This window comes from Eretmochelys imbricata, chromosome 26 (genome assembly GCF_965152235.1).
Source record: "Eretmochelys imbricata isolate rEreImb1 chromosome 26, rEreImb1.hap1, whole genome shotgun sequence".
NCBI lineage: Eukaryota > Metazoa > Chordata > Testudines > Cheloniidae > Eretmochelys > Eretmochelys imbricata.
Genome location: NC_135597.1, coordinates 6,842,742 through 6,914,830, shown reverse-complemented (window position 1 = coordinate 6,914,830; position 72,089 = coordinate 6,842,742). Strand labels below are relative to the sequence as shown.

The following is a 72,089-nucleotide window of genomic DNA, read 5'->3' as shown; positions in this document are numbered from 1 at the left end:
TTGCCTGTTGCAATACAAGCTAAATCAATGACGCTAAGGAAATCAGTGCACTATTGCTCTGCTTTCTACTGATGACTGATTCATAGGCTGTTTCTACTGCCAGCGATCTTACCTCAGCTATGCCTGCTGTCACACCACTGTGAGGAAAATGAGGCAACCCTCTGAAGGCTTTTATGCAAGCTGTCCAAATGCCAATTCGGTGACCCAGGTCCTTGAAGGAGCCCTCTTGTATCATACAGAAATAAAAATCTAAATAAATAAATAAATAAGCAGTTTGAAAAGCAGGAAATATTGCTGGCAGGAGTTTTCATTATACCATGTGTAACTTAAAAAATAACTTTTTCTTTTAAAGTCTGTTTGGGATTTTTCCTTTTTTTAGCAGTTTCCATTGTCTCTTTGCTCTCAAGGCTGCAAGCATCTAAGCAATGCTTCCGCTAGGCAGGAGGTTAGTACTTCAGCTAATTATCCTTCTGCTTCCCCTTTCAAGGATCAATGCATTTTCACTACCAGGAGTAAAAGCACAGTGTCATTGGTACGGATTGGGCTAATATCTGTTATTGTTCGAGAAGTGTACAATTGTTCACACTATCTGAACAGAGAGTCACCTCTGAAACTAATGTGATAAGTTTTTATATATATCATTCCTGGGCTAAAAATTGAATATGTTATTATATATATATATTGAAAATTGAAATATGTTATTATAAAATATTGAATATGTTAGCTTAAAGAGACTATGTATATATTCATCTGACATGCTATAGATCTTCAGATAGAAAATAACAATGCCATCTAATATTTACATCACGTTTTTCATCCTTGAGGATCCCAAAGTGACAGAAAGATGCTTACCCCTGCAAGGGCAGGAGAATAATCTATACCAGTATAAAGGGACCTTTCACTGTGTCCTCACTAGGGATTTGTACTGTCATAACTAGAGCTGGTTGGAAATTTTCCAGTGGATCAGTTCCTCCTCCCCCACATCAAAAAATGCTGATTTGAGAAAATCAAAACATTTGGCGGGAATGTACCGATTTCACGGAAATTTTTTATTAAAAAACTATCGGAGCACTCTGTTTCGACTTCATCATTTCGATTGTGACATACTTTATAATAGTCAAAATGAAACATTTCAACCTTATTGAAACCAAGAGCTTCAATACAGTCACTTCAGTATTTCCCAAATGAATTATGAATTGTTCTGGAAATTTCTTTTAGCTGGAAATTTCAAAATGTCAGAATTTCTCGTGGAATGGAAACTCAGTTTCAACCAGCTCTAGTTATAAGTATTACAGTAAAAAAAAAAAAAAAAACACATAGCTCAAACTGCAGTAGTGATATCAGTACAAAACTATGCCCAGATTAGGTTTTAGAAGAGTAAATCGCCTCTAAATGATGAACGTGGCTTGCAGTCAAATCACCATCATCTTAAAATGGAACAAACAAAACAAAGGATAATTTGATTTGACTCGGGACCAAAGGATGTGATTGACTGACTGATATTGTCTATATTTTTTTTTAAGCTTCGTTATATAACCAGGGGGAAATCATCTCAATTTTTCCTGGCCCTCACCCTTCCGGCTTTCTTTATAGTTATGAGGAGAGAGAAAAAAAGAAACAAAAAAAGAGAAACCTTTGGCACGTAAAATGACTTTGTATAAAATGGCTGGGTGTGAAGTTTGGGAACTCACTTCACTTCCTAACTCTGGGACCTTTCTTCCTTTCTTAAGAGGCTGCCGTCTATATTCATGTATGTTGTCTCTGTCACCATCTTTCAGCAAGTGTGACTTAAAATAAATTTTTTTTTTAAAAAAACTAAAGTAGGATGATGAAATATAATGCAAGGTTCAAACTGCAATGTAATTTCTAATGCCCCTTCCCATGACACAAGCAACTTGCTTAAATGAAAAGGCAGAAAAGAATTAAATGGATAAAGAGACGGCTGTTTCGACAGAAGTGTAGAATATATGGCCAAGATTTATGACAAATGATTTTGGGGGCTCAGCTTGAAATGCCTTAAAGGGGCCTGACAACCAGTGGGTGGATGCTTGGCAATTCCTGAAAATCAGACCTCGTACGGTGGTGTATGTCTGGCACTAGTCATTTATTCAAATCTTGGTCTTATATGCGAGTAAGAGTCGCAAGTGCAGTTACGTCAGCGAGGATAATACGGCCAGGGCTAGAGATCCACATATTTCAGGGAAGTAGAATATCACTTGCTAGGATCCTGAAGCAACACCCCAATTGCACAATTATGAGAGGGCGGGATTCACCTTCCATTGGAACATCTGGCTACTTCTGGTGACAAGAATAGAGGGAAGCCTGGTCTGTCCCAGTCTATGTTCCTGAAAATGCCACCAGCGAAGTCAAAGTAACAAATGCAAACCGGATTCAAATCACCATGCACTAAAATGGGTGTCACACTATTGCAGATACAACATGAGCTGTGGAAACTTGCAGTGCACCTTAGTCTCACACAGGACAACATCTGGAAGGGTCACGCCCACTGGGATGTTTGGGCCCTATGGAAAGGCAAGGTAGGACTGCTAGTAGTCTGTTGAGCCCCAGGCCACCCTAAAGCTGTTTCTCCTGAAATCAGTGGAAGTACTGGATGAGCAAAGACTGCAGATTGGGCTCCACATTTTTAGCAAGGTGGGGAATGCGATGGCAACGGTTAAATTTCACTCGGGCCATTGCAAATGTGGTCAAACATTGTCCCTTTTACCAAAGCACAAATTTTACAAAAATAAGCAATGCCTCCATTATCACCAGAAGCCAATATAATTTATCAATGGAGCAGTTTCACCCTTTTGACATCAGTGCTCACAACGGAGGGTCTGGGATTTTCAAACGGAGCTATGGGAATTGGGCATCTCTTTTGCAAATCTCAGCCAGAGGCCATAAAGAACCTCATTCAGTTTTAGTCCTTGGTTATAATACCTACTTACCTCGACCAAAGGCTCAGAGTAATTGATGCTTGCCAAGCCATTTAAGATGCTGAGATGAAAAGCACTGCAGAAATGTGTAGCATTTTCATTCCTACCCATAGCTGGAAAAGCTAATGGAACTTATACAAATACACAGGAGGATACGATTGTTTGTACGTACACACGGGATTTTTCTCTTATTTCTTTCTTTGAGGATGAAATGCCAAGAGAGATTCAAAAGTAAGGAGGGAACGGAGGAATTTGGTGCAGGAGAGAACATCTACACAAAAGCGATAATAGCAAGACAGACTTGAGGGTCAGAGGAGAACAGTTCCGTGGTAGTTGGCCGACTCAATACAATCAGACCTACTTTTCATTCCAATCTTGGCCCCTGAGCACGTGCCCAGGAGTTGGATGGGGAATTCCTCGGGGGTTATAGAACAACGCTGTGGAGCTACTTTGTGGCTGATACTCCAATCTCAGGGGAATGCCCTCAGTGGAGGGGACCGGCCAGCATGGCAGATACACCTGCTCGACCCCCAGCTTCCCTCTCTGTGGCAACATGCAAGGAGACCCCATAGAACTGGGCTGCATGAGCTCCCCAAAACTGGCCTCATTCTGAAGCAAGAAGTCCCTCAACAGCCAAGGAGAGTCAGGATTTGCCCCATACCAAAGCACCGTTAACTTTGCCTTTCCATACCGCTGTGTGTGTCCCAAAGCTGTGTGCATACATTAGCAAATTATACAGCCAACCCCGCCCCCACCAGCGATGTAGGTAACTGTTACACTCATGATATAGCTGGGGAAACTGAGGCACGGGGCGATTAAGCGACTTGCCCAAAAGCCTGTGGCAAGACCAGAACCCAGTTCTCCCCATGCACAATCCTGTATTGTAACTGCTAGACGATGCTCCCTCTTCTGCCTTTATAATGAAGTAGAATAAAAACCAGAAATTGTTTCAATGCCTTGCATTGTACAATCTGACTTCTACTTTCTTTCTCCCACCCTTTGCCTGTCTCTACTAAGACTATAAACGCTTCAGAGCGAGAACTACTTACTGTTTGCGTGTACAGCACCTTGCAACAAAGGGTCCTGATGTAGATCCCTGATCTAGGCACTCCTGTAATAAGAAAAAACAACCTGATTATACCGCACCTCTGTTTATAGGGAAACCTGTCCTGTGAAAAGTATTTCCACAGTATTTTCTCTCCACCACTTCCTGGGGTGAAAATTCCAGTTGTGTCCGTTGAGTTTTGCTCAGGGTTATTTTTTTGTCTCGGGAGTTGGAGCATTTTGTTATGAAAACAAATCATTATTCTTTTCTCGATACGTTGTTTTGATTGGAGTAATCAACCAAGCTCCATAAAATCATCAAAGATTTGCTGCCAATCACACTGAAATCCTAGCACAATTGTGCTCTCAGCTGGGGAATTTATACAGTATGAATAAGCAGAAAAGGGGATTTATTCCAATTATTTAAGGTTTTTTTTTTACTGCACTGATAATTAATCCTGATAGTTATTTTAAGAGGATTTAAAATATTTTTCTAAGTGCTGGTATGGTTAACTGTTTCATACCTGTTTTTCACGATTACTTCTGTTCTTCAGCTACAAATATGTACTGTATATATATGCCTTCTGTATGTATTGTTAATGATCTTTTGTATCATTTAATGCCTAGAGACTCCAACACAGGATCAGGGTCCCATTGTATGCCATACAAACAGAGCATTATGCAATCCCTGCACCAAAAAGCTTACATACCTAATGGACAAGAAAACATACAAGCAAGAGGAAGAACGACCAGCTCGGTTGTTGTGGGGTGTCCACCCTCACCTCCCAAAACTACTGAATTAGCAAACAGTTTCAATTTTACCCTTATTGAATTTTGTTCAACCGTCAGGCAAGGCAGAGGAACAACACTGTGTTTTATATCCAGACCATGAAGGAGACATTGCTGCCTGGGGTAAATCTTTCCTTCCTCTGGGTAAAGCCACCATCTCAGGAAAAGACAAGGCAAACTATTAATTTATAACGGATTGCCAGAGCAGAATGGGTTGCCTTAAGACAATCAGAAAGTCCCCCAAGTAACACAGAAAACACAATGACTCCATAGGAGGAGCGATGAATACAAAGCAGCACAAAGACGCAAGAGCAGCTTCCTCCCCGTCACTACCTTGGGACTGGGGAAGCAAACTCTGTGCAAGATGTGTTGATGAGTCAGTCACAACCCACGCTTTCTGACATGGCATGGTTAAGGCTTGATTGATGTTATTCAATAAGACAGATGTCTTATCGCTGTACCACAGGAAGGGACTTCAGGCAGATCCACCCATGAGACCTCAGGGGAAGACACTTGCTCCTGAGCTGTATTCTCAGGTCAAGGAGCAAACTTCCCTTAATGACGGGGAGTGGTACATTCTGTAAGAAGAATGAGATTAACAGAAGGACGATATTGGTTTTTCCTCTTGGCTTTAGCAAGGACTTTTGCACAGCTTCCAGCATTGTGAAGCTTTATCCTCATTGAGGACCAGTTATGAGGGACGCTGAGCTTTCTTACGGGAGACAGAGCCTGAATTTTAGCCCTCCTGTTGCAAGATTTATTACAGAATGGATCAGAGAAGGGAACCAAACTTTTAACTCAAAACCTACATGAGATGGGATCTCTGGATCCTAAGCGTTCCTGAACTTTGGGCAAGTACAGATCTAGGCTAAGATTTTCCCAAGTGACTAGTGATACTGATTGCCTCCATTCCCAACCTGAAACAATTAAAAGGGGCCAGACTTTTAGAGGAAGGATGCTCAGTGCTTTGTCTTTTTGGAAACCCAAAAAAGTGAGGCGCACAAAACCACTAGTCATTTGGAAAATCTTAGCACCAATCCTATGTCTACAATCATCAACATAAGCCACACCTAATATCACAGCCCCTCTTACTTATGTTGTAACTACCACTTCTTTGCAACTGTTTGATGGAATTGCCTTCGACTGACACTCGATGCACTCCCAAGTTCAATGCCAGGCCTTGATTAGAATCAATAAAGCCCTGCACAGCTTGGAACCTGGCTAATCTTTGAGATGTCAACAACTATGTCTTGTTACCTGTCACCTGAGTTTAAAAAAAACCTCCAAAAAAACAGGGTGCAGACAACTCGGAATCCTCAGTAAAGGCCTCTGTGCTCTGGAACCAATCTTTTGTCACTGAGCCATGGCTATGGAGCAAGAAGCATATATTTATTCAGTATTTCTGCTGATTAGGTTCAGTAACTGAGCAGGTGTTCAGACAGGACAGTGATAGCAGAGAATTGCCTGTTTTGTAAGCAGCTGTGAGCAATAGATTGGTTATTCTTTGCAAACATCCCCAAATATTGATACAATAGTCATGATACGATCGTATAAATAACCCTCATGGCTTTCTAAATTACATGTGTACACTTACATGGTGGCCTGGTGTGATGCTTTGTCCTGGGTACCTCTCATGCATACTGCAGTTCCTTATGGAAATAGTAGATATTGTTCTCATGCAGGGACATACTTCTCACTCAGTGATACATTTCTCACGCTGAGTAAATAACGAGCGTTTCTCATAGCCCTGAACTGCCTTTAATCATGTATACATTTCTCATTGCAACAAGAGAGCTCGAAGATAACAGCAGTATCTTATTGCCTTCCTCCCCAACTGAAATCCTGGGAGATATTCCAGCCCACAAGAAGTCAGAGTCACCTCTGGTAGGAATCCACTGAATTTACACTAACAATGGATTTGGTCCAAGGAATTTATGAGAGGCAAACTTTGCATAGCACCCTTCCACCGCTGCTCTGGCTGTGGCATTCCAGGCATTTTGTGCAGCAGGATTCTGGCCTTTGAAACAGAAACAGCCACCATAGGGCCAAAGCCTCTGCTGGTGTAAATCAGTATTGCTCCAGTGGTTTCCATGAAGCTACCTTAATTTACACGGGCTGAGACTCTGCCCTTCACCAATGCCTTCCTTTCCTGGGCAGCTCATCTCCACTTTGTTTAGTATAGTTAGTGAGCTGAGGCCTGTAACTTTTGGTTCTGCTTTCTGGTCTTCTTCCCCCTCCCAGACCTCCAACAACAGATGCTCTGAGTGCATTCAACCTTTGTGAACTTCAAAATAATATATTAAAATGTGGCTGTGCCCAATCAATGGGCCCTTGTGCCCAATAAATGCCCCAACAGGGAGAGAGACCAGAGAAATTAAATAATGAGCTTGTAAAAAACCCATGCCTTCCTTGCACCTTTTGGTTTAATTGGTTACAGTCTATAAAATAAATTGAGGCTGTAAAATGTTTCATGTGCTCTTGAAAGTACAGTGTAGTCTAAGGGTGGCAGAGAGTCAGGACTCCATTCTCTGCCAGTGACTCAATGTGGGACCTGAAACACACGACTCAGCCCCTCTAGGCCTCAGTTTACCTCTCTGTAAAGCGGGGGTATTATTTCTATACCTCACAGTGCAGATTGCAAGGCTAAGCAGAATGAATGGGAAGTGCTTTGAGATCCACAGCTAGATGGCGTGGCAGAAAGGGAAAGTGTCACTGGAGCTTTTCTGGTGGTACCACTATGAAAAGAGACAGCACAACTTTTAACTGATTTACTTTTTAAACTAACTTAGGCCCAGATTCGGAAAAGATATTTGGGCTCCTAACTTCCACCGAAATCAATGGAAGCTAGAAACCTAAATACCTTTAAGGATCTGGATCTTACAGAGGGCTTGTTGACATGGGGACACACGAGAAAATTAATCTGAATTAAATAAAGATGTGAATTTTAACGTCGTTTATTTAAACTGCATTTACCCCCTATGCGGGCACACTTGTTCAGAACTGAAGTGGCTTTAATCGGATTTAGCTTAATTCCCTTCCAAAGTGAATTAAACTGAATAAAATTAAGGCCACTTTAATTCTGAAAAGAGCAACCACACCGGGACTTAATGTGGTTTAACTAACCCACTTTAAATTTGCATCTTCATTTAATTCAGATTAACTTTCCTGAGCATCCCTGTGTAGACAAGCCCTTACTACCAATGGGCAGATGTGGTCTGAGCCAGCCAAATCAATGGTCTATTAAAGCATCCCAGCAAAGAAACAATACGACTGAAGATGAAGAAGAGGTGCTAGCTTTATTTTATTGAAAAACCTTATCGCTCACCCCATGGAGACGGAAGGAGCCAGGGAATTTATTACACCGCATCAGTGCGAAGATTTCTCCTGGCAGCTCAAGGACTTGTCAGGAAATGATTAAGAAAGCAGAGGAAATTAAAGTCAGAGAGTTTTGATCCCAGTCACATTTCTCCACCCCTGCCCACAATCCCCTTTGACGTGGGAGAAGGGAATTGCTCAGAGCTCAGCTTAATGTCAAAGGGCAACACCTCAGAGCAAGAAATATACTGGATGCCAAATGAAAGCCTTACCCATCTGACGAACCAAGCTTCTCGTTTGCTTACGTTGTTAAGTATCTCAAGATAGGAGCCATCACCTTGTTATCAGCAACCGGCTGTCAACGCCTAAGGAATACGGATGCGGCACCCTGACATTGTCCTACTTTAACACCACCAAGAAACCACTGAAGACTGGAGAAGCCAATGTAGACTCGCACCGTATTTGTTTGATCATTTAAAGGCCAAGTCCTGCAGTTGTTGCTCAAAGTCCTAATAAAGTCACTTGCAGCGGGTGGTTGGGGGCTGTGCCTGAATTCTATCTCGGAGAAGCAGCAGTGCCTAGTGGATAGCGCTCTGAACTGGGGGCCAGGAGACTCGGGTTCTATTCCCAGTGACCCACTGGGTGATCATGGGCAAGTCACTTGACCTCGGTCTCCCTTCACACCTTGTTTGTTTAGAAAAGGGTCTCGGGGTACGTCTACACCACCCAGAGGTGTGACTGCAGCCCTGACAGACAGACCCAAGCTATCTTTGATCTAGCTAGCTCAAACAGCAGAAAAGCTGCAGCCACAGAGGCTGTACAAGCCCACCCAGGACTTTCAGTATGTACTCAACGGCTCGCCCATGCCGCCAGGGCTTCACTGCTGTTATCTGAGCTAGATCAAAGCTGGGTCAGGTCTGGCTCCATGTGCTGCAGTCAGACTTCTAACTGCAGTGTAGACAGACCTTTAGACATGGTGCAAAGTACGGAGATGTCCACACTGCAGCTGTGCCACTACACTGCCACAGTAGAGACACTTCCTACAATCGATGGAAGGGGGTTTTCCATCAGCGTAAGTAATCCACCTCTTGGAGAGAATGCTGCCGTTGTCCTCGCCACGTCTACACCAGGGGTTAGGTCGAACTAAGTACGGCGCTCGGGGCATGACGTTTTTCACAGCCCCGAGCGCCAGAACTAGGTTGATCTAATTGTGAAGAGTTGGCCAGGCCTAGCACAGCGGAGCCTCGAGGTACGATTGCAGTATAAATCATAATAAACCTGAGACATTTCTCCTCAGCTTTCTGTTTGAGATCCAGACGATACGTTTGACCGCTTTTACTAAATAATAATAATAAAAGAATCTATAGCTCTTATGCAGCACTTTTCACTGTCAAACTCAAAGCACTTTACAAAGGCAGGCAAATATCATTGCCTCTCTGAGCTCACAATCTAAACAGACAAGACATACAAAAGACTGTTGTCTTCATTTTACAGACGGGGAAACCAAGGCACAGGGAGATTAGAGGTTTTGCTTGAGGCCCACTTAAGTCAGCAGCAGAGCTGAGACTAGAAGGTCTGCCAAATCCTAGCCCAGTGCCCCTCCATGGGCCCATGCTACAGAATAGCTGCAACGAGCAAGCCTGAATGAGCAATTCTCGTCAGACTCCATTCCTGAAATGAGGGGATAGCCACGGTAACCCCTCACTGTACCCACTGCAAATGCCCTGACAAGTATCTCTGACCTTGATTAATGCAAATTTCTCCTTTTCGGCCTCACTAACGCCCAGCTCTGTCCTAAATGCAATCACTGAAAGCATCCTTCACATCACATCTGTCTGCCTCCCACTTTGAACCCCTCCACTGGCTTTCCATTTCTTACGGCACCAAGCTCAAGCCCCTAACATGTCCCCTTTCCTGCATCTCTCCTCCCACCCCCTTTGTCTCTTTTCCCACTCTTAAGTCTACACTTAAAATGCTACATCGATGCAGGTACGCTGCCGTAGCGCTTTAATGAAAACGCTCTAAGCCGCTGGGAGAGAGCTCTCCCGTCGGCATAGTTAATCCACCAGCCCGAGAGGCGGGTGCTGTGTTGGTGGAAGAAGCTCTCCTGCCAACATAGCATTGTCTACATTAGGGGTTAAGTCAGTGTAAATACATCGCTCAGGAGTGTGGATTTTTCACACTTCTGAGCGACAGTTATACTGATATAGGTCGTGTAGACCAAACCTCAGCCTGATGCCTGAAATACACACTCTCCTTCATCTCAGTCACCAAGTACCTCTTTCTCCTCCTTCAAAAATCCCTTCTTCAAAAGCCACCTCTCCCATGGATCTGTCCTCCTTCCCGCCTCCTAAGCTATCCGCATCCCTCTTGTGAACTCTTCTCCTCTGCTGAGCCTTGTGGGACTTCTCTAACCTGTCAGTTCCTAGGGGCAAGGGACAGGAAGCTGAGTCTTGTTTGACCTGAGAAAAGGGTGGTTTAATCTTTGTTTGTTCATTTGCTCGCTTGAGTTCTCTTTCTGCCAGATTTTCTATTTTTGTTTTGCCGGCTCCCGAACATGGGGTTTTCAGTAAGACGTGGTAGTGATGTCCTATCACAAGTAAGGCTATTATTTGCAGTACCTGGGCAGAATCGGGTGGATATGAGGAAAGACTCCAACTGCGTCTGTTTTCTCGACAAAAGAGCTTCAGATAAACAGCCAAACATGAACCGCCCAGAGGTTCGTCCACTGCTCTAACCCCTTTCTCCCTCAGCCCCATCCTGTGAGGTGCAGAGAGCGCTCAGTGACCATCAATTTCCAGCACTGTATTATTTTTATTTGCATTAGTCTAGATTGAGGCCCCATTGTGCTAGGCACTACACTCAAAGAGCTTCTCAACCAAAAACACAAGACAAAAGGAAGCATAATTTTACAGATGGGAATGAGGCAACACGGATATGGGGCCAGAGTTTCAAAGGGCCTCAGTATGCTATAAGCTTTTGAAAATCTAGACAGGAGAGTCACGGCATGAGCTGCTGGGCACTACTGAAAATCAGAGCCTTATTTCGGCACCTGTATGGGAGCTGAGCTCTTCTGAAAACTTGGAGCCCAGTTGTGGATGCTGAGGACTTGGGAGCCTGGCCCCAAACTTCTGAAAATCTGAGGACGAGTGACTTGCTCAGGGGAACCCAGGGAGTCTGCGTCCGAGCTGGGAATTGAACCCAGACCACAAAGACACCCTTCTCACTCTTGCACATACAGACTTTTAAAGCTGAGGGGAGAATGGACGACAAACAGCTTGATTTCTCCAAATCCATCTGAAGAGCGAGTTGGATCTATTATTTTCTTTCCCTTTTTCCCCCCTTCCTCCTTCAGGGAGGCACCATTGTGTTTTCAGCTGTTTGGGCCCAGATCTGAAACCCACATAGTGACTGACATCACCCATTTGCGCTACATCCCCATTTGTGCTGGCAGATCTCTAAAGATAGATCAGAGGGAAGATTAGCATCCCAAGCAGTATTAATAGGAGGCAGCTGCTCTTTAAAGAGACTTTTAAATAATGTAAAGAAACTTAGTCATATTTTTAAAAGACTTCTAAATTAACCAGGCTGCCCCCTCTCCTGTACACACACTTCTGTTCTCTCTTGGCTGCTAAGGCCGCGTTTGGGTTACTACTCGCTGCGTGCTCAAACAAGTGATGCATCAGCCCCTGATTGGCTGGAGAACATCAGTTCCATTGCTGATATCAGACTTTGGCTCAAAGGAACTGGAGTCTTACGATTGAAATGGCAGCTTTGTATTCGGAGAAGTTGGCAGTGTGCACTTTAACTACTTCCCTGCCAAAGCATGGCATGCCCAGATCTTCCCAAATATAGGAGCAGACTCTGTTTACACTGGAAGTTATTTGAGGCAGGAACCTCTGTCTTTCTAATGTCGGTAAAGTGCACCCAGCACATTCTTAGAAAGAATGCATCATATTTATGAAGACAGCATCCTATAAAGTAGGGTATGTTCTTTGTCACTGTGATTAGACCAGATTTCCCCCCGGCCAAGAGAGGCATTAATGGGGGGACCAATTGCTACTTCCGAAAGAGAACGGAGCAGACCACAATGATGGATTATTTAATGATTAGAAATGGCAGACTGCCACGGAAGCCTTGTGATAAAGAATTTGAGGATTACTGAGGCAGCCCTCAGAAGGATCCAAAACTCTTTGTGGAACCAAGAGAAACAAAGTCCTGACACACTCGGTCGTACTCAGTCAAGGACTTCTGAATTCACAGTATTACGGACAAAATCCCTTGTGTAAAACCTTCGGGCAGAAGCACAGAGTTAGAGACGGGAAAACCCAAAAGGTGAAGTCCATACTACACAGGCGGACCAAACCAAAACCCCAGCTTTGGGGAAGGATGGTCTTGTAGTTAAAGCCCTGGGCTGAGGCTCAGGAGATCTGTGTTCAATTCCCAGCTCCGCAAGAGACTTGTGTGACCTTGGGCAAGTCACTTAACATCTCCTTGCCTCAGCTTCCCAACTGTAAAATAGAGATAATACTACTACCTTTCTCCCACCCTTTATCTCATCTGTGACTGTAAGATCTTCAGGGCAGAGACTCCTTATTACATGTCTGTACAGCACCTGGTACATGGGAGGTGCTGTTCTCATTTGAGGCTCCAGGTGAAACTGTACAATACACAGCTAATAACAGGGAGCACTCCCTGAACTTTGGAAAAGTTTGGAGCCAGATTCAGTTCACATTTTGCAACTTGGGACCATCTCTGCTTTGTATTTCTGTTGGATTTTCAAGAGTTATTTTAACACCACACAGAGTGGGCCAAAACAACAAGAAATCTGGGTCTTTTCTTTTATGGTGGAAAGACCCCAGACCTTCAACTATTTTGGCTGAATAAATGGCTCCCTAGTGCAATAAAAACACAAAATGCAAATATAAATCTTGTGAAATTCAGATTTACTCACATCTGTAGACCCTATTTGCACAGTGCTAATCAGGATGTCTGGATACTGTATAGTTACCTACAGGGATGTGGAAAAGCTGCTAGGTTTATGGAACTAGTCCACAGAAAATGGCAAAGCAATGGTTGCAATTTGTCCCCTTTCCCAGCACTCTCCTGCCCCTCAGCCATTTACTCCAGGTGATGAACACTCCACCCCGCTCTCTTGGTGCCATTGTATAATCCAGTCCAGCTCCGAGCAGTCTTACAATGCCATGCTTCATGAATAACCTTCTCTGAACATTAACCGAATAATACATTGAAACCTTAGCTGCTCTGTGCTATTCTGAAAACAAAATGCTGTCATACAGTGCAAGACTCACGCCAGCTCAGACTCACCGATGTGGTGCACTGAGCAGGGAATGAACATTAAGCCAAATGCTGTCCTCACTTAAACCCAGGGACTCAGCACTTCCATACACCTCATGTAGTTATCTGCATGTGTGCAAAGTGACTTGACATTCTTTATATGACCGTAGCCCTGAGAGGCTCTCACCAAACTCTGGACCCGACTGTGCTTGGTGGGGTGCAAACACAGTGAGAGACTGTCCCTAGCCCGAGGAGTTTACAATCTAACAGACTAGACAAAGGGAAGGAGGGGAAACAGAGGACAGAGAGTGGAAGGGTCAGAGCAGGTCAGTAGTAGAGCGAACATCATAACCCAAATATTCGACTCCCAGTCTAGTGCCTTATCTACAGCACTGTGTATTTTACACCCTCTTGTGTACTGGTGTGAATGATAACACGGGGACCCTGATGTCTAGTAGAGTTGGAAAGGGTGAGGGGAATGTGAAAAACAGAGGGAATTATTGGAGACATCCCTGTTCGTGATGGATGAATCTAAAAAAACGTCAGCGTTCTGAGAAAGTAGCACAAGATTTGTGGCTTCTCCGTAATTCACCCGAACCCCAAGTCTGCAAAACCAGGCTAGGAGGAAGCTCCAGATAGCCTCAGTACAGAGGCAGAAATACAATGGAGGAAAGCGGTTGGCAGGAGGAGAGAGAGTGGGCCTGCCTCTCCGATTTGTTGCACCCAGCAGCATCATTTATGCTTGTGCAGAATGGGTGTGCAGTGGGTGTAAGAGCACAAGTGTAAGGGAATCCTTTTTGATTAACATTTCCCACTGATGCAGCCCCGTCAGTGGCTGAGATAGCAATAGCCTAGAAACCAGCTGCAGACATTCTCATCGTAGCTCAGAGACATTCTAGACTCTGTGAGCTGTTAGAATGCTGGTGCCTTGTCTGTATTACTGTTCCCACCATTGCCAGCACGGTGGGAGCAGGAGCAGAATTTGGTCCAAGATTAAGTCATCTTAGCACCACTCTAAGGATGTGACCGTTCCCCCCCACCTCGCCCTGATGAAGGCAAGTTACATGGTCCTGACCCTGCAGCCCTTTCTCGGTGGAAAACGTTAAAGGATTGAGCCCAGATCAATTGCAGCCTCAGTAAAAGGCAAGGTAGGAACCTGCCCAGTAAGCCGGCGCCAAATTCCGAGAGGTGCCGACCACCTGCAATTCCCATTGAGTTCATGAGAATGAGGTCAACCCTCCTGAAATCAAAGGTACAAGTGTAGTTAAAGCATAGGACTAGGAGTCAGGATTCCTAAGTCTAGCCGAGTCTCTGCTACTGACTTGCTGTGCGACCCTGGCCAAGTCACTTAAGCTCGCTGTGCCTCGTTTGACCCATTTGTAACATATGGCTATCCAAACCTAGTAGGCCAGCTGTGAGGCTTAATTAACGAAGAACTGAGATCCTCAGATTGAAAGCACTCTACAGAAGTGGATATTATCATTGTGAGCTGCCTAATGTGGCCTTGATAGTTTCATTAGATGAGTTTTCGAACCCTTGATGCATTATATTATTTTTTAATTTATATTTTAGGGAGTCTGTTCCCTTTGGCAGAAGATTAGATGAAAGTGACAAAAAGTACTGACTGCCTTTGGCACTGGTTGTCTTAACATTAATCATGCTGAATTCCTTGCAATTCTGAATTCCAAAAAGAATTCCACAATCACTTACACCCAAATGTGTCTCCAAGTTGACTTCTAATCACTTTTCCATGCAGTACACACCCTCCCCTCAAGGTACTGCACAGAGACTTTGGAAATTGCTCATAGCCAGTGTGTGTATTTTGGGGGCAGGAGACAAACAACTCTTCTATGGAATGTAATAGTTCCTAACGCATGATGCATTTCCCCCTGCCCCATTAATTCTCTGAGGCTGCATTTTGTTTCGATATTATGTGCCCAGAATTTCAATGCACGGAGTCCACGGGTGACCTCAGACGGAAATTAAGCAATTTCCCTAATTTTACTTTATTTTTGAGCTCAGATATTTTAGTTTACTTTCCTCCCCTGTTCCCAAAAGTCCTTTTTTTCAATTTAAAGAAAGGTCTCAGATTAAAAAACAAAAACAAACACACACACACACGGTAAAACTCAGCCACTCCAAAGCGGAAAACAAAACCAACAAATTTGACAGACCCCATCCGCCCACTTCACCAAGTCTGTCAAACCAAACAATAAATAGCATTTGAATAATGCTTAATATTTTCAAACCACTGTACAGACATTAAGCCACACATCAGATACAAAAGCATTAATATCCCCAATTTACAGATAAGGAAAATTGACGCATAGAGGTTCATAGGTTTTAAGACCAGAAGGAACCATTATGATAAGAACATAAGAACGGCCACACTGGGTCAGACCAAAGGTCCATCAAGCCCAGTATCCTGTCCTCTGACAATGGCCAATGGCAGGTGCCCCAAAGGGAATGAACAGACAGGTTATCATCAAGTCATCCATGCCCTGTCATCCAATCCCAGCTTCTGGCAAACAGAGGCTAGGGACACCATTCCTGCCCATCCTAGCTAATAGCCATTGATGGACCTACCCTCCATGAATCTATCTAGCTCCCTTTTGAACCCTGTTATAGTCTTGGCCTTCACACACCCTCTGGCAAGGAGTTCCAGAGGCTGACAGTGTGTTGCGTGAAAAAATACTTTCTTGTGTTTGTTTTAAACCTGCTACCTATTAATTTCACTTGGTGGCCCGTTGTTCTTGTATTATGAGAAGGAGTAAATAACACTTCCTTATTTACTTTCTCTATACCACTCATGATTTTATAGACCTCTATCATATCCCCCCGTTAGACGCCTATTTTCCAAGATGAAAAGGAAGCCGTTCTATACCCCTAATCATTTTTGCTGCCCTTTTCTGAACCTTTTCCAATTCCAATAGATCTTTTTTGAGATGGGGGCGACCACATCTGCACGCAGTATTCAAGGTGTGGGCGTACCATGGATTTATATAGAGGCAATACGATATTTTCTGTCTCATTATCTATACCTTTCCTGACGATTCCGAACGTTTTGATGATCATCTAACGTCCGGTTTCCTGAAGAAAACAGTCCAGAGAATTTCCCACAATGCTTTCTGCATCAAACCCAACAATTTGTGGGTCTTATCTTTGAGAAAGAGACATCCAATCTGGGGTTTTAAAGACTCCACGATGGAGGATACCACTCACCAAGTTAAATGACTTGCCCCAGGCATGGCGGGAGGTGAGTGGCAGGGCTGGGATTAGGACTAGGGCTTTCCTGTTTGCCGCAGCCAGCCCACTGGCCCGCACAGCGCGGCTGAGAGGGACAAACTTGTTTGGTCAAAATATGGAGTACTACCACTCCTACTCTGACTTTCCACCTACTCCATGCTGTGGGCATCCCTAAACGGACAACTGGGTCTGAACGAAGGGAGAGGGATCGCTTGATAATTGCCCTGTTCATTTCTGCTGAGAAGCATCTGGTACTGGCCATTGTCAGAGACAGGATGTTGGGCTAGATGGACCATTGATCTGTTCTTACATTCCTACTTGAAGCCAAAGTCTCTCTCTGAATGTCTCACTGGGGCACTTACAATGTTGCACGACATTCCATCCCCTTCTTACCTGGCCTTTTACGGGAAGAGGCCCTGCAGCCTGCTACCCACCTTCCAAGCACCTTGATTTCCTCTGATGGGGTAACCAAGTGACACGCTCCCCTCTCCAGCCACTGAGGCCTTTAGGTGGATAACTGGTCACCCCAGTCCCTTCCAATCCACTTATCCACCATCTGCTGGGGCAAGAGATCTCCTTCTTGCCCCGCCCTGGAGCAAGCCGGCCAGGTAACATTTCTGCTTAGTCCTGCTGCTCCGCTCCTTTAAAGTGAGCTGATGGCCCCTCGTCACTGGAAAGTCCTTGAAACATTCAAGACTCCTCCCCCGCCCACCTTTGATCATTATTACGTATTATGTGCATTACAGCAGCAGTGAAAGGCCCCAACCTACACCCAGGCCCCATTGTGCTAGGTGCTGGACAAACAGTGAGAGACACTCCCTACCCCAAAGATTTGACAATCTAGACATCCCCCAGGAATGGAGGTAGAGGGTGAAAATACCTTCACTGCATTTCCATGAGAACACCAGTTCTGAGGGAAACTGTAGTACAAGGAAGCAGCTGTATTCCTAGTATTGGATGGGATTATATTCAGGGATGCATCAGTGTCTGGAAACTACAGTGACAGGCCGTTTAGAAGTGTTGACAGATTAAATTAGATTTAGATTAGACCGGCTGGCTAGAAAAATGAATAAATGGGGGGATTAAATAGGTGACCAGAGATGATATTAGAATTAGATGGAAGGATTAGATTAGATTAAGACTGACTCGTTAGGTAAATGGGGGATTAAATTAAAATGAAATGGATGCACTGGATGATAAGATAGAAACCCAGTCTGTGCATCTGAGATGAGATGGATTTAGAGGAAACTCGATTAGAATTAGATGGCTCTCTTAGATTAGTATTTATCGACAGCGTGCCTCTGACTTGTCATACTTCCTGCTTTGCATTTATTGTTCAAAGGCTTCCTGCTTCCCATACCACTCTTCTCCTACTTGATCCTGCAACAGAAACGCCAAATCTACGGCATCATATTAAATTTCCAGAGCAACTTCCTGCAATGTCACAAATACAAGATTACAGACTGTGAATCAAAGGGAAGGAGAAGGGTGGGAGGCTTGAGAGAAAACTCTGAAGGAGACACAAATATCGGAGAAAATAGCCTGGGGAAAAACAGGACATGACTCGCCAAACAAACTGCTCTGTGTGTCCAATATTTTCAAACTGTGGCTGTGGTTTGGTTTTTCCCCCCCCAAGTTTGTTCCAGTATGAAGGTCCCAGTTAAACACAAACAAAAGCTCAAAACAATAGTCAGCACTTGTCTTTTAAAACTGAAATCTCCTGCTTCAGTCTGCTCACTGCTGCTCATCCCTCTTGTGCCACCTGCTGACCAAATGAGGATTTCCTCGGGCATTTCAATGAAGCGCCGGATCACGTATCATTTGGGGACCTCCAGAACATGAAACTATGAATGATAACGCTTTGCCACCATAGCCAGAATGACACACACCCTCTTTTCCCCCTTCTGCCTCCTGACTTCCGCTCCCAAGAAAGCACCCCAAACAGAGCTTGCCATAACCCCCAAAGCCACTAGCATCAGAAACCCTATGAAATCTGCTAAGGACTTCACTATTGTCAATCTGTTGTAAATGGCAGGTGCTCAGATACTATGATGATAGGGAACAATAAAACACCCTGAGAGGGGGAGAGAAGAGAGAGCGAGCGTGTATACACTCTATACAATCAAATAATAATGGGCCAGACCCTAGGAGCCTTTCATAGTTTGACTTCGTTCTTAGAAGGCTCGCAGGAGTATGCGTGAGAAAGAACTGAGTAAAACGTAAGTAGGGAGATCACGATTTTGGCTTCTTGTTATTTATGGTTTTGCATACAACTGCTTGGGCCTCAGAAACATCTTTCAGTTACTTCAATGACAATTCAGAGTCACTCCCTTCTCTCCCGGAGAGAAGCTCCAGGTTTATCCTGCTGTAACTATGACCACAATCTGGGTCCCTCATCAGGAGTTCTGCTTGAGTAAAGGTCTCAAGAGGGAGCCTTCAGGCTATCATTGCGTTGCACCAATTGCAGCTACAGTAAGTCAATTATTGCAATCAGCTTCTGGACTTTGAGAGGGGGGTAGAAACAGGAGGCAGGAGCACTGCAGCTGTGTCCCCAGGAGTAAGGACGCCCTCTGGTGCTGCCATTGTGCCTGCAGAGCTCTGCACAACTTCCAACACAGAAAGCTGCATGGCCGAGAACTGAGGCAAAAAGCCCTTGAGAGTTGCACCATTGAGGATATTGCTAGCACAGAGTTTGCTTTATTGATTTAAAAACCATATGTTTTAAACGACAGTTTTGTGAGGTGGGTTGAGCACTGACGAAAGGTGTCAGATAGACACTGTGAAGACTGAAACCTTCCATTTATCTCTAGCACAGAGCCCATTCAGGGAGACTTCCTGCACACCTCCCACCCAGGGGACCTGAGAATCGAGGCCATGCGGTCCCATTACAAGGGCACTGGTCGGTGACTCTAGAGACCAAGATTCTGAGGACTCATTTCATTTCTGAACATTTTAAAGGGAAGGCGGCATGCAATCTCACCCAAATAGCTTGAATTTTGCAAATGTTTGGGGCCTCCTATTTATCAAACCCCTGGTGTGTCTGGGAAAGAGAAAAGTCGTTGAAGAAACAACATGTGCACAACTGCCATTTTGCAAAGTTAACTAATACGGCAATTTAAAAATAAACAGCAAACACCTCTTCAGGGTTTCTGAGGAACAAAGTGCTGGCAATTTTTCAAAATGATTAAGTCATTGTTTTAGTTAAAGTGGTTTTTATAACCCCTAAAGCTATTTTTGATGGCTGTAGAAAAAGGAGAAAATCATTTTATAGCGAATCAAAAGCGTTTAAAGACACAGTTGTGCCAATTTTCGTCCCATACGAATTAACCCGAAATGGACAATGCTGGCCTTTCTACGTGGTTCTTTTGGAGGGGGGTTTTAACCATGCTATACAATTCTGCAATGGAAATTTGATCCATGTATAGAATTCTACAGGACATTTGTTTAAAATAAAACTTGTACAAAAAGGAGACCATTCTCTGTTGTATTTTAGTCATTTATATTATTACTGTATAACTTGCGAGTGCCAATCAAGATTTGAGCCCCATTATGTTAGGCGCCGTACATATTCATAGTAAGAAACAGTCCTTGCCTCACTTACAATCTCAATATGCACAGAAGGTTAAAAAGTGAGATAAATAAAGTAATACCCACATTTTGTAGATGGGGTAATAAGGCACAGAGATTTAGGGACTTACCCAAGGTCACACAGGAAGTCTGTGGCACAGCCAAGACCCCCAGCTCTCCTGGGTCCCAGTCCAGTGCCTTAACAAGAAGTCTATCCTATTGAACCCTGTTCAACTTCTAAAGAACTCTATTTGTTTCATCACTATTAAATTCCATAGACTTTCTCAGAGGAAAAATGAATGCATTGTAATAAAATTGTTACTAACATTGGGACATAGAATCATAGAATATCAGGGTTGGAAGGGACCTCAGGAGGTCATCTAGTCCAACCCCTGCTCAAAAGCAGGACCCATACCCAATTAAATCATCCCAGCCAGGGCTTTGTCAAGCCTGACCTTAAAAACGCCTAAGGAAGGAGATTCCACCACCTCCCTAGGCAACGCATTCCAGTGTTTCACCACCCTCCTAGTGAAAAAGTTTTTCCTAATATCCAACCTAAATCTCCCCCACGGCAACTTGAGACCATTACTCCTTGTCCTGGCCTCTTCCACCACTGAGAACAGTCTAGAACCATCCTCTCTGGAACTACCTCTCAGGTAGTTGAAAGCAGCTATCAAATCCCTCCTCATTCTTCTTTTCTGCAGACTAAACAATCCCAGTTCCCTCAGCCTCTCCTCATAACTCATGTGTTCCAGACCCCTAATCATTTTTGTTGCCCTTCGCTGGACTCTCTCCAATTTATCCACATCCTTCTTGTAGTGTGGGGCCCAAAACTCGACACACTACTCCAGATGAGGCCTCACCAATGTCGAATAGAGGGGGACGATCACGTCCCTCGATCTGCTCGCTATGCCCCTACTTATACATCCCAAAATGCCATTGGCCTTCTTGGCAACAAGGGCACACTGCTGGCTCATATCCAGCTTCTCGTCCACTGTCACCCCTAGGTCCTTTTCCGCAGAACTGCTGCCTAGCCATTCGGCCCCTAGTCTGTAGCTGTGCATTGGGTTCTTCCGTCCTAAGTGCAGGACCCTGCACTTATCCTTATTGAACCTCATCAGATTTCTTTTGGCCCAATCCTCCAATTTGTCTAGGTCCCTCTGTATCCTATCCCTGCCCTCCAGTGTATCTACCACTCCTCCCAGTTTAGTATCATCCGCAAATTTGCTGAGAGTGCAATCCACACCATCCTCCAGATCATTTATGAAGATATTGAACAAAACTGGCCCCAGGACCGACCCCTGGGGCACTCCACTTGACACCGGCTGCCAACTAGACATGGAGCCATTGATCACTACCCGTTGAGCCCGACAATCTAGCCAACTTTCTACCCACCTTATGGTGCATTCATCCAGCCCATACTTCCTTAACTTGCTGACAAGAATACTGTGGGAGACCATGTCAAAAGCTTTGCTAAAGTCAAGATACAACACATCCACTGCTTTCCCTTCATCCACAGAACCAGTAATCTCATCATAGAAGGCGATTAGATTAGTCAGGCATGACCTTCCCTTGGTGAATCCATGCTGACTGTTCCTGATCACTTTCCTCTCATGTAAGTGCTTCAGGATTGATTCTTTGAGGACCTGCTCCATGATTTTTCTGGGGACTGAAGTGAGGCTGACTGGCCTGTAGGTCCCAGGATCCTCCTTCTTCCCTTTTTTAAAGATTGGCACTACATTAGCCTTTTTCCAGTCATCCGGGACTTCCCCCGTTCGCCACGAGTTTTCAAAGATAATGGCCAATGGCTCTGCAATCACAGCCACCAGTTCCTTTAGCACTCTCGGATGCAACTCATCTGGCCCCATGGACAGATTCATCCCCTCTGATTTTACTGAGTCTTCACCAAGATGAAGATATGCAGAGTACCTGATACAGAGCTACGCAACAACTGATACAGAGAGGGAAAAACATATTTACATGCGAGTCTTGAGCTGCCCATGTTCCCTTACTTTCAGGGGACAAACCAAACCCCTCCAAACAAGAGGTGAAATCAACATGCTGGTTACAAGTAAAATGGTTCCACTCAGGATTACATAAAATGAAAGAGAAAAGTAGCTAACCTTGATGAAGAATGTCATGAATATAACATCTTTCCAGTAAAGATGAATCATTTCCCCAGGAATACTGGAATCCAATATCTACCAATTATGAAAATGTCCACATAAGTCAATGCATTCAAGGCTCAATATATCAGACATTTTTAGTGAGAAAATGGGCATTGTATAACTCTCTTCAGTTGTTATAAATCTCGGGTGCAGAAGCAGTAAATACCATGACAGACAAGTATTAGAAATATAACCTAATGAATTCAAACTTCCACCAACTCACTAGGATAGGGCGACACAGTGATTTATTAATGCTAGAGGCCTGATTCAAAGCCCACTGAAAGATTCCCATGGACTTCAATGCGTTTTGGATCAGAACCTAGACTCCCATATTGTCAGAGACCAGAGTTCAACTAGGACCATTGGGTAACGGGTGCGAATGAGTTGGAGTGTCTTGTCCTAATTCCTCTGGTAAAGGTTTGACGTTACACTTTACAACACTAATGTACAATCCAATACAATCAGTAGCCTCAAGAATAGGACTACTCCCAGTAGGGCTGAAAATGCATTGACAGAGAGCTGTATGGCTGATCACAAGTTGGCAGTGTTTGTCTGGATTTAAGGAGCCTAGTCAGCGACTAGCTGGCCTGCACACGTTGCTGGGAGGTACAAGGGCATATCAACAGCAGAACAGCTACTCCTGACTAACCACATGCTATTCACCACATTCATGAATAAAAAATGCTCAGTACTTTTTAACTTCAAAGTACATTATGAGCATTAACGAATTAATCCGCACAGCCCCCCCTACAGGACGCAGGTAAGTGTTGTTAGCGATGGGGACGCTAAGGCAGAGAGGTGAACGAACACACCCAAAGTTACACATTTAGAACTCAAATTTCAGAGTAGCAGCCGTGTTAGTCTGTATTCACAAAAAGAAAAGGAGGACTTGGGGCACCTTAGAGACTAACAAATTTATTTGATGCATCCGATGAAGTGAGCTGTAGCTCACGAAAGCTTATGCTCAAATAAATGTTAGTCTCTAAGGTGTCACAAGTCCTCCTTTTCTGTTTAGAACTCATTTACTCCTGGATCCCAAACCTATGCTCAAATTATTTTTTTTGTTTTTTTTAAAATCACACTTCCTGGATACTGGGTTTGATGCTGAATGATGCTGAGCACGACTGAAAATCTGGACCCTGGTATACCAGAATTTGAGCCATAATATGGCAGATTGTCCCCATTTAGTCAAGTCCACACAGGTGTTTACAGTGAGGAGAGAAAGGAGGAAACTGTGGTCCCAGATGACATTCTATCCTCTCTACCACCCTCCACCCCTCTGGCTGGGAATGTGTGCCAAGATGGGGTCATTATTCTCTCACTCAGGAACGGCTCCCTGCTCAAACACAACAGCTCTTCTGAACTTAAATCGAACTTTGGAAGATTATTGTATGCGGCTCAGAGGGTCAGTAAGTTTGGCCACCCCTGCACTGTACAGACAAGTAATGAAGCCCCTCCGCTAGAGACCTTACTGTATAGGTGAGACAAGGTGGGGGAGGTAATATCTTATTGGACCAGCCTCTGTTGGTGAAAGAGACAACAGTAAAGAAGGGAGATGTGTCAATGACATTTCTCAAGCATCCACTGATCGGTGATTTTGCAGCTTTCATTTCAAATGAGGTTTCTTTTCTTTGAAATGCTTCGCTCTGATTTTTAAACAGAAACAAGCTGCATGTGAGAAGAGTCCAAATAGAGGGCAGTGTAATAATTAAGTTTCAGGGCCAGACTGCCATGACTCTCCTCCTGTAGCATTTCATGGAAGTCGTGAAACAAGCAAGCTGCTCAAATCAAAGGGGACTGGGTGGAGAATTGGGCCCAGTGATTTCACAAGCCAAATGCTGGCATAAGTGGGTGAAACTCCACTGGAGTCAACTGAGCTGTGCCAATTTACACCAGCAAAGTATTTGGTCCTACACTGGAAACAGTCTGAATGAAAAACTCAAAAGTCTGTACAGAGCCTAGAACCATTTAAGCCTAAATGACAGCCTGATCAAGCTGCCTAATGTCAGCAAGTGCTAATGCTGTAACTCTATTGAGAATTGGATAGCGCTGGGAAAATATTGTTGTGACTTAAAAGGTTAATAGAAGCTGGGACACTGCAGAAAAGAAGATTAATTGGGAACAAAAGAGGACAGTGATGGGCTGTGTGTGTCATGGCTGCTTGGTCTAAGCACTGCAGCTTTAAGCACTGGGCATCTGGGTTTTGTCATGTAAAGATGTTCTTCCACACTGACAAAAAATGATGCACTGTGACCTAAGATTTGAACAGGTTAGATAGGCCCTGCAGCCAGCCTTTGTCAGCAATCTGCCATTCCTCTTCTGTAATCCCAGAGCTTGAGACAAAAAGCTTTACAAGTGCAGCCTTTCTGCTCCGGAGCTTTTGCTAATCTGAGCATAGCTATGTGCGTGCTGTTGTTGGTATGTCAAATTAGTCTTTATCGGTGCACTGAGAATTGTCTGCATGCGCTTTACTGAGCTGACCCGCGATATGTCTCTATTAAGCAAATTCAGTCGTGAAATAGAATTGTCCTTCAAATCAGAGCTGGTTGAAAAAAGTTTGTTGTGAAAACTTTCAAAGTCATTTTCATCCCACAGGTTTTGCAAGGGAAGGATTTTTCCTTTAGTCCCAATTTTTCCTAAGAATGTTTATTAAAAAAACAAAAGGGGGGAGGTCCTTTTCCTTCTTCCCCTGCACCCACTTTATTTTTCGTGTGTCTGTTTTGTCACAGAAAAGGGAGGGGGGAGAAGTAGGAGAGGGAGAGAAAAAATGAAAAGAATGCTCATTTTCATTTTCCAGTTACATCCAAAAAACCCCAGAAATGTTTGGAAAAATTTGCAAAAATGTCCATTTGTGAACAAAAGGACTTTTTCAACATAAACATTTTTCATTTGAAAAATTTCAACCAGCTCTTCTTCAAATGACCGGTATTTGATTGATTGATTTAGAGCCTGACCTTGTAAGCTATTGAGAACCCATGACTCCCAAATTACGGGATCTGAGCTTTTCAAAAGCACCTTTCACATTTATCTCGATGCTTTAATAGTCTTTAAATACTGACTTTCTGACTATGTGCAAATCCAGCTTGCTTTACGCACATGACAGTAAGTAATAGAGCCATTGCAGCACTTAGGAGAGTAGGATTGTATGACGGGGCACCTAGGAACCTCAATTAAGCATTGGGGCTCTACTCTGCTAATCGCCTCTTTTACAGGTAAAGTGCTGCTCGCAGAGTCCCCCCCATTCTCCCCACCCCCATTCTCCCCCTACCAGACAGGGGCCGGGGGAGCTCAGAGCTTCTACCCTGCAGCAGGGTGGTGGGGCTAGGGGCTTCAGGCCCACAGGAGGCGCCTGCCGGGGCTTGTGGCTTCCGCAGGAGTGGGACTGAAGCTGCGCGCCCTGGCAGGTGTGCCTGACTCTTGAACTTCAGAAGATTATTGTACGCAGCCCAGAGGGTCAGTAAGTTTGGCCACCCCTGCACCGTACAGACAAGTAATGAAGACCCTCCCCTAGAGACCTTACAGTACAGGTGAGACAAGGTGGGGGAGGGAATGTGTTTTATTGGACCAGCCTCTGTTGGTGAAAGATACAAGCAGTCAAGCTTCACAGAGCTGTTCTACAGGTCGGGTGTCAGACAGAATGACCAACATGGTTTCCTTGCGCTCCCTCGTTTGTTTCTACCTGTTGTCTCTTGTCTTATACTTCGCTTGTAACTTTGGGCGCAGGGACTATCATTTTTGTTTGGAGAGCACCTAGCACAGTGGGGTCCCAGTCCACGATAATACAAATAAAGACAAACAATGACAACAAATGGACAAGTCAGGCAAACGGGGGTGGGACGATGAGGTAAAAATAAAAGAGACCGCTTAGCATGCAAGCAGAAATCTCAGCTCGCCACTTGCCCAACTGGGACACGGCCCCCTGGTGCATTCCATAGTCCAATTTTAGCACCAAAAAGAGTGTGGCATCTTACTACCACTAGCAAGTGACACTTTGGGCGACCGTCATCCCAGGGGTGACTTCAAGCAGAGTTGAAGAGGGCTCAGTTAGTAAGTCCTCTCTGCCTGTTACATTTAATCTTCCTCATTTATTTCTCTGCTGACAAACCATTTCCTGACATTTTGTTTGAGGCTCGATAACCTCCTCCCATGTCTTGAAAAATATCTACACTTCCATAGTTCCAATACTGTCACTACCATGCTGTTTGGTGTCAACGCAAAATAAAACAGATCACGTGGTTGCTTTGGATCAGCTTTATTTCCCCTATAATGATTACCGAGCTTCTCTCTTTCAACGTTCCACATTTCCTGGTCAGTGTCATAGATTTGCCCGAGGGCCTATGTTTTCTGGGTGACCAGGACAACCCCCTGCTTGATTCTGGGTAAAGGCGAAGGCAGATTCTTTATTAATGGGGGATCTGTAGCGTGCAGCATTAGGGCCCAATCCTGAAACACTTGCTTAGGTTTCAAAAGCCAATAGGGTTGAGAGCATACACAACTCATCACAGGACTGAGCCTTAAAAGCTTGTTTGAACACGGTCCACATTTGAAAACTACACGTGATGGGCCAGATTGACAGTGGACTTATGTACTTATCTGGTCTCCATTACTGGAGTATCTGAGCACTTCTCATTATCTATCCTCACAACACCCCTGCATTATCCCCATCGCACAGATGGGGAACTGAGGCACAAGACTGACCTTGCTCAAGGTCACACAGAAAAAGGAGGGATTTGAATCCCAGTCCTATGCTGGCGCTCTTACAACTAGGCCGTCTTTCCTCTCTGATCTGAACTCCCATTTACGCAATGAAAAAAGGGCTAATGATTCAAAAGAGCTCAGCACCAAACATGCACCTAACACGTTGTACCTGGCCACTTATCCTGGTGCCGAAGCAGGAGTGAACTCTTCTGAGCATCTGTCCTGGATTGTGCGTGCTGGCTGCCTTTGAAAACCCAGCACTGTGTGTGCAACCGTCACCCACTCACTTTACATTTTATTTCCCTTTATGCTCTGATCTGTGAACCTTTTAAAAATAAACCTGGAATCCCTTTGGGAAGAACACAGCTGACTTAGTTGGCTCGGTCACATCATGCATTCCCAGGCAGGGAGAGTCATATTTCCAAAGGGAGCAAGCCCCTGCTCTGATTGCTCATCGGCATGATGGAGTTATAGTTATAGCTGTGAGAAATCGGATACTTTTATAGAGACGTGGGTACAATATTGTCAGAGAGACACCCTGATTTAAATGGGCTCCAGGATTCAGTAGTGGCTTTTTCCTGACATCATCTAATCTAGTTAAGAATGAAGGTAATATCCCTGGATAATTATAATAGAATTAACTCGCTGGTCAGAAAGAGGTGAATGATTTACGATCATTACCAATATAAACTGAGGCCATGATCCTGCAGCGGTTCTCAGGCTTTTCCTTCCCTAGACCACTAAATCATCTGTGATTTCTTGCCATGAAATTGAATTTTCTGTGGTTGCAAAAAATCGTGGGACCAGGGTCAAGGCATAACAAAAGCACGGGGGGGGGGGGGTGAGGGGGGCAGGTACATGTGCAGAGTAGAGGGTGATAAGTGGCGGGGACTAGAAGGGGAATCAGGGTTGGAGGATCGCTGCTGGGGATTCCAGGGCAGTATGTCCCACTAAGCTCTTGGTCAGAATGATGCCTGTTGGCAATGAGTTCCACAGGCTAAATGTGCATTGTGCTGAAAAAGTATTTCCTTTTATCAGATTTAAATTTGCCACCTTTCAATTTCATGGATTGTCCCATTTGCTTGTATTTTGAAACAAAGCGATTAGAACTTCCCAGTTGCATATGGGGCCAGTACAGCGTCAACATTAACATATAATAGAGAGACACGGTGGTGAGGCAATATAGTTTATGGGACCAACTTCTGTCGATGAGAGAGACAAGGAACTGAAGAAGAAGAGCTCAGCATAGACTCAAAAGCTTTGCTCGCTCACCAATGGAATTTGGTCCTATAAAAGGACCCACCTTGCCTCTCTAATATCCTGGGACCAACACAGTTACAACATATAATAGACCTGGAAGCATGTCAATACAAGAGAGCATAATCTGAGCCCATGCCTCAAAGACTCAAAATTAGAGCTGATAAGAACATTCAACGCAATTGAAATTGCAATAGAATGACAGCAATGCTCAAAGCCAGCCCCTTTCAGAGCCAGGCATATTCATAGCTCCATGGACTTGAATGCCAGAGCAAACATTAGATCATCTACCCTGACTTCCTGTATTACCTCCTCTATCACCATCGGCATACAAGTGCCATTACAGAATGCACTTTGCAGGTGCTCTTAACAAATTCTTCCATGGTTTTTCTTGTTTTGAATAAGGACATTTATTAAATAAATATGCTTAACGGGCGTTAATGTATTTGACAAAGCTAGAAAAATGTCGGGGCAAGGTGGCATAGAACTCCATAGGAGGTTTACCAAAGACTAGGTGTGGTCACGTGTGTCTATATCACTCCGAAACTGGCATTAAGCATAAACAGACTAAGAAATTGCTTAGGGCCCGGAGCAGCTCAAGCTCCACTCCATTTTTATCATGTGTTGGGGGGGAGGGAGGGGGGCAAAATATTCCTGTTTAGGGCCCCCAAATGAGCAAGCACGGTCTGCCACTCTGTTTAGCAGGCTGTAAATCCAAAAAGGGATTGTTGGGACACTGCAGGCGTTCAGATGCCACAGTGATGGGTTTGCAGAAATAAACTACGGACAAATTTTCAGAAGTGGCCACTGGGCAATGTTCCCTCTAATTTTTGACAGGCTGTGTGTGCAAAAAATTTCTTCTGTGCAAATTATTGTGCTTCTGTGCAAATTTTTGTGCGCACGGTGTTTCGCCGTGTGCACAGGGTTTAGGATATGTGTGCGTGTGCACACGCGCACAGCTTAGAGGGAACAGTGCCACTGGGTCTAGTTGCCTCAAATTTCAGGCACCCAACTTGAGCCAGGCTGTCTGAAAGCAGCTCTGATGTAGGGCAGGGACTTTCAGAGGAGCCAATCCCATTGAAATTCTTCTGGGCTTTATGCACCAAAATAAGGAGGCGATTTTCAGAAACCTCAGCGCACACAGAGCAGCTCCCGTTGGTCAGATTTGCAGCCGGAGTGCAATGCAACGAGCTCTTTGAAATTCTGGCTGTTGATTTAGATGCCTGGGGTTGACCCCAGCTGTGAGTTCTGAGACTTTTTGAAAATTCTGGTTTAAGGATTTTTCAATGGGTGATGAACACCCACAGCTCCAGGGGAAATTGGTGGGAGTTGTGAGCTCGCAGAACCTTTTTGGAATAAATTGGGCATTCAAAGATCTGTGGTGTTTTGGCTGTGGAGAGTTTATTGATGTTATTTCTACTTGGGGTGCAGGAGGAGGCTTCAGATAGACTGGGGCCCTTTTTGCTGAGCACTGTTCACAGATACTATGGTGACAAGAGAGCAGTATAAGCACCTATAGAGAACAGAAGAGAACACCGAGATCATGGCCAGTCCCTGCCCCGAAGGGCTACCAGTCTAAAAGCCAATTATTAACTCCAGGCACAGCCAGGTCAGTCAAGGGAGTGTGTAGGTCACAGGATGTTAGATGGAAACCGATGAGTAAGGTTTGCTCTACCAAGAGGGGGAATCTGATTGGATAAACGAGGGGGGGGGAAATCTCCTAGATCCCCCTCCTCCACTCTTTCCCCTCCTCCACTTTAATTCCAAAAATCTGCAAAACCCTGAGTGCTGGGGCAGCCCATGTGTTCCCCCCCCTCCACCTCCTCTCTGCCCAGGGCCAGGACCCCTTTGCGCCTGAAAGCCCATTGCGCCAAAGCAGCGTCTCCACATTAATCTCCAGAGCAGCCGTCGTTACGGGGCGGATAAAGCTACTTACCCCCAATTCCTGCCTGCTCGTCTCAATCCCAGCCAAGCATTTTACCTTGGCGCCGGCTGCCTCCTGCCATCAACAAGCCAAGGTGTAATGTTACTGTCTGTTTGCGCGCTGCTGGCGAGCCACAAACAGGCCCCTTGGAGAGGACAGCGCGGGGAGGAATCGCCTCTCGCCTGCGCTCCCACTTCGCGAGCCGCGGGATTGGCTGCACCGGCGCGGAATCGCTCTGAAACCAGCCTCAAGTGGGTCCGGGAAGGGAAGCTCCGGTTTAAAAAAAAAAATCGACCTTATGATCGGGAGGAAGGGGGGTTCCTGGATTGCACAGAGAACGAGCATCGAAAAATTCTCATGAGAAGTTAAATTAGATAGAGCCGCGCACAGATGGGTAAAAAGAACAGGAGGGCTTGGGGCACCGAAGAGACTCACCGATTTGTTTGAGCCTAAGCTTTCGTGAGCTGCAGCTCACTTCATCGGATGCATGCAGTGGAAAATACAGATGTGTATTAAATTTTGGGGCACATTCTTAGCACTCCGCTGTTTGGGATGCCGTCTTAATTGTCTTTCAAATTATTTCCTCTCTTAATCCGTCGCCTCCTTCCCTAAGAAAGCCTTAAAATAACCCTTTGGAATCGGTATCTCCCACTGTGCTTTATCTCCCAATCCTCTTTCAACCCCAGCACATTGAACTTCCGGGGGGGGCGGGTGATTTTATTTTATATTTTAGTTTATTTTGTGGTCACTAAATCACATCGCTTCTGAAAATACTTCCCCTCCAGGCCAGCTCCCAGAAAGGAGGAGCAAATTCGGCAAGAAAAATCCAACATTTGGGGCACGGAATTTGCAGATCATAGATTAACTAGGACACTGCCCGCAGGTGGTAGCCTAATGATTATTGTTAGCCATTGCTACCGAGTCAGGTGTCACTATTTGGCACGAAATAGATCAGATCTTTTCAAACCAGAAGCAGGTGGGTTGTTTTTTAAAACACTGGAGACTCCCCCACCCCCCACCACCACCTTTACTGGGTCCAATCCACCGTTTTAAACGCGGTTTGGCTTTGTCTACACATTTGCTGGACTTGCCTGGAAAGTTGAAGTGTGAACACGAATCAAGGAAGATCGCTATTCCCCAGAGGATTTAAATATGAATACAAACATTTCTGAAGACGCTCTAACCCTCACACGCCTTTCTAACTCAGCCCTTAAGAAAAACATAGGTGATGATCCATTAACGCTGGTATATTCTTTGTCTTTTCTACAAGTGCATTTCGCCCGAATGGTTTCACGTTTGCATCCCTACCAAGCGGAAAGTGTTTTGCCAACATTTCTGTTCATGCCTCTTATTATCACCAATCCAGTGATTTTATCCTCACAATATTGTCAGTATAATTTCTGCATTCCAATCTAACACAGTCGGTCTCATGTTAGAGAACCTGTATTTAAAAAACACCACTTGAAAAGAGATTTTGAACTCGAGCCTCCATGCAGCTGCAGATCAAAATAAAATACTCGGTATTTAAAGGAAATATCCCGAGAGCAAACGGTTAAACAGCCCCTTAGTTGACACCGAAAAGTAGAAATCTCATTTCTGTTCCTGCGCCAAAATTTAACAGATCGGTGTCCAGTTATTTCCAGTCTCAGAAAAATGCAGGATTTAGGAAGCATTCAGAAGGCTTTGTCTTTTGGGCGTTAACTTTTAGTTGTCAGTTGCCAGTTTAGAATAAGTTCTCATTCCTATCCCATTCGCGTGTCACACGAATCCAACAACATGGTTACAGAAAAACCCCTGTGGATTTTAACTCAGGCACGTCAGAACAAAACCATGAGGTGAAATAAAGTAGCAACCCTTTGCAAATACTAACGAAGCCAGAGCGCTGCTAATGTCCATGGCTAACCACCGAGTGATTTCAAACGGAGCAGAAACAAATGTTGTCCAAACCCTATTCCTTTGATTTAAACACCATAAGGGCCCGATCATGCATTCCTCCTTCATGGAAAACGGCCTTCGATAAGAAACTTGCAGACACAGAGAATGCAGGATCGCAATAAATATCCAAGAAGAATTTTACAGCTGGCCTCTGAAAAGCTCATTTAAATTGAGTCAGATGGTTCCTGAAATTGCTGTGTTTTCTGGTAGAAATTGGACAGTGTTTTAAGTCTGCCTCACCTCTGAAAGAGGATGCAGAATAGGTGTTGGGATAGAAATCAAACTGCTTTTTTTTTTTTTTGCCCTCTGATGTGGGCCTAAGGTCTTGTACTTTTCCTCTGGGTGAAGATGGGTGTGGAGCAGGTTTAACACATCAAAATACAGATATTTCTAAAGTGCAAAATATTATCTTATGCTGGGTTGCAAATGAAAGAACATAATGCAAGTGGAACCCTGGTGGGCTCATGTGTTTCCCTCATGTGTGCAGGTGAATCAGACCAGGTCTTTTTCCAGCCTTTTAACATTCTAATCAATTAGCAAAGCAGAGGATTTTTAATCTCTTGCAGAAAATACATTGCACTGCTTAAGTGCTGAAGAGTGCCCTGTTTATTCTGCCCACCAGTTCGGTGTTTCTACACAGTACTCAGTCAGGGGAACCAGTGAGAGTAATCTCCTCTCCCACCCCCATACACCCGTTTCCCCCAGTTTGCAGTTTGTAGTGGTAAGAAGTAAGAGTTTAATAGGCTTTTGGGTCAAGCCCTAATTGCCGAGGAGGTGAGATTGTTCTGTATGTGTTCACATCCTACCTGGAAACACACACCTGAATTTCTAGTTAGTCTGGTCGGGAGAGATGTGATGAACACCCTGCAGAAGAATTCATACTGATTTGGAGCTGCTCTGGTTGGTTTTACTTTTTCATTCAGTGGGAATTGAGGATGCTCACAGGATGGAGAAGCCCCAATTTAGCAATGTACTTAAGCAGGTGAGTCGTCACATGCAAGCCAATGGGATGTGCTTCACCACCTTGCTGTATAGAGGCCTTACTGTATAGAGTTCTGTATCTAAAATGTACCCATTTTCCGTCTGCCTATATATGTCAAGCATAGTTTATGGCCTTACTTTACAACGTACATGTAAATACACATGTACTGTAGTGCAGGGGTTCTCAACCAGGGGTACGGGTACCCCTGGGAGTACTCAGAGATCTTCATCAACTCATCTAGATGTTTGCCTAGTTTTACAATCCACTACATAAAAAGCACTAGGGAAGTCAGTACGAACTAAAATTTCATACAATGATGCGTTTATACCGCTCTATATACTATACAATGAAATGTAAGTATAATATTTATATTCAACTTGATTTCTTTTATAATTATAGGGCACAAATGAGAAAGGAAGCAATTTGTCCGTAATAGTGTGGCTGTAACACTTTGTATTTTTATGTCTGATTTTGTAAGCAAGTAGTTTTTAAGTGACATTAAACTTGGGGGTACACAAGAAAAATCACACTCCTGAAAGGGGTACGGTAGCCTGGAAAGGTTGAGAGCCACTGCTGTAGAGTACAGAAATGGGGAATAAGATCCAGGGTTCTTCAGCATTTTCAAGTGAGTTACAATATTCTCTGAAAACATACAATTTTCAAGTGAGCTACATAAACACTATAAACAATATTCTTCCCCCAAGAGAGAAAAAAAATCTTGTGATCTGGTAAATGACTGCATTTAAAGGCTGCAAATGCAAACTTGTCTTTCACATGCAAAAATGCTGATGAAGAACTCATGAACTCCCCTTGTCTCTGCTATGATTTCCAACACACACAGGAAGTGTCCAGCACGTTTGATGAGACCTTCAAATTGACATCCTACTCCTATTGGTTGAAGTGGGAGCAAGATCACGGCCAAAATGTATATAAATTATCGTATACAGATAAAATATGTATGCACTTATTTCATGACAATGGGCAGAAAAACTAGAGAATTGACAGGTTGGGCGCTAACTAATACAATATGTTTTGTTTATCTTGGGTTATCATCTTCTGAAAAAGAACTAACCCAGAAGGATTACTATTGCTGTTTGGATTTCATGTCCCTGTAATTACATGTGTGAAGTCTATGATTTCTCTATCACATGTATTAGGAGGGTGGGTAAAACTTTGGATTCCACTCATTAGAGAGAGGAACCTGGTAGACAAGAGGCTTGGGTTCTATTCCCACCTTTCCTTATGAATCACAGTATGAACCAATTAAGGTTCTTGTGCAAGTCACTCAATTCTATGGCTTTGGATCAGGCTCTTAATCTTTCCTAGCTCTACTCTCTCTTAATCTACTGATGTGGATATAATATTTATTTAACACACAGTGTGTTGGACGAAGTAACTTAGCGATGCACTTTGAGATCGTCAGATCAAAGGCATTGTATCAGTTTCAAATAATGTTATTCTAGATTTACACATCCGATGAAGTGAGCTGTAGCTCACGAAAGCTTATGCTCAAATAAATTTGTTAGTCTCTAAGGTGCCACAAGTCCTCCTGTTCTTTTTACATACCCTTCAGTCACCATTGTTATGTGTACCTGAAAAATAATGCCATAATGTAATGCTGATCCATGCCAGGTATGTCCCATAACTATGTGGGCATAAATATAATTTTTATATACACATTACTAGAAAATCTATTTGCTGCCACAAAGAAATTCATGTTTTAAATAACAGCTCCGAGCACCTATCTGTGGATTCATGAGCTCTTTCTCGCCTTTTCCCATTGTATTTATTTTCTCTCCTGTTTCAGGCCCTCATTTCCTTGCCTGTATTTGGGTGGTTTATTTATTTAGCCTTCTCTAATAGTCCAATTTGGCTATTTTTGTGGTGTGGAGAGATATCAGCCCAACCAAGGCCAAAACTAGCTCTGTTCTGTCACTGCTATCAGCAGACACCAGCCTTCTGAAGCTAGCCTGGAATTTTAATTGAAATGGATGTTCAGCTTCAGTGTAGCAATGGCAAAGTACAACAAAGATAAGAAGTCTGGTATCAAACTTTAAGATGAGAGTTTATCTGACTATTACCTCACAGCTCAGCAGTTAACTTAATTTGATCTATAACTTCTTGTTGTAAAAAGCCTACAGAATCTGAACAACACAGCCTACATTGCAAATATCAACTGGGTACCTTAATCTTCCTAACTACATTTAAGAACAGGTTGAAATAATTTGCGTAATTTCACCTGGGCAGGCAAGGTTCCCAGCTATGACAAGAACGTGCCATTTTATTCTTTTCTGACATAGATTTGTGAAAAACCAGGAGGGAAATTGGGCTGGGGAGGAGGGGTCAGAGATAAGGTTTTAATAGCTGCCTGAGTGATGCTAGCACTTGAATCTCTGGACCTACGATGCAGTCCCTGGGAGTTTTGCCTGAGTGAGTTGAGCAGCAGAGAGCCCTACTTGCTTGCCTTACACACTGGAGTAGGGCCACGGACTTCAGTGGCATTGCTGGTGGGAGAAAGGAGGGCAGGTCTGGGCTCTGGGAGCCAGATTTTCAAATGTTCAGAGAAGCAGCCACATCGTCCGCAGAGCTCGGCTCTCGTTTAGACACTTAAACAAGAGCCAGTTTTAGAAAAACGTCTCAGCACCCTGCCGCTCCCATTGCCAACACCTTTGGCCAGATTTTCAAATCCGCTCAGCATCCAAGGTGCTTTTGAAAATCTGACCCTCTGCCTCAGTGCTGTGTGAAGGACCAATCCTGCAGCCCTTACTCAATTGAGTAATGTGTTCTCATGCAATTGAAGTGAATGAGATGACTGGTGTGAAAGGTTGGTTATTCACGTCAGAGTTACAGGATCTGACTATCAGACAGAGAGAAAGTATGTGTGTGTACCTGCCTGAATATAGTCACCTTTAGCACTTACATAACCATGTTCATCTTCATAGAATTTTGCAAAGTTAATCTTTGCAACACCCTAGAAGGCAGGTAATAAGAAACAACAGGCCTGATTCCTTCCTCATCCCCCTTTTTCACTAGATGAGTCCTTTGACTTCATTAGAGTTACTCCTGATTTACACAACCATAATGCAATGCAGAATCAGGCCCAATAACTTTAAGCTTGTTCTTGTCAGCTGGGCTGGAAGAGGGAGATTTTGCATATACTTTTCATGGATGGTGCTCAAATACCATGGTGATGGGCAACCTTATAATAAATCTAGAGAGACAGATATTCTATTTCTATTCAGTATTCCTCTAGGGATAAGGGATGTTGTACAGTTTGTTTTTAAAGGCAACAAGAGAAACCGCTAGTAAGATGCTCTCCATTCTAACAGCGTAGCAGAAAATATCAGATGCAGGCAATACCATAAAGAGCCTCTATAGCTGATATTAAAAAAATATGCACACAAATTGACCATAACAATTGGAGAAAATGTGGTGGGCAAGAGAATATCAGCAAATTAACACTCATTAGAAGAACGATTGCAGGAAACGTGTTACTTGGAATTTTGCAACAGAGTACCGTCACTGTCCAAGATCCCAACGGTCATTTACAAAAGAGGGCAAGAATCAGTATGCCCATTTTACAGATGGGGACACTGAGGAACACAGGCAGTTGGGAGTAGAAATCGGACTCTCTGCTCAGTCTACTATGCCATCCATAGTTGTGCTCGCTGCACATCCATGGTCTAGAGAACATCCCAGGGCTCCTGATAGTAATTAAACCACAGTTTGCACGGAGTACAGGAGTTAGGATAGTGCATTCTCAGCAGGGAGTTCGAGCCTTGATGGAAGATTTTTTTCTCTCTCCAGCCAAACCTCTTCCCAGGCCAGAGGCACAGAGCTTTCTCCAAGAGCTAGGGTGGTCTCCACACCCCAGGTCCTGCACCTTATCAGCCCTTATCTCCCAAATCCACTCGCTAATGTGATCTTAATGGAGGCTAAAATCGATTAGATTTATTTTATTCCAGCTTAAGCAAATCTTTTCTATTTCTTCCCCTGTTTTGGGAATACAAAGTGGGGAGGGGATGCTTTGGCTCCTTTGCTCTTTAGTACAAACTTGTCAGTGCTCAAGAGCTGTTTGATAAGCAAAACAAACACCCAGGGAGGCTGAAACATACAAGCGAGTCAGGAAAGCTAACAAAACCCCAGGGAGGAGGGGACGGAAGTTAGAAGCCTTCCTCCCTAATCGTGCTGCTAAATGATTGAAGGGAATGCTGTCCAGAAAGGGTTTAGATTATTGCCTTTGAAAACCCGGAACTGGGCCAGATTCTGCATCCTAAAGGAAGGACCCCAAACTCTCACGAAAGTTAATGACAGTTTAGCCTGAGCAAGGAATACAAGGTTGGGCCACTAGTTAGCAAACGTCCTCTATTATAACAATTAAAAATAGAAAATCTCAGAGCTTTTTATATCTACCCACATATGTCATCTACCTCTATAATATATTCTATGGTCTACTTCTGTATTCTATGATCTACCTATATATGTTAGCAACCTATATATTACTCCCTCCTTCTTTTGGCCATCTATATGTTGCCTGTGTTTTCTGAACAAGGAAAAAGTTAAAAGGTAATTTAAGCAAGTTGTACTATTCCGAGTGTAAATTTAATAGTTAACTTATAATTCATCTTGGAGGATTTTTTTAAAGGAAAAATTAAAATGTCAAGTCTGACATTTTTGCCCTAGGCTCAAAAAGTGCCTCCCCCCAATCCCCTGTTCAGTGACCGCAGATTCAGATCAAACGGAGTCAAATATAGAAATGAAGCTGGTTTTTACACAGTGATTTTCATCGAGAGTTTATGGGCTTTTCTCAGAAGTAACTGAGTTGTTTATTCCCCAGAAACTGCATTCTCGCATCTCTCCGAACAGATCTAAAATAGTGGATCCAAACTAATATCCACGCCGAAAACTATCAATGGCAGAAATGTCTGAAACTGAAATACAAAGAACCGAGGCAAATAATGCCATAAAACTCTGGTGTGCTTTGTTCTCCCTTCCCCCCGCCCTTGGAGGTAATGATTATGGCGTTTTCTTTTAAAAATACTTAATTTCTTTTTCAAGTTGATGGTTTTGATTGTTATGGCCACTACTGATAACGGTTTCAGAGTAGCAGCCGTGTTCGTCTGTATTCGCAAAGAGAAAAGGAGGACTTGTGGCACCTTAGAGAGGAGAGATTTAGAGACTAGAGAGTAGAAACTAAGGTGCCACAAGTCCTCCTTTTCTTTTTACTGATAACGGGAAATTTGGGCAACAGAAGCTATTGTATTCAATATCAGATCACAAGCGGGTACACCAGCCGGCCACATTACAGGGTAATCAGTTCTGTTTGGAAATGTTTCAATCTCTGGCTGTGGGCAATTGGCAGTGCTTCCATAGTCTTGCACCTGCAAGCCTGTCAGAAATTTGCTCTAAAAATATAGCTAACTTCCCTGATCCAACATTTCCCCCCTCTGAAATACCAGCGTGCCTATCTTCTCCAAATTTATTTGCCACTTGCTTCCCTAACCCTAAACTAGGTGTTAATGGATTATATGAATACATGCACCCTTACTTGTACACAGTGATCGAAATGCATGTACATATCCACCCATGCAGCCTTGCACATAATTGTAGAGCTCCACTGGGACTATAGCACGCTATGGAGGTGCCTCGTGTTATTGATGTTTTGTAATATTTTAATTAGTAAAGCAACGACGAGGACGCATAATGCAATTGCTCGCGACACAGCTGTTTTAAGCAGAAGCACACAATCCTATTATAATAATGCTGTACTAATTACAATAGCAATTACATCAGTAATAGGACTACTAAGCAGCTGGAGTACATGTTAGAGTTTTCATCTGTATGCAGAGCTGTGGTTTTTTACATTTGCCATCTTTGCGTCTACTAGAAATCCAGAACCCGGGCAAGCGGTGCTCTAGAAAGCGAGGATTATTACCTGCAGTGGGGTGGGTGGGTTGGTTGGTTTTAAATCTCCCAAGAATAAAACAACTGCTGTTCCCACTCCCACGATCAACTATTCACCCAAAGGAAGAGTTCAGAAAAGGAAAGGCTGGCCTCATCCCTGCTCAGCTCTGTCACGATGTCCCGTTCCTTCCCCCCCCACCCCCCATATCGATGTATATTTATTGATCTCTGGGTGATACCCTACTCTGCAGCAGCAGTCAAGAGGTAAATAAGAGGCAGGGGGTAGTCACGTGGCTCCGGGGGAACCAATGGGCTTTTAGAAGGAAGCCCTCCCATTCACAATTCCAAGGTAACCCTAAGCCCGTGGGAGCACGTCAGAAGCAGCCCAGCGAGCCAAAGAACTAGGACAGGGCCCGGGCACACACAACCCTCCAGTCCGGGGAGCCCTGATTTTGCTCCTCAGGGGACTCGTTTCCCCCCCTTCCCGCCCCCCATCTCAGGGCCCCCAGAATTGGGGCTCCAACATTTCTTCCTCTCCATTTCCCCCACGAGTCTGAGCAGGATGCTGCCCTGTCCTATCACTTCCACCCCTTTCTCGGTCAAAGACATCTTAAAGCTGGAGCAGCAGAGCGCTCGGAGCGGGGACCCTCAGGGATTCCTCCCCCAGGATCTGCAAGAGCCTCCGGCCCTGCAGCCTGCCCCTGCTTGTCTGCGCAAGAAACAAGAGGCTGCCTACAACTCTGGGGACCTTCCCTTCCCGGTGGAAGTCGATCAGCGCGGAAATTGCAGGAGGCGTGAGGAGGAGTATGAGCTCCTGAGAAGCTCCTGTGAAGAAGACGACGACATGGACCTAAGTAAGTTAGTTAAAGGGGGGGCGGGAGGGAGAAATACCACCAGCTAATAAACTTGGGGACTAATCCAAAACCAATGGAAATCAATGGGAATCTTTCCCTTGGCTTCAGCGGCTTTGGATCAATGATGAAGTTCATGGAGGATAGGTCCATCCATGGCTATTAGCCAAGATGGTCAGGTAGGCAGCCCCATGCTCTAAGTGTCCCCAAACCTCTGACTGCCAGAAGCTGGGAGTGGATCACTGGATAATTCACCTGTTCTGTTCATTCCCTCTGAAGCCCCTGGCGCTGGCCACTGTCAAAAGGCAGGATATGAGGCTAGATGGACCATTGGTCTGACCCAATATGGCCATTCTTATGTTCTTAATCCCATAAAGAGATGCACAGATTTGGTATTGAACTTCATAGCAAATTACCTCTCCAAAATATTCCCCCAGTGAAATGAGGCCATCTATAGGCTTTTAGTTTTGGTGAATACACAAAATCTGGGGTAAGGGGATTGCATAGGTTCCTTATCATCAAGCCATATATTAGTGCATCGCAAGAAATCAGCATTAAAAATCGTTAAGGAAACGTTGACAGAAAAAATCTGGGCTACAAGATCGTGTTTAGACCCGTTGCAATGAAATAATTTGTTTGAATGGCAGGATAAAACTAGAATGGCAGGATAAAACTTTTGTGTAGCCAGAGAGGTTGCAATCTGAAATTTGTAATATACATATTTGATATCTTTGTGAGACATATATAATGCGATGTACCTGTTGATAGAAGAACCCTATGCAAATTTAATTGTTCAAATTCTTCTGTGTAACTATCATCGACAAAACTGGATTCTAGTCTCTTCAGATTCACCTACCTATAGTTTTAAAAGTTCTTACAGTACAACAATGCCAGGAACAAAGCCACCAGTATGTACACAGTAAAAGTATTTTCACAACCCGTGTTAAGTGTGAAGTAATATACGTCACACACAATATAGGAAAGCATTTGGATACACACAAATAAAAAAGCAATCGGGTACTTCGCAGCCGCAGAGAATACAGTTACAAAAATTACTACCGTGAAAGACGTAAAAAAATTGTTACTTTTTTTGAAACCTCCCCCCCCCCCCACTGCGTTTCAAATTAGATCCCGTTTGACTGCACGAGCAAAGCTGGTATTTAAATTTTGTAACCCCCTATATATTATTTAAAACAAATAATGGTCAACTGTCAATATTTATTTTTTCCTCCACCTGATGTTTTGTGAAGGTGGCTTTTTCTTTGTCGACATTGTCCTTTAAAAGTTTCAAAAATAAAACCAGCCACAAAGTTACAAGTCCATAAAATTAAGTCCTCGGCACAGGGAATTTTGTAAGATGGCAAATGTCACCACTGACCTGTCCAGCTGGGGGGTGGCCTGTATTTTGATTTGAAATAAATTACTGCTTACGGAAATAAATATAATACAGCTTTGCACTTAATAGTTCAAGCTTCCAACTCATAGTTAGCTCTGTTAAGCATCTAAGGAAAATATTGTTATAAGCTGAAAATAATTTAAAATATGAAGTCGTTTTATAATATTTCACTATATTACATAGAGAAAAAGATCGGTCTGTGTGTGTATATATTCAAACACTTTATAATATATTGTATACATCCATTAACACTATTTTAATATATAAAATATAAAGCGTTTGAATGGGTCTACACACAATATGTATACACACTCTCACTCTCTACAGTCTTTTAAAAACAGAAAAAATTCCAACATTCCCAGTGACATGGGAAATGACTGGGTGGTCATTTAACATGTGCACGATTGTAACTAAAGACAATCATTCAAAATATTACAGCCCACTACGTGGTTGATTTCAATGCCACGACGTGATTTTTAAACGAACAATTAAAGCTACAATAACTCTCCTTCGTGCAGGATTGCACGAGCAGCATCCATCACACTAGAATAGCGAGAATAGTTGTAACCTGCTAAATATTGATTGGACGGGGTCGAAATTTTAGTCCAAACCGATCCCCTTTTTTTGGTTATTGACTCATTCTCAGCTGTTTGTTAACCGGCACGTGTATTTGACACGCAGGTTTAGGAACCAGAGGCCAAACTGCCAGCATATTCCACACACACTGATCAGATTGTTTTTGTTTTGCATAACTCAGTCCAAAACTTCCTACTTCACAGCGCAAATAAATAGGAACGCGGGTCGTTTTCCTAACGCCTAAACGGCATTATTAATTGATTAATTAATTATTATATAAGCCAGAAAGTCAATAAGGCTCTTCTTGTGCTTTTTTAGTTTTATTTTTTATCACCTATACCGGTTTGCTGTCCAAGTGCAACGGGGCGGAGGAAGAAGCCGGAAGAGCTCAATAATTTAGTTCAAATAACATGGGAACCAAAGTCTGGACGAGCAAAGAGAGCAGAATACACCTCGGGGGCTTTACATTGCGCCCCGATTCCTTGCGAACGTGCAGCCTCCGGACAGGACCCACCACCACAGCACGGGACTGATTGGTGGGAACCATTAAGTAAACTGGCGGCTGATTCTGCCACATTGGCGCGTATCAATCTTGTGGGTCCCTGTTCTAGCCACGAGGTCTACTCCCTGGAGTAAGGATTACTCCTGCGAGCAGGAGCTTGCCAGATCGGACGTCTAGATTTGGAAATGACTCGGCAAGGAGGTGGGGTGGGTGTGTGGAAAGGAGCAGCGGGAATACTCCTTGGCTCCATTGTCCAGCTGTGAAGAAATCACACTGGAAGGTAACAGGTGCCGCACGCTGAGTAGGATTCTCCCGAAGTGGATCTAGCTATAAATTTGTTCGTCTCCAAGGTGCCACGAGTCCTCCTTTTCTTTTTGCAAATACAGACTGAGACGGCTGCTACTCTGAAACCTAGCTATCTACGTATTCACTCAAGGCTCTGATGGGCATTGTCTCCTGGAGCTGATCGCCTTCCCTCCTTCATTTGAAGATCGCTTCATGTTTCTTGCATCAAATTAAACAAAAACATAGCCTGACAGTCAATGTTCCCTCTAATTTCTGACAGGCCCTGTGCGCAAAAAAATTCTTCTGTGTAAATTGTTGTGCGTGCGCAGGGTTCAGGATCTGTGGCCACAGGCAGGCACATAGCTTAGAGGGAACAGTGCGTATAGTGTCTCCCCTCGACACACACACGATATTCTGGTAATAAAAGACAGCAAGGTATATACTGAGTTACGGTATTTGCTATGAATCGTTCACATGGGATATGTTCAGTGGATCAGGTCCTGTTTTACTTTCCTCATCCATCAATCTCAGTGAAACAGAAGTGAGTGTTTGTGACGGGTTTCAGAGTAGCAGCCCTCTTAGTCTGTATCCGCAAAAAGAAAAGGAGGACTTGTGGCACCTTAGAGACTAGCCAGTTTATTTGAGCATGAGCTTTCGTGAGCAACAGTTGCACCCGATGAAGTGAGCGGTAGCTCAGGAAAGCTCATGCTCAGATAAATTGGTTAGTCTCTACGGTGCCACAAGTCCTCCTTTTCTTTTTGTGCGTATTTATGCAATTCAGTTGGAGAGAGATTTGGTCCAATGAAATATACATAAATGATATAGCGGTAACTAATGACAGCTCACCAGCCCTAACAGATCTGATGCAAAGTCTGCTAAGTCAATGGAAAGGCACCCACTGATTTAATGAGTTTTGGATCAGGTCTATTGATTATAACCCCTTTAGGGCAGACGGAGAGAAACGATCAGTGCTGGTAGATGAAAGACTTGAACTAATTTTGTGTTGTCAATGAAAAAAATAATCGAAATTTCATTTTTTGGCAGAAACATGGGGTGGTTCCCCCCCCCCCCAAGATGCTCGGGTTAATTCAGCCCGTTTTCCAAATGGCTTTAATAATCGTGAATCTAATTTCACAGGAGCCCGTGAGTCGTTCTTTGACCCAGGGCTGGGAAACTCGAAACACGTTTCTGGGGGCGTGGAGCTGAAAATGTCTCCCTGTCCTTTGGCCTTCGCAGGCAAATCGCTGCCCGCGGACTCTTTCGAGACCCCGGAGAAGAAAGACGACCCGTGCGAACGGCCCAAGCAAAGGCAGAGGCGGAAACCCAGGGTTTTGTTTTCTCAAGCGCAAGTTTTCGAGCTGGAGAGGCGGTTTAAGCAGCAGAAGTACCTCTCGGCTCCGGAACGGGAGCATCTCGCCAGCCTGCTGAAACTCACCTCCACGCAGGTCAAGATCTGGTTCCAGAACAGGAGATACAAGTGCAAGAGACAAAGGCAAGACAAATCGCTGGAGTTCTCTGCCCACCCCCTGCCCCCCAGGAGGGTAGCGGTCCCTGTACTTGTCAGGGATGGCAAGCCCTGCCTTGGGGGCTCACAGGGTTACACTGCCCCTTATAATGTCCCGGTCAGCCCTTACTCCTATAACGCCTACTACCGCGGTTACAGCAATAGCCCCTACAGCGCAAACTACAGCGGTAGTTACGCGGGGGGCCCCGCTCGTACCGCGCCCGCCGGTCACATCATGAACATGAGCTTTCGTGTCTCCAGCGCCGCTCAGAACCAGCAGGGTCCCTTGCAAGCCACGCTGCAAGCAGGGATCAGGGCTTGGTAAAGGGCTCCCTTGAAACCGACCGCCTGGAAGATGCTGAACCTCTCTGCAGGGCAGGAGGGGGGATCAGAAGCCCCGGACCAGGACAGTTCCTGCTCAGTCCCCTTCCACCACCTTCCGCCCCCACGGCTGGGTGCTGGGCCTCCCCCTGGAGACTGTGTCTTTCAAAAGCTGTTGGGCTAGAAGAAGGGGCTCTCTGGCGCTTTCACGCTCTGATCCCTGGGGACTAAGCTCCTGCTCACTTTATTTATTTAACATGGGTGTTTTTAAAGACAGCCCTTCCTCTCTCTCTCTCATCTCCTGCCCCCAAAGAGTATTTGCTTCTCCCGAATGCAAGAAGAGTAGTGATCCTCCGAGCCCAACCAACCAACCCTCCTGTCTTTCCTAAAGACAAATGTGGAAAGTACTTTGGCTGTGCACGTTTCTGCACATCTATTTTCAGCGGACCATTTTATTTAATTCCTAAACAAAAAACTTTTATCCTCTGTGATAAAGTTCGGATATACCTATCTTCATTCCTGCCCAGCACACGTTTTTCATTTGTGCATTTTTTTTTCAATTAAACAAAAAAAAAAATGAAAAAAACCCACCACCATTTTTTCAATTACATTGTTCACACTTTAAAAAAAAAAAAAACAACAAAACAACTCTCCTGTCTCTTGCCCCGCTCAAAGAATGTGCAGTTACCAGGAAATCGGATTCAGCACAGCGATTGGAAATAAAGGCTCAAGGTATCAAAGAGAGAGAGAGAGAGAGAGAAAGGTCATAGTCTCATGGCCTGAGCACAGCTCTGTGAGCCAGGAATTCCAGAGCTCTGATCTCTGACACAGCCTCCTTTCCCAGCAACCCTGGGCACATCCTTGAACCTCTCCGCTTCCCTTCCCCATACCTACAATAGGTTCATTTTATTTCACAGGAGAGCTGTGGGGGTTAATTAATTAGTTGCTGGGTCAGATCTTCAGCTGGTGTCCAACAGCTTAATTATATTGATTTCAAAGGAGCGATGGCGATTTACACAGCTAAGGCTCTGGCTCTCTCTCTCTATAAAGTGCTTTGCAGGTTACAAGAGCTACCTAAGTATTAAACCTGGAAGAGCCGCACACGGTTTCCAAGCCTGAGGAGGAGAGCTTTTCAAGAATCACTTCTGTGCTGGCATTTCCAGGGGCATTAGATATGTTGTAAATAGCTATACTGATCAGTTTGGTTGGTACTGTAGAAATCTTTTTCGATGACTAAACAAGGACATGGTTTTATTGAAATTTATTATATTATTAAAGAAACGCTGTGTAAAAGGATTAGTATTTCTCTACACCGGAATGGCAAGAGGTGGAACCACCACCCAGGGGAAGATGCTGCTCTCATAAAGGAAAAATTATTTTCAGACAGGAAGCTGTCACGCTTCTAACTTTTTTTTTTTTTTTGCAGAGCATGGTGAGAGTTCACAGGGGGCATAATTTTACCCGTTCATTTTTCTATCACAAGCACGGTGGGTCAGTCTACACACAGGTGCCCTTAACCTCAAGGGGAGTTCCCCAGTAGACAGAGAGCTATATATGGCCAATACAGTCTGTGTCCAATACAAATGAGGCCAATTCTGCTCACCTTACTCGCGTGAATAGCCCCCCTGAGATCTTACCCATAGACAATATTCATCCAACAACTAGGCCATTCAAAGATGCCTTCTAGCTTTCACATGCAGAATCAAAGAGATCATCTTTGTAACTGGAAAATTAAATTATCTGAAGCATGTTTGTGTTGAAAGACCTGGTCCTAACAGAAAAGATGATTCCACACTGTATTATCCCAGACATTACACCGAGCTATTACAGTCATGGGACCACATAACCACCTAGATATAGACAGTAGCTACCAAAAATAGCATATATCCCAAATATGTCAGGTAACAACATGCAACTCCTCTGCCAGGCCCTCTGGCACAGCATATTTGCTGTCACTGCGGGGTTAGGTTCCAAAGAAAGCATTGCATGTTGTGGCCTGACATAGCCTCGGGCACAAGACAGCACTTGAAAAGCAGGTGTGGGATATACCTTTCACTCCACGTCACCAATATGTCATGAAAGAAACCCAGACCCTCTGACTCAGCCACAATAGCTTAGGTGAGCTGTTTTATTCTTGCTCGGTTCCCTTACCCGGGATGGTGAGAAACGGGTGTATGGAGAACTCTACCCCTCAGCTAAACTCTGGTTTCACTTACAACAGCAAAAAGAACAGGAGGACTTGGGGCACCTTAGAGACGAACGAATTTATCTGAGCATAAGCTTTCCTGAGCTACAGCTCACTTCATCGGATGCTTATGCTCAAATATATTGGTTCGTCTCTAAGGTGCCCCAAGTCCTCCTGTTCTTTTTGCGGATACAGACTCACACGGCTGCGGCTCTGAAACTTACAACAGTGTCATGCTATAGACTCAAGTAAAGCTGGTGTACGTGAGAGAATTGGGCCCATTTTATTTGCCCTAGAAATCTGAGATGTCAAAACATAATACTGAATTATTTTTATGTCGGTCTCAATCCCATGGAGATGATGTAATCCTGCTTTGAAAGGAATCGGTGCCTATTTTCCTTAGAATACCATTAAATCTTGTAAATATCTTGTATGTATAGTGCCTAGTACAATAGAGATCCCAACCGCACCTGGGACCCTAGGTGTTGCTGTAATACAGATAATTGATGGTAATGTTATGCAGCAGCAGGGCCATGTCTGTCCAAATAGATTTTATCATGACATCTCAATCATCCAAACCCTTTTGGAGCCTGGTTCTGCTGCACTGAAGAGTGGAAGGGGAGAGCCCACACCACAAAGGGGCTGTGAAATCCCAGGACGCACTGAAAGCGTGCTGCATTAGGGGAGCCATTGGAAGTAGTGTGGTGTTTGCGGGGGGTCAGAGGGAGAGGCAGCTGGATGGTGTACGGCCAGTGAACAAGGTAACGCTCACACAAATCCCTCCCACCTGATGGCAGACGGAGATCTAGAAGGCTGCAGCAGTTCAGGGACTTCCTATGTGTGTGTACAGTGCCTAGAGCAATGGGGATTTTGGGTGCAAAGGTAATAAATAAATAAATAAGTGGATTTCACAATGCTGTTCCCACCCACCCACGGAGAACTCCTGGTCACTTACTCAGGATTCACAAAGGCAGGAGAGAAAGCCATCCTTCCTGCCTGATCCAGTGCTTAATTTGCGCCAGGGTTGAGCCCTGGCACCTCTGGACCTGGCAGTTCATAGCCCCGGCACCCCTGGGCTTGTCAATTATGCAAGTAACAAACAAACAAACATGCTTGAGCCCCAGCACCTCTCATTACAAATTAAGCACTGGCCTGCTTCTAAAGCCCAATGGGGTTTGGATCAGACTCTTAATTGAAAGGACACAATGTTTCAGCGTAGTGTTGAGTGAATATAATTAACTAGCAAGTATTTAGTAGACAAACGTCCCTCCTTTTCCTGTTCACAGGCAGTCCACAGTCAGTTTCCAACATCCCTGGCTATAATCGTTATTTGAAATTATTTGCTAGATGCTTTTTCTAAATAATTTTAGACCTAGAGATCCTTCGTGAACAGATCATTGGAAGCATTCGGAATTTGAGCTCTGTCGATTAGTTTTCATTGGACACTAGGTCACTTGGTATTGTTCCTCTTCCCTAACTGAGTGGAATCAGATTTCCAGTGCACCCCTTTTGCGAGTTTAAAATTCACATCCCATGGACATTTTCTAATGCTCATTTACTATTTGCTGTTTCCAAAAATATTATTGCTAGTAAAATCTGTTACCCTAGGATAGTGGGATTATTGGATAGTGAATACAAAAAAAGATGTGACCAAATACAATATATTTGATTTGAATGAATATTTCCAGAAAAATAATGTTGTAGTTTTCTAATGAAAAGCACACTATTTTAAGACAGAAACACACATTCAATTAAGGAGTTTTGTTAATATTAGTATCTGTGTTTTCAAAGCAAAGCCATTAAAAGGAAAGTTAACAAATAGCATTTAAAACCAGAAATATACTATCTAAGTTTTGGGCTGAAAAAGATCTACCTGCAGGACAAATTTAACTGTAGAAAAACAAAAAGCATAAAAACAAAAGCACACAACCGTACTATCAAGTAACTGGATGAGCGAGATAATGTGTCGTTGTGTAATTTTGCTTGTGTTTACAAGATGATTGTGTGCGATTCTGTGTATAGGGGATTATTAAACTGACCAAGAAAAAAAAGACAAAATATCTTATTTTTTTATATATAGTCCTGGATTAGCAGTTTGTGAACTGTTTATTGATTGGAAACCCCTCCATTAATTTTTTCAGAGGAAGACAGAAAGAAAGCTACATCACAGTTCATTTACTTAGGGCCAAAAGAAAAGGAGTACTTGTGGCTCCTCACGAAAGCTTATGCTCAAATAAATTGGTTAGTCTCTAAGGTGCCACAAGTCCTCCTTTTCTTTTTGCGAATACAGACTAACACGGCAGTTACTCTGAAACCTGTATTTAGGGCCAGTTTTTCAACTGCTCAGCACTCCAGTGCGGGACTGATTTTCAAAAGCGTCAGCTCCCAAAGTGCTGAGTCGAGCTGGTTGTGATTTTTTTTGCCAACTGTTTTCCCATCAAAACATGTTGATTCACTGAAACTGCTCATAGGGAAGGGTCAGTTTTGATGATTTTCTCACTTCAAAAACATTTGTTTTGGGCGGGGGGGGGGGGGAAACACTTCTGAAATGGTTAACAAATCCCATTCTGACATGTTCCTAAGAAAAAAATTCCAGTTTTCCAGATCAAAATGACTTTTTTGCTTGAACGTTGAGCTAATTACAGTAAAAAAAACACCCCACATTTAAAATGGTCAAACGTGGAATGAAATGTTTAGAAAGGATGGAAACAAAACTGTGTCCCCAAACTGGGAACAGGAACATTTTTCAAAAAGCTCAAATATTTTCCCAGGAAAAAACAGTTTCCCACCTAGCTCTAGCACAGATGTGTTTTGAGAATCTGGCCCTAAATGGGTGGGTTTTCAGAGGACCTTTGTACCCACAGGTCCTAATGAAGTCAATTGGAGTCGCTAATGCTCAGCATCCTATGAAAAATTAGCCTGCAAATATCTACCTAAGGGAACCATTTGCTCCCAGAACTTTCACTCTGGTTAAGAAGAAGCCCCTAAATTATCCTCACAACCCCCTTGAAACCTCCCCCCCCCCGCCACATCTCTATCAGAGTAGACACAACAGGCCCCCCTCAAGATCACCCCCTGTTGGTTCATCTTCCTCAGTGAGAACTCTCTCTCCACTCAAGAGTGCTACCACCCTTTCAGCCCCCTTCTTGACAACTTATCCTTGAAGTATTTGCTAGGGAGAGACTTTCAGGAGGCAATTAGGCTTTTATCTCTACTCCTGCTCAACCCCATCACTCTTTAGTGTTCATTCACTTCCCAAATGGGACGTAATTGACATCTAAACAAAATAATCCCCCCCTCCCCCCAAGAGATAGTATCGTTCACTTTCCTGCCTGTCCCAGGGCTTGAGGTGTCATGTAGGCCAGGTAGATAAATCAAAGCTGCAGACATGCTGGCTCTTCCCCCGTTCAATCCAAACTCATTCTGGGAACTTTCTGAGATCAGATCTGCCTTGGATCTCCTCTCTAGCCCTAGCACAATCAGGAGAAGCGACAGGCTCCTGGCTTTTAGGAACGCTAGGCAAAACATATGCAATGCAACCAACAGCACTGCCAACTCTTAAAGTTTTAATCACGTCTTGCAATACTTGGTGTTTTTCTTAATGTCTCAGCTCCAGGAGTCAGATCACTGCACGGGAAACTCAGCTTTCATTTAAAAATATAAATTGCTAGCGCAGAGAAGAGTCTGAAAACATGAATCCCAAAAGCTCAAAAACCAAAAGGCAAGTAAAACAGAATCCAGAATGCATTCTTTTTAAAAATCTCATGATTTTTGAGTGCTCAGGCTTGGTGATACTGAATTGGTCATGTATTATATAGATTTCGTCTCCTAATATACATTGATAACATGCAAGAATATTTTCTCTCTCTCTCACACACACACACACACACAGGAATTACCATGCCAGATCAAACCACTGTTCCATGCAGTCCAGTGTTCTGTCTCTCATAGCAAGCAGTACAAACAAGCATTTACACTTCATAGCTAAGGTGTAAAACTCTATAATGGGCAATTATCAATTCTGCAGGGGAAGTTTCTTCTTAATCTTAGATATTTCGCATACCCAGAAGCAGGAGAGTTAACCCTTCTACAGTTTTATCCTTGCTACCATCACTCTAGCTATTATTATTCATTCATATAAATATACTAGATAGTCAACATAAATAATCTTTTGATCTGATTTTTAAAGGAAAGAACGGTTTGGTGGTTCGAGCTATAGCCTAGGATTTGGGAGTCCTATGCTCTGCCAAAGACTTCCTGGGTGACTTTGGGCAAGTCACCCAGCCTACGTGTGCCACCATTCACCATCTGTAAACCGGGGGATGATAACACTTTGCTATCTCCCAGCAGTGTAGTGAGGAGAAAGACATTAAAGATTTAGAGACACTCCCATAAGACAGGCCCATATAAGTACTTAAGGACTTATATACACAAACAAACAGTTAGCTAATGACAAGCCGAGGTGCGATCTACCCTCCGCCAGCGTGGACCCTGCCGCTGCACATTAGCAGTTCCCTAGTGCACTTCGAACTAATTTCAAAGCTGGGTAGATGAAAGCACGCTAGGGAACGGTTAGTGTGCGGCACCATGGTCCACACAGACACTCGGAGCGTGGCCGGCGGGGTAGATTAACACCCCACTTTCCTGGGAATGACCTGCTTTTGTGGACAAGCCCTCAGATAAATATCTCAATGGATAGGTTCGAGGAAAATCAGTCATGTGTCACAGCCCACAATTACATTCTGTGCTGTGTTTGGTCACTGCCGCTGTGGCATGTATTCAGGATATTGGGTCAGATCCTCCACTGGTGTAAATCAACACTGATTGCAGTCAATGGCACGACGCCAATTTATACCAGCTGGGAGGTGGCCCTTTTCATACAGCTTCACTGATGCTCCTCTGTTAATGTTTCCTTTAGATGAAAAACAACATGACAGGGGATGGCTCCTCCTTCCTTCAAAGTCTTTCCGCATCTCAAGAAAAACTGCAAGCTCTTGAACTGCTTTCTCTAATCCAAACAGTCTCTTCATTTCTGGTACCCCTACCACCATTCTACCCAGGCATCAGGTGATTCTCTGACAGCATTATTGCTTGCTGATGCTTGAGTGGATTCTTCTTAAACTTGAAAATAATGCTGGGGAATTTTTGCCCCCGTGTCATTCAAGTGCGATTGGTTCTTTGGGCTTTGACTGTTCTGCCTCTTCTTAGGACGCTAAACTACAACGGCTTATTTACTTGTTTAATGTGCCGGGAATTTAGCACTGGTGAGAGATGATGGATTAGCAGCCCTGGGGAATGAACGAAGCAGTCTGTTTATCTACAAAACAAAACCAAGACCCACCAAACTCATTTTGCAGAGGCCCCCAAACAGCCATGACACGTTAACAACTGTAACAGTAGCCACTGGGCTCAGCGGATGTTGACCTCGGTCATGTGGTGCGGTGTTGACCTTTGTCACCCAGGTTCATGTGACTGGGACCAACATAGCGAGAGCAGAGACATAAGTACCAGTTCCAGGTTCTCTCATCCAATCTCTAGGGGTCACTCTCTCTCCAAAATACATAGATTGCAAAAATGCTCTCTCAAGACACTGAGACCCAGATCCTCAAAGGTATGCAGACTCCTCACTACTTTATTGGATCTGTGCAACAGAAACTGCAGTGAGGAGGAGTAACAGGATGGTCTGCCCCTCTAAGACCCAGGGAGTCGGAGACCAGCCAGCTCGGTTCGATTAGGACACCCTCCAGGTAAAAGGTCATGTGTTCCCTACAAACAGCTCAGAAAGTAGAGAGTTAGAAAGAGCTGCAAGAAGAAGATTAGCTCCTGTTTGGCAAGCCTTGGAGCAGGGGGAAAGAGATGCAAGGGGAAAGGCCTCTGGGTCCTGGCAGCCTGCTTTGTCTGTGGAAATTTGTGTGAAGAATAAAACTGTACCCCGAAGGACGAGGCTTAAAATACTTTGGGTCTGTTGTTAGTCCTTCCTGAGCTGGGGAGACAGGCCAGCTGCCCGAGGCTCTGCTAACTGTTAGACGCATAGGGTGGGCTTCATCAAGGGTGGGATTTATCATTAATTTCAAGGTATTGATTTTAATGGGAATTAAGTGCCCAAATACCTTTATGAATGCCACCTATAATTCCTCGCCCCACCTTGAAGACTGCTAAACAAGTTTTTAGCTGGGAAGAAGGAAGTCAATCTAATCAAGTGGCAAAATACCCAGAGAATAAACAACATACAGGGATGTTCACAAATGACCAGCAGGAAGATGCACTGGGCAAAACCTTACAGGAAATAATGGAACTCAATACATGACTAGAGTTTCACCCTAGCAATGGACTAGTGGCATGGAGTAAGGGCTACCTGGATGAGTCAAGGTTGCAGGATTGGGCCCTCAGTGTTTTTTCTGTGGTGCATCCATCCCAGACGGTTAAAGGTGCTTTAGTTGAGTAAAATGCATTTACAGGCATGTGCAGCTTCCAGGAGGTGGGGCCACTCCATTAACTCTACTGAAATCCCAATGCAACATCCACCTGGTCTCTCGGGGGTCGGGGGAGGGACATGTCAGGTGAGGGGAAGAGAGAGAGAGAGAGAGACTGTGGCATTTTGAAGGGTTTTGGCAATGCCTAGGGAGGGCAGACATCATCTGCTGTCAACTGCCAATCACAAACAATGTCAGGTCAAGCTTATTTTAGAGCCTGTAGCAAACTACAGGCAATACTATGCAAGCCTTACCTCACAGGAGCAATGCAAAACAGAATCACTCAACTGTATACGGCTTTTCAGGATCACACTCTAGGACTTAATCCAGTAGCCACTGCACAATCCAAATCCCTTATGATGGACAGAGACACACAGAAGCCAGGAGAGCTTTGTGAGCCTGATGCCTGCAGGGTCAGCCTCTTTACAATACTGGTGTCTGCTGGCAACAATTCATCCAAAAGTCCCATCTGCCCCCCATTAGAATTCTTGGCTTATTTAAAATATACTCAGCCCAGGGCCAAACCCTGCTCCCTTCTGTAGAACGATTTGCAATTTGGGAAGGTATTAAATTTCCCTACCCTTTAAATCTATCCTGTTTTCCACTCCCCACTCAAAAACCTTGTCTAAACCACAAATCGTGTATCATTAAGACATCTGAAAAGCCAGCCATACGCTATAGCAAAGATTTCAACCAACGCTAGAATGGGTTTAGCACAATACACGAAGCAACCACACAGGGGCACTCCCACAGCCAAACGGAGAAAAGAGAATTTCCTGAAATCTTGCAGTTTCTGTTGCTCGTCTGTAGTTTGTGCTGAACTACCTGGCATTCATCAACAAAGTTTTCTGTTACACTTGTAACCACAGTGGGCTGGTAAAGGTTGATCCTGGGGTGAAACCTAGCAAAGCAACACCCACAGAAATAAACCTAGCAAAGCAATTCATTGTAATCATGCCTATGCTTGGATAGAATTGAATTATTTTAGCCCTGCAACTACACGAAATGAGTTGGGGGGCAGCATAGTCCAGTGATTAGGAACCTGGACTGGGAATCTGGAGACCTGGCTGCCACGGAAGTCAGTGGATTTACACCAGGGATGAACCTTGCCCTAGATTTTGAATGTTGATTTTATTCAAATTATAGGCACAGAGACCAAACAGTCCTATTAAAATCAATGAGGCTGCAGTGGGAAGAATTTGGTCTATGTGCATATATACTTGGGGCTGATTCAGCCTTGGCAGAAGCAGACACAGCTGACAACAGCTTCAATGGGGGCTATTCTGTTATTCAGGGTTCACTTATGACTAATTAGTTGATTGGTTACTATTTGCATTACACGGGGGGGTGGGGGAAGCCCTACAAAAGTGGTCCTGTGCAGCACAGGGGAGGAGCGCTGCATATACAAGCCGAAGGTGAGCAGGACAGGATGTGCAGGGAAACCTTTCCTACAACGACAAGAGCACTGCACCTGCACCCACCACCTCGCTGCTGCTCAAGAGCAGGAGGCTGAAGAGGTGGGAGAAATTGTATGGAGACAAATAGGGTCACGGCCCTGTTCTCATCAGACAATCCCGTTCTTCCTCCTCAGCCCACTCCTTCGTTACCCTGTACTCCTACATCCCTAGGCACTTGTATGGCCTTCGCCACTGTAGTAACTGAGCGCCCGTCTCTCGTGCATTAGACACAGAGGGAACGGAGGCTCACCACTGCTCAGTGCAGAAGACCGTACCGAACACTTAGCTTTCCATTCACTCACAAGTACCCTACACACACACACAGAGACATGGGCAATAGCCCCACAGACTTATCCAAGGACCTGGCGGATCAAGCACTAGGTAAATGGTGTCCTGTGACTGAATAGTAACAGGTTTCAGAGTAGCAGCCGTGTCAGTCTGTATTCGCAAAAAGAAAAGGAGGACTTAGAGACTAAGGAATTTATCTGAGCATAAGCTTTCGTGAGCTACAGCTCACGATGAAGTGAGCTGTAGCTCACGAAAGCTTCTGGTCAAATAAATTCCTTAGTCTCTAAGGTGCCACAAGTCCTCCTTTCCTTTTTGTGAATAACAACAACAGTAAAGCTATTAATTCAGATCAAAGGCCTAAGTGATCAGTTACATCGTCACACAGCTTAGCCTTAAAAACACTCTGGGTCCAATTCTGAAAAGCTCCCAAGTGATTTAGGAGCCTAATTCCCATTGACTTTCATGTAGGTGCTTTAGAAAATTTTACTCAATAAGCCCGATTTTGTTTGCATTTGCACTGTTTTGTTTTACTCCATGTAACTCCACTAGACTTCAGCACTCCTGATTTACATCAGCATAGGACTTGTCTATACACAAAAGCTGCTTCAGTATGCATTTAAACGGATGGTGCGCTCACACTGTTGCAAGCCACAGGGCTGAGATCAGAATCACGCCTGAGAAGTCCAGGGAAATGCTTTGCAAGGCCCAGGGTTTATATTTATATGGTGCCTTAATCACCTCTTACAACAATTTTATCTCCACGCGGCTACGCCTGACCTACACATGTCTGAGTAAGAGGAAAATCAGACCCACAATAACCAGTAACCCACCACCACCCTTGCTTCACCCACCAAATACTACGCTAATTTGCAATATTTACAGGGGAAGAGGTGGGAAATCTCAAGGTGCCCAGGCCAGCCACAGCCTTGCACTCCCCCCACTCACTGGCAGAGTGTGAGAAGGTCACCTCCCCCAGCTCTAAGCAAACATTCCCAATGTGTGTTACAGGTGAGGACCTCTGGCTAAGCTGTTGAACAGATTGGGAAGGAAGTCACTTGCAGGCCACCCAGTTTGAATGCATTCTAAACTTTCGGGCAGCAAGCAACAGCTCCTAATCTGCTCTCCAGAAGCAAGCGACAGGGGTTAGAGAACCTGGCGCAGGGGCATTGTTGGAATAATACTGTTCGGCTCCAATTGCTTCATAAATCTTTCCAAATTGCTTTTCTTGGGCAATAAGAGGATAATGAGACAGAGTTATTATTGGAGCTACTGAAGCTCTCCAAGGACGTAATTCCTGTTACAAAACAGACTGCAGGGGAAAAAAAAACCTAGTGTAAACAGTTTAGAGAGGTTGAATGGAAAAAGAGTTAAAAGCAGAATCATTACCTGTCTATAAAGGCTTTATACGGCCTCCTATCAGTGTAGTATCCGAGCGCCTTCCATGTAAAAGTCAATAGCAACAGTGAAGTCCCATGAGGATTTCAAGGCACCTCTCGCTTTTTAAGAGTATATGCTCTCCCTGGGGTAGGGGCTTTGTTTTCGGATTTCGGGGTGGATAAGCGTATAGGACTAGAAGGAGAAGTCAGTGTGGTGAAGGTCATGCTTATGAAGGGAAAGGGATATTAGGGACCACCTGCAAATACATCAGACTAAACTTTCAGTGCCAGTTCCTCAGTTTATATAAAATCAGCATAATTCCACCGAAGTCAAAGGAACCGTACTGATTTACGCCCACTGACAGCGGTGGATTTAGAGTTGGTAGGGCCCTGTGCACAGCTTCATTTCTGCCCTCCCTCGGGACCCAGCCAAGAAAAAAAATCATCTCCCCCCCATTTTTCATTCTTTTTTTCCTTCATCCTCCTCCTATATTATAAGTAATTGGAAGTAAACGAAAATAAAGTGAGGTACCTTGATTGGGGAAGGGGATTGGGGTACAGGAGGGGGTGAGGGCTCTGGGCTGGGGCAGGAGGTTGGAGGGGGGCGGTGCTTACCTTGGGCAGCGCAGCTCCCAAAATGACTGGCACACACACCCCTCCAGCAGCGGCTCCTATGCTGGGTGGGGATCAGAGGGTCTCTGCGTGCCGCTGCCCGCAGGCGCCACCCCCGCACCTCCCATTGGCTGCAGATCCCAGCCAATGGGAGCTGCGGAGTCGGCACTTGGGGCTGGGGCAGCGCGCGGAGTCACACCTCCCCCCCAGGGGCTGCAGGGACATGCCGGTCACTTCTGGGAGTGAAGCAACACAGGGGGAGGGAGGGAGGGAGGCAGAGCAGGCAGAGAGCCGCCTTAGCCCTGCTGCTGGCACGTGTCTGTGTGCCCCTTGTGGGGAGGGGGGCAGCGGGTCTCCGTGCGCTGCCTGGGGCGGGGGCAACATGCAGAGCTGCCTCCCCCTCTGCGCGCAGAGACGAGCCAGCAGCTGGTCGCTTCTGGGAGCAGCGTGGGACCACTGGCCATGGCATGCAAGCAGCCTGTCTGCGTCTGCTGCACCGCCGGCTGGGACTCGGCCGGGACTCGGGGGCAGGCTGTCAGATATTTGTCCTGCATTGTTGGGGGGCCCTGTGCCACCGCACGGTTTGTTTCATGGTAAATCTGCTCCTGCCAACTGAGGATCTAGGCCTTAGGGCAAATTTTGTTCTCAAAGAAGCGCTTCCCATGGAAGTCAACAGAAGCCAAAGCAGAATTTTAGTCCATCATCTATGATGGTTTTACATAAATATTCCTGTCAAGTTTGCTACCTTACCAGAGCTGCATGGGCCAAATTCAACACTAGGCTAACTCCAGTGAAGTTAAGAAAATTACAGCGGAGATTAATTTGATCCTGTAAATTTAACTAAAGATTTGCTCCCCACAATACTCAACTCCCCCCTGTATTTGGGGTCAAATCATGTAGTGGCCAAACACTAATCGTGAGCAAACACCAAACTGATGAGGGAGAGAAGTGGTCGCATATTTGCGTCTTAAACAACAGAGGATGATGCAAGAGGATCGAATGAGGGTTTGAAGTACACAAAGGGATACAGTATCCCAGGAGAAGAGCAAGGGCTGCTTCCCATTGAGAAAGGAAAGACATACAGCTCTTTTCCCCGTTCTGACCACTACTGGCTGCCTTAAGTGTCTATCTCCAGGTATTCCTGCAAGCATGAAAAATGGAGACTGTCAGAGTTTAGGGGCTATAACTTGATATAAGAGTCCCCACCATCCCCACAGCACAGGTATGTGACAATGTGCAAACCCCAGCTCTGCTACCAACTGCATAACTTGAGCACCTCAAAGCTCAGACCCTCTCCTACAACGACAACGACAAAATATATATGCCACGAGCTCTTTAATGACCACAGTGAATCAGGATCTTGGCTTTATTTCTGACCCAAAAGATTCTATCATGTTAACACGGCCCACAGAAAAACAGCACTTGTTATTAAACACCGATAAAAGGCCTAAATATCTAATACCCAAACTACTATAAATAAGTATTATAAACAATGCAAATTACTTTCCACCATACAACCGACACCAGCTTCTAAGCCCAAAACTGACACCCAGGGCTGCCCTCCCCGCCCCCCCCCCCCCACAAGCAGAGGGAGAGATGCCAGAGACTACACGAAGTCCACTAGGAACTTGATTAAAACAAGGAGGAGTCCGGTGGCACCTTAAAGACTAACAGATTTATTTGGGCATCAGCTTTCGTGGCTAAAAAACCCCCACTTCTTCAGATACAGGTTTTTTTTTACCCACGAAAGCTCAGGCCCAAATAAATCTGTTCGCCTTTACGGTGCCACCGGACCCCTCGTTTTGCGGCTACAGACTAAGATGGCTACCCGGCTGACAGTTGCTATTGCTTGGAAGTGGAAGGCTCTCCGATACCAAGGTGATGGGCACCAACATAAAGCCTTATGATTGAGATAGAAGAGAGATACTTTGCAAGTCCCCGTGGACACAGCATGCCAGGAGCAGCCGGGGCATGGCAGTTTCCCTTGGCACTGAGAACATATCAAGTGCTCAGGAGCGGTGGGAGCCCTGAAAGGTAGCCGAGGGCGTTCACTGCTGCCCCGGGCTCCAATCAGACCCGGGAGGCTTGGCTGGCTGGCTGGCTTATAAATGCAAAGCAGGGAGCGTTGCAAAGTGAAAGTGCCTGTGGGCTTCTCCCTGGTGGCCTTGCGGGGAGGGAGATGAGCTCCCGGGCACCCCTTCCAGGGAGGCCGGAGGGACAGGGCAGCAGGGCGCCCTCAGAGGGCAAGAGCCTCCCCCGGGGCTCGCTGCAGACCATGCCCCTCTCCTCCAAGCCGCTCACCTCCTTCCTCATCCAGGACATTCTGCGGGACGGCGCCGACCGCGGAGCTGCGGGGCAAGGGAGGAAGAGCCGGGGATGCTGCGGGGCCTCTCGCCCGGAGCCGGCCGGTGCAAGCTCCGCTCCCCGGCCGCCGGCGGGGACACCCCTCCCTGCAGGGGTCCCCCCGCCGCCCCAGGAGCAGGCAGGAGCGCCAGCCGCAGGTAAGCGGTGCCCACGCGCGCGGCTGCCAATATCCCGGGTCGCCGTCCCGGCCAGCAGAGACCCTGCAGCCCGAACCGGGGGCAGCTTCTCCGCCTTGCAGCTTGAACTCCGAGCGCTCGGTTCCCGGGGTGCCGCGGGGGCACCTCCCACTCAGGAGACGTGGGGTCTCTGCCGGGGGAAAGCAATAGAAATAGCCCCTGTCTGCACAGACTCTTCTCCCCCCCCCCAAGAAGAGCTCGGCTCCGAGTTAGGCACCTCAACCAGTGTGGGTGCTGGGCCACTGCACATTCGCCCCACCATTTTGGGGAGAAAAAAAAAATATATATATATATGGCCCCGCCTGAGTCCACGGGAGAGCCCAGGAAGACTGAAACAAGAGCCCCCCACTTAGTGCCGCAGCTGCGTGTTTAAAGAGCTCCTGGACGCTCCCTTTATTTGTATTCCGGCCCGGGGAGGCCGCTGCATCCACCATCACTGAATACTTTAATCTAACACCAGGTCTTAAAATCCCATTCCTGGAGTAGAAGCTCTTTGGGACAGGGGCTGGCTGGCCGTTCTGTGTCTGTCCCGCACAAGGGGGTCCTGGCGCATGACTGGGGCTCCACCTAACAATAAAATATTGGCTGGGTTCACGGTGATGGGCATCTTATTGGTCATGCACCGGCCGAGGAGTCATTTTTAAGCTGGTGCGTTTCTGGACCTGTGTATTTCGAGGTTGGGGCAGCAAAACAGGAAAGGCTGCAAATCCCTGCCGCAGCCAAGGTAATGCTTTCAAGATAGCATGGCGCTTCCTTTAAAGAATGGTGCCATTTCAGTATCAACAAGTTTCTGGCACATGACTGAGGGAGGGGGGTAAGAAAGAAGCTGCTACGATTTTTTTTTTTTTTAATTGTTGGTGTTGGGGAAGCAGTGGAAACCACTGCACTCTCCAGGGACTGCCACAGTCTCTCTCCATTGTGTGTTTGATATTCAAGAAGGGGGATCAAACGCATGTAAGCTCTTTGGGGGAAGGGACTGATTTATTTTACATCTCTACAGGACCTAGCACAATCCAGATATTCAGGAACTACTATCATAATAATAAAAGACACTTTAATCAATCACCTTCTTGTGACAAGGGATCTTTCCAGGTGAAATTGGGCCTGAGAATTCAAACAAGTTTTCACAAAACCGAAGATCAAGAGAAAGGTTTCAATGAACCTTTCTTTAAGAAGGGGGAGAAATTCCCTTGGAAATGTACTTTAAAAAAAATAATCCCTTAAATTGAGCCAGATCCTCAGCTTCTGTAAATCTTCACAACTCCACTGACTTCAGCAGAGCTAAACCAATTTGCACCAGATGAGGCATAACCTATTGTTTCCATCCCGAACATTTCACCATGGGAAACTGGCCTATTGCCATCGTCCATGCTGAATGAAATAAAAAAAACCCAAAGTAACAAACTGCGTAAATAGTGACAAGTTCATTTGTTTTTAAGATTCGTTCGGTTTTAGTAATCATAGGTGTCATTTAGCACCAAAGAGGAGGGCATTGCTGTTCTTATTTTTAACCTGAGGCTGTCTCTTTAAGAAATCTTTCAAAATGTGGGTTTTAGGTATGGAAGGCTTGATCCTGAAAAGTGCAGAGTACTCCCAGCTCCCATGGTCTTCGATCAGAGCTGTGGGCACTCAGCACCTGTCTGGATAGGGGCTGAAGTGACAGAATGATTCTACTGGAAATAAGATTAAGGTGATGTGTCTGGTTGCTACACTGCTGAGCTGTGATGTGCATCAACGATGCCTTAATTCCTTTGCTCTGCTCTCCTGTCACATTAATACCAGCGTGTGTCTTTCACGTGGCAGGTATCCTCCTTATCCCTCTAAACTTGCTCAGCAATGCCATAGCAAAAAGACACTTCTGATCTCGTTACCCTGAATATATCAGAAGTTCAGCCTTCTAGCAGTAAAACTCCCACCTGAATGGTAACTTGCGTAGGGATCCAGATCCTATTCCCATTGACGTCAACCGGAAGCTTTGCCATTCACAGGGATGAGGTAGGACTGAGTCAAGAGCCCAAATTTTCAAACTTGGGTGCCTTAAGTTAGATGCTAAGGGACTGATCCTGCTGGCAATTAAAGCAGTGGAAAGTAGAAGTACCTCTATGGAACTAAGTGGAATGTGTGTGGGAAGAGAACTGGGCCCCTAATTTTATCCTGATCCACCTGAATAAGGGCGCTTTTTTTTTTTTTTTTTAAAAGGCTTCTATCTATCATGGCCTGGTTTCAATGACAGTAACAGGTGCTCAGCACCTCTGAAAATCAGACCCACTGTTATGGGTGCCTGGACATACAACTGGGCATCCATCTTTGCAAATGTTGGCCGATGACGACAAATTACTAGGGCTGCCATTCCCAAGCATTCAAAACTCAGGAGATATGCCTTGAAAAAACAAAACAAAACAAACCCTACATCATGAGGATGGTGGGGGTCTTGTTTTGTTTTTTAATTTGCTATATAGTTGCCATCTGAGTCTTTGGGGAGCACTGACTTCACATTTCCAAACTTTTCTCTGCAACATGAGAGTAGAAACTGACCTTTTTAAAGTGAAAGCTGAGATTCTCACATAAATCACAGGACTCCAGGATCTACGGCTTTAAAAAAAACACCAACTATTGCAAGACTCATAAAATCCCAAAAGTTGGCATCATTGTTTTATTTTTATTACAATCATGCCTAGGAGCCCCAGTCAGGGCCCCATAATGGTGACACCCATTGTGAGTACAGAAGAAAAAGGCATTTTAACAACAGAGGGACACATTTTTAAGAGTATTTAGGTGCCTAACTCCAACTTAAAGCAATGGGAGTGAGGTGGCTAAATACCTTTAAAAATCTGGCTCAGAGTGAACACTGTATCAGAATTCAGGGGCAAGCGGAGAATTATATACCAAAGGTTTTTGAATTTTTAAGCTCGTGTGAGCATGTAAAAATGTCTCCAGGATGACAATAGAATTGTGTGTTCTCTGCAGGGAAAACGCCTGAGAACAAGCTGTTTTGATTCCTTTCTGGTGTCTAACTCCCCTCTTCCTTCCCCCAGAGGCATATACGGAGACCGACCTGTTGGACTGTGAAAACCCTCTGAAATCCTCACTGAGCAACCAAAGGACCCCGAAGCAGCAAAAGCGCTCACGGGCAGCCTTCTCCCACACTCAGGTCATTGAGTTAGAAAGGAAGTTCAGCCATCAGAAATACCTGTCCGCCCCGGAGCGAGCCCACCTGGCGAAGAACTTGAAGCTCACCGAAACCCAAGTGAAAATCTGGTTCCAGAACAGAAGGTACAAGACCAAAAGGAAGCAGCTAGCCTCAGAACTCAGTGGACTCGATAAGAACTCTGTTTTCCCAGTCCTTAAAGAGGATGATGTCTCCAGGGCCGCTCTGATTTCTGTGTGTAACGGCTACCAGTACTATCCCTACCTGTGCTGCTTGAATGGCTGGAGTCCCTCTTTGTGATAACTACAGCTAAAAAGACTTCAATTTTTCCAAAGAGAAAAGCTCTTTTTATTTTTACTGTTTTGCTTTTTCTAATAAGAGGGAGAAAGCACTTCTGACCAGATTTTCAGTGATGCTGAGCACCCTGCATGCCCTTTTCCCTTCCAGGGAACTTGCAAGGTTCTCGACACTGCTACAAGTCTAGGATAACATTTTCCAAGGCACCTAATAATAAATGCCACGCTTTTGTATAGTGCTTTCCATGGGTAGATCTCACAGTGCTTTAGAAAGGATTACAATCTCCATTCTGCAGATGGGGAAACTGAGGTACAGAGCAATGAAGTGATTTATCCAAGGCCACCCAGGGGCAGAGTCAGGAATAGAACCCAGGCCCCTGAGTTACAGTCCACTAAACTATAGTGTCTGCCCTTTTCCCTCATTGAAATTCAATGGGACTTCGGCTCCCACATGTTTAAGTCTCTTTTCACAGTGGGACTTATGTGCTTTGGAAAACTTCAGCCCTCCCCACGAGCAGCGTGTAAAAACTAAGTCATGATGATGGTTTTGCACAGCAATTGTCTCGGCATGTTCATCTAGGCCATTAATTCTGTGACACTGCATAGTATATTTAATATTTAAATACCTGGTCTTCTCAAAACAGAACAAAGGTGGGGTGCTGAATGGGAAAAAAATGGAGTCTGCATTTTTTCCCCATTAAATGGAAACTAAGAGCCATGTGGTCCTAAGGTGAAGACCGTGAGATGTATTAGAACTATGTCAGCCAACGTGACAAACCCCATTTAAATTACTGTCATGAACTGGTCAGTGCATATGTACACCACTGCTCTCTACTGGCTAGAATTAGAACTGCATAACTATGTGTCATAGCACCTATACTGCAAGTTAAAGTAGCTCAAGCAGTAAAGACCTTTGGTTTGAAGTAGAAAGTTTGCCGTTCTCTCTCTGCTGTGTCACAAAGTGATGTGTAGCCACGAGGTGCTGCATAGTAACAAACATGAAACACTAGGCGACAACAGAGGTGTTCCCATATGCAATAAATATTGTGGGCAGGATCCTCAGCTGGTATCAATCAGTTCTCTGATTCTGAAGGAACCGTGCCAATTTACATCTGCTCAGGTTCTACAGCCTACACACCAATGTATACCACCAGTAACTTAGCAGCATGTACCAAACCAGAAGACAGCACAAAATTCAGTATCACAATGACAGATCTGTTTTGCATATCACCACGCTGATGCTGTTTGAACATTAACACATAGAATTACTGTATTAAATAGCTTAAGTTTTCAGCCTTCCAAACAGTTTAAAGAGAAGCAATTCTGTTTGTAAAATTAGATGAGACAATGCAGCCTAGTGCTTCAGAAGAGGCTCACTATTACTGTAAAGTTTTCTTGTGATCACAGAGTTAAATGATCTTATTGTTATTATTCACACTCACCATTTGAGCAGACTAACAGAGGTGATTCCTGCTTCCGTTTGATACATACCATACTAGCTTGATGCTGCATGATGCAGAGCACCTTTTGATCCTATCTTCTTTTGTGGGGAGTGAGAAAGCTCAGCACTTTGCAGTATACAAGGGAAACATGGGATAAAGCTTTTATGCATGGTTGTTAAGTGAATAGTAATATTTTGACCTCTGTTAGTCTGTTCAAAGTAGCAGTGATGGCTTTTAGGAGCAAAGGAAATGCCTGCCCATACATAAAGTTTGAGGAAACATCTATTGTGGAGGAAATAAAGGTTTTAAAATAGAAATGAAATGAAAATGGGGGGGGGGGAATTATGTTAGATCATTTATAATTTCAGTGGACCAAATTCTCAGGTAGTACAAATCAGATTAGTACAAATCAGAACTATGGCAATTTATGCCCTCTGAGCATATGTGGCTTTTTTTAAAATCTATCAAGCTCTTTATAATGGTGCCCATCTTTGTAGTATTAACCCCCCCACTACCCCAAACCACAAAAAGCTAAAGGCCTAATTTCCCTCCCTTCTCCTCGAGACAGTTGGGGCTGCATATTGTTGGAGTGATTGCTTCCAGAATGGGAAGTGTAATAATTTCTTTTCAGAGACAAGGAGTGTGGGGAAATGAAGTAATATATTTGAGACGACCAGCTTCTATTGGGGAAAGAGACAAGCTTTCAAGAGGACACTGAGCTCGTCTTCAGGTCTGGAGAATTTTTAGAAATCTTATTTTTCATGAAAATATATATTTGAAAATTGATCTTGTGTCTCCCTCCTCCCCCAACACAATAGATCTGCAAACCACACACACTCACAAGTATCCTTACTCATGCCAGGAGACCTGCGGAAGTCCAGAAGACTCCTATCGTGAGCCAGGATTACTTATGGGAGTAAGAGTTTACAGGATCAAACCCATTAAGGTGAACAATTCACCAATGCCACCAATTTATGGTCATTGCCACTGTGTGAATTATTTGAAATACATGAAAGGATAACAGCCTGTTTTCTAACTAGTCGGAATGTAACTTCTAGTATCTCTAGATAACATTTTTCTGTCAGCTCGTTCTTTATTTAGAACCTATTCATTCTGAAAGGATTCAGTCCTTTCTCTCAGTCAGCATTAAGAGTAGAAGGTCATCTCTGGGCTGTTACAATATGTTTCATATTCAAGCACGCTGCTTATCCACTTTCCAAAAGAAGTGATCATACAGTACTTAGAACAAAAGATTCCTTAGGGTCCTGTCTTGGGGCCCTGACTCACTTGAGGAGCCCCACTAACATCGATGGGATAGGATTAAAGGAGTAATAGCTGCAGGAGCAAGCACCAAATGCAGAAATCCACAGGCACATTTGGCCCCAACTGGGCATACCTTGCACCTTGTTCCACCATTTACACCAGTGCAAAATGGGTGCAAAACACTTACCATGCTGATTTGGTAGCTTTACATGCCTATTTTGCACTGGTGTAAAGCTCCTCATTCTCTGTTGCCCTGTACCTCGTGTGGTCATTTAAATCAGTGCAAAGTGGGTGTAAAACGTTGCCTAATCAGAATGATACGGTCTGATTCTTATCTCACTTATATTGATCTAACTCCACGGATCTCCATGAACTTACTTCTGATTCACACCAGTGTAAATGTAGTAATGTCACCTACCTGGTCTGGCTTCAAGCTCTCTGCTGCCTCAGTTTCCCGTCACTTAGTTTCAATTTCCCGATCTCCTCAGGAAGGGCTCACTGCCACACTCAAGTCTCTCCCCTGCGCACAAAATATGGGCAAAATATCAACCACAAAAGCAGTTCCTCTGTCCATCCTGTGCTAGAACACCCACAGGCTTTCCCCGTTGCCACGGTGGTGAAAGGAGGACTCACCCTTCCCTCCCGTCCCCCTGCTTCAGGGCCCACAGCAGAGTTTTCTCAGTCTTTTCATGGGGATCACCTTCCCCCTTCCCAGCTGGGTCTGATAACTGAGCAGGGCTGGCCAGCCCCAGACACCCTGGCCCTTAAAAGGGATAAAGCAGAAGAATATGCACCATAGAGTGTGGCTCACCCATTTTGCACAGGTGTAAATGATAGGACAGTGAAGAATTGGGCCCCATCTGCAGGGCAACAATGGATTTGATCCATTGTTCTTTAGTAGTCATGAAACTGAACACCCACTTGGCTATTTCACCTGTGTCCCAGCTGTTCTGCTCTCAGTTTGTAACCTAGATCAAAACTCTGTTGGCTATTCTCACTCTGAACTGCCACCCTTTGTATTTTTATGAAAATCAGCCCAGTGCAAACGGTTGTTATTTTTGTATATATATTTTGATACTGTTTTTCCAATGTGTGTATTGTACTTTGGAATAAAAAGTCTGCATTAGAAGTGGGCCTTTGTGGGGTTTGTGGTTTGGGGGTTCGTTTTTTTAAATCTCCTTTATGTGCGTTTCGAGTTCACATATTTGGGGCCAAAATCTGGCTAACACACTGGGCTAAGGCATGGTGTGCAAACTCAGGATCCCTTACTCCCTTCCCTAGTGCACTCTTACCAGGAATAGCAATGGGGCTCGCTCACATGCCATGAATGCAAGGGAGGAAGACAAGCAGCCAGCATGACTCAACACTCTGAAACAGGAGTGGATCTGGTGGGCGAAGGGTCATGGCTGGGGGCCAGCCCAGATGCATGACTAATGGCGCTTACAGGCTGCACAGATAGGGCCTGACGGGAGTCTATCCTCAGAGCTCAATGGGATTTGGATCTGGCTCCAAGGGAGCTCATGCTGCATCCTTAAGATGCCACAGATTCACAGCTCCACCTAAGCATCCCACATTCTGCCTTTCCTAGGTAGGATACCTTCCCTAGCAAGGTGCCTCTGTGTCCCATTTCCAGAAACGTGACTCTGGCTCTCAAAGCCATAATTTAGCCCTTATTCCTCCAGGACCTTACTCCTACGAGTAGTACTTTCAGATGTGAGAAGTCCCACTGAAGTCGACGGGGCTGCTACCACAACTACAGATTACCCACATGTGTCACTATTGCAGGATCAGGCCTAATGTGAGCGGCAAATTTGCAGGTATCAGATCATCACCCGTCACTGTTAAGAGCAGGCTAACACTTAATGCTACCAACGCTGGGTCCGGTCCAGCCAGGAATTGCACATCCTGACACGTGCTGAACCACCTCCATTCTCATTTACTTTAAAGGAGGCCTCAGGAGCCACCACACCTTGCAGGAAGGAGAACAATTCTCCCGCCGCCATTTATTTACGACTCCAAACTTACATCATTCACCTGATTAGCAGCAAATGGATGGCTCTCTAGTGACCAGCAGTTTATACAGTAAGGCGCTTATTCTAGCTAAAACGTATGATGGTTTCACATTTTTCCATACTTTGAGTATATGCAGAGGCCTCTAAAGGTTTTCAATTTGGATTAACCCTGTAAACTCAACCCAACCCACTCTGCTTTCCAGATAGGAGACAATGCAGCTCTTTATTTTAAACACTCGTAGGCCCCCATTCGACAAAAACTTATGCATGCGTTCACCTTTGTGCAGGAAAGTAGTTGCATGAACCCAATGGGCCTACTCAAAACGTTTAAAGTTTAAGCATGTGCATGTTTGAAGGTTTGGGGCCTTTGGATGAAATTCATCCGTGTCATGTGCCAGAGCTATGGCTACTCACCCCTGATGTCCCACATAAGCCTTACTTTGAAGCCTATGTGCTGGCTCTCTGTACAGGGGTGAATTTCACCCTTGAAGCTCAGAAATAAGTTCTGTGCTTTTCAGATTTTTTAAATCAGGTATTTTGCACGCTCCAATCTGCAGTACTTTCATCCGAACAGGAAAAAAAAAAAAAAATAGCAAAAGCACACAGGAACCTCTGTCATAAATTCCACAACTAGGCAGTAAGTGTTTCTTTCAGATTAGTCGCTTTCTCCATCCATCTTCCACTAAGGAGACTTATTCCAAACTGACAAGAAAGCAAAACGAGCCACCTTCATCCATTAAAGTCAATGGAGTAATTGGACACCCAAAGTGAATTTGGGACAATGTGTTTCGGCATTTGGATTTTTTTTTTCCTCTAAATCTGTTCACACCACACGGTAGCGTTTCTCCATGGCCCTGCACTTCCCATCCTCATTTACACCAGTGCCAAGTATGTGCAAACTGCTACCGTTCTGATTTCGTAGTGCAAGTGTAAAGAACAGCAAAAGATGCCATACAGCACAGAATCAGACTTATGGGATTTGGCTCTGAGTGGATGTCAATTTTACACTAGTGTAACAGTTGATTTCTCTGGAACATAGTCCAGATTTACACTAGCATAAGCAAGAGCAGAAACGTGTCCGTGTTTGTGCGGACAAAGCTGAACCGAGCTGTGAATCTTCCCTCAAAATGTTTATTTTTTTATTCATTATTTCTTAATGTTTATTTGTTAACTTAGCGGAGTTAAATTTCTGTAAGAAAAAATAGCCATAAAGCCGGGAGCCTAGCACACACACCTGCTCCTTATAAGCCATACATGGCCCTGCTATGTTGCCTGTGGGGTACTTTTTCAAAGCAGTGATGTTAACTGGTTGTGAAAGGCGCACAAAGTACAGCCTTGGAGACTGAAGTCCTGTATCCGTGCAACAGGTACAACGGGAGCAAATTCTGCTCTCAGTTGCACTGGGGTAAATTGAGAGACTAAATTCCTTGATTTCAATGGATTTATGGGGGTGCAACTGAGGGTACAATTTGGCCTTATAGGGCCCCCCCAAATAAAAAATAATAATCTTTAAATTACTTTATGATCAGGTGTTATGCACCAAGCTGAAGTATCTTCTTCAAGAGAGAAGAAAACATAAGGGAACCTTTTGAAACCAACAGTTTCACGTGGTACAAATTTAGCCCTCATGCTTCTGCATGTAGTGAGGGGGCGGGGGTGAGAGAATGGTCTAGAATCCAAGCCCACGTCTCAGCTTTGAGACGTCCCTCCATGGCTACTTGTGGAGGTGGTTTTTCTTATCAGATAAAAGGAACTGGACTGAAATCACCTCATTTTCACCTAAGCTAACAAACCAGCCATCAAGATGGCAGAATTTGATCAAGAGGGACCCCCCCTCTTGGGGTGAGAGGGCCCTTCTTTCTCAAAGCCCATTTCAGTCTTCAGCCCCAGTGCTGAAAGCACCAAAGAAACCAGACACCATTGCAATGCTGATCTTGCAATTAAACGGATGGAGACCACAATTCATTTCACACAAGCTACCACCACTTGAAACCAGCTGGTAACAACTTCTGGTCTCCACTGCCCCAGGATGCACTGGAACTAGTGGCCTAGAGGTGAAAGGCTCCTCAGCCCATTATTAATCCCTTAACACAAGCCAATCCATTTCACAAGATCCACCCTACTTGCCACTCTTGTCTGAGAAGTTTCTTTTGCAAACCTCAAATCCACCACGTGTATTAGACTGACTTGCTTTGTGTATGTGCAGTTGACAAGAGAGGTGGGGCTATCTTGTGATTTGAGCATGGGATTAGGGGTCAAGGAGCTAGATTTTTAAAGGTATTTAGGCACCTAATGATGCAGACAGATGCTAAATGCGCCCAGGCACTTTTCTAAGTCCCATTAGATGCCTAGCTGCATTAGTAGACACCTTTCAAACCTGGTCCCAGATACCTGGATCTATTCCCTGCTTTGCCAATGACTCACTCCGAGACCTTGGGCAAGCCACTTTGCCTCTCTAGACCTCAATTTCCTCCTCTCTAAACTGAGAATACAAAAGCTTTTGGATTCACGTGTCAAGTAATATCGGTGCTACCCGTCCCAGGCGTTAGATTTTTGCCAGCGTTCCAAGGAGCGTGTATGCACACACTCCTGGCACCAGTACCTCTCCAAAAGCCGATTCTGGGAACCAGGTAACATCGCACCCACTGTGATCACGTCCACATCCAGAGAGGCAACTCGCAGCACTAACATCCCAACTTGATTTGGCAAGGAACCCACAGATTATTTTGCAACTCCTGCCATTAAGAATTTGTTGGCTGACTGCTGCCTAGAGACAACGAATGTTCGAGTTCTGTATAATTTTTCCTCCTTTGCAACTCTTTTCTGTTGAATCCCCCAAGAGCTTTTCTACAGGGGACAGTAAGGCTTCCTTCCCGCTGATACTTTAACACAAAGCACAAGGACACAGAGAAAAAAAGGGCTGTAACGTTTTGATATCCACATAATCCAGTGGTAAAGCATTAATGACAACAACAGAAAGGACCAAGCAAACTCTTGCTGTGATAAATTTCCTCTTGATTAAGACAGAAAAGAAAATCCCACCCAGACTATGGAGACATGGAGTTTTAATCAACCTTTACAATGCAGAACTCCTGTTTCTAGTAGTGCAACGAACATCATTTAACATCTGTCAATTAGAGTCAGGCTCCATAGCCAACATATATCTATCAGGATTAAATAATGTCTAATGCTGACATAATATTTACACTTGTTTCTGCCAAGCCATTTAACACAGCAAAAAAAAAAAAAAAAAAAAAAAAAAAAAAAGGGTTGTCATTGGATAACGTAACTGTTGATTAACATTTGCATTCAATAATCCACTCACTTGGCAAGCAGCCCCAGGAAGGGAACCAAGAAAAAATTCTCTCTGACCTAAATCAACATTTGCAAACCAGATTGATGGCAAGCAGTTAACTCAGTTGGGCTAACAGTCGGAGACAGGGGGCATAAAGAGTACAGAGACATCGGAATTGCCATAATAGATCAGACCCGTCCTTCATCTAATGCAATATCCTAGCTCTGAAAGTGACCACTACTACCTGAGGAAGGTACAAGAAACCCTGTAGGAGGGGGAAATATGGGATTACCTAGCCTATGGAAAGTTTGCTCTGACCCCCAAAAGTTAGAGGCTGGTTTAAGCTCTGAAGCACGAAGATTTCAAATCTTTTCCAAAACCAATCAAATATAGGGTGAAATCGATCCCTGGGCAGAGGATGAGCCCAAGGCTTATACACTATCCAAACTCTACATCAGACCTCAAAATAGGGCTTACGTGGGACAGAAGTGCCCCAGCCCTTTATACAGTGAGAAAGCTTAGATTCACATTCAGGCAGGTTTTACGCACAGCATCCACCAGATAATCTACACCTGGAGCAGACGTGCTCTGTCCCCATCCCAGCTCCTCCATCAATTGAAATTCACACACAGGGACACTCTCTGACAAGGAACATACGAGTCAGGGGACAGAATTCATAAGTTTATAAGGTTTGCATACATGCCAGGCAGATTATTCATGGCTAGGGTGGCCAAGTGTGGAAAATCAGGATGGTGGGCCGGGGGGTAAATAGGCACCTATATCAAAGACAAAGCCCTGCATATCGGGACTGTACCTATAAAATCGGAACATCTGGTCACCCTACTCATGGTGCTGGAAGGGACTCTCTTCAAAGAGGGGCTAGTTTTATGCTGTCACTAGCCAGAATACAGAGTCCTGAAAATTCTGCATTTCATGGGCCTAATTTTGAAACACGGCCTCCAATTTTGCATTCCATTTTTTTGCATCTGTGTGATGCCCAACATCTTGTCCAACATTGGGGATTGAACCTGGGGCTAAAAGCTTGTGATGCTACAGATTGAGCTAAAGAGCCCGGGTTCCGTAGCCGGCAACTGCAACAATTCACATCCTCTGTGGATTGGCACATGCCACAATGGGTTATATCTGTTTTTGGTACCGACGCTTAAAGTTAAAACAAGTGGTTAAATGATTTACTGTATGGAGG

At 44.6% G+C, this 72,089-nt stretch overlaps 2 protein-coding genes across 2 annotated transcripts; both read left to right on the top strand.

Moving 5' to 3' along the window:
• The first annotated feature begins 39,625 nt into the window (after positions 1–39,625).
• On the top strand, positions 39,626–44,502 carry NKX2-6 (NK2 homeobox 6). The gene is made up of 2 exons (XM_077805867.1): positions 39,626–39,917; positions 43,910–44,502. Exons 1-2 carry the CDS (start codon positions 39,626–39,628, stop codon positions 44,500–44,502), a joined length of 885 nt encoding a protein of 294 aa, XP_077661993.1.
• Positions 44,503–59,027: 14,525 nt separating this feature from the next.
• On the top strand, positions 59,028–64,605 carry NKX3-1 (NK3 homeobox 1). The gene is made up of 2 exons (XM_077805711.1): positions 59,028–59,390; positions 62,465–64,605. The coding sequence occupies exons 1-2, from the start codon at positions 59,069–59,071 to the stop codon at positions 62,875–62,877; spliced, it is 735 nt and encodes a 244-aa protein (XP_077661837.1). The 5' UTR covers positions 59,028–59,068; the 3' UTR covers positions 62,878–64,605.
• The last annotated feature ends 7,484 nt before the right edge of the window (positions 64,606–72,089 follow it).

Coding starts and splice junctions, on each gene's coding strand:
- NKX2-6 (XM_077805867.1), top strand. CDS start 39,626: ATGCTGCCCTGTCCTATCACTTCCACCCCTTTCTCGGTCAAAGACATC. Junction 39,918..43,909: donor AGACGACGACATGGACCTAA/GTAAGTTAGTTA, acceptor TGGCCTTCGCAG/GCAAATCGCTGCCCGCGGAC.
- NKX3-1 (XM_077805711.1), top strand. CDS start 59,069: ATGAGCTCCCGGGCACCCCTTCCAGGGAGGCCGGAGGGACAGGGCAGC. Junction 59,391..62,464: donor GGCAGGAGCGCCAGCCGCAG/GTAAGCGGTGCC, acceptor TCCTTCCCCCAG/AGGCATATACGGAGACCGAC.